General features: G+C 37.2%; 2 protein-coding genes and 1 long non-coding RNA gene across 4 annotated transcripts in view; 2 read left to right on the forward strand and 1 right to left on the reverse strand.

Moving 5' to 3' along the window:
* The first annotated feature begins 3,397 nt into the window (after positions 1–3,397).
* On the forward strand, positions 3,398–13,089 carry LOC137003659 (uncharacterized). Its single transcript, XR_010892024.1, has 3 exons — positions 3,398–3,570; positions 10,329–10,377; positions 12,093–13,089. It is a non-coding gene; the product is annotated as an uncharacterized lncRNA (long non-coding RNA).
* Positions 13,090–30,826: 17,737 nt separating this feature from the next.
* Positions 30,827–43,342, forward strand: kif2c (kinesin family member 2C). Of its 2 annotated transcripts, XM_067362775.1 has the most exons (22): positions 30,827–31,009; positions 31,606–31,700; positions 31,848–31,970; positions 32,359–32,413; positions 32,504–32,536; positions 33,930–34,061; positions 34,257–34,361; positions 34,466–34,557; positions 34,906–35,001; positions 35,090–35,144; positions 35,243–35,405; positions 35,753–35,843; positions 35,925–35,988; positions 36,079–36,170; positions 36,424–36,566; positions 38,230–38,434; positions 40,311–40,421; positions 40,528–40,595; positions 40,714–40,804; positions 41,523–41,597; positions 41,838–41,931; positions 42,413–43,342. In XM_067362775.1, the coding sequence occupies exons 1-22, from the start codon at positions 30,949–30,951 to the stop codon at positions 42,475–42,477; spliced, it is 2,109 nt and encodes a 702-aa protein (XP_067218876.1). In that variant the 5' UTR covers positions 30,827–30,948; the 3' UTR covers positions 42,478–43,342. The 2 variants fall into 2 exon arrangements, with proteins under 2 accessions (XP_067218876.1, XP_067218877.1); XM_067362776.1 differs by lacking the exon at positions 32,504–32,536.
* A 15,446-nt stretch (positions 43,343–58,788) lies between these two features.
* ptch2 (patched 2) overlaps positions 58,789–72,089 on the reverse strand; it is a 26,598-nt gene continuing 13,297 nt past the window's right edge. The window contains exons 8-22 of the mRNA XM_067362720.1: positions 71,566–71,713; positions 70,546–70,677; positions 70,282–70,437; positions 70,108–70,200; positions 69,865–69,990; positions 69,056–69,174; positions 68,218–68,957; positions 67,165–67,307; positions 66,886–67,066; positions 66,474–66,754; positions 65,301–65,438; positions 65,065–65,207; positions 61,244–61,634; positions 60,635–61,142; positions 58,789–60,505 (exon numbers count right to left, since the gene is read on the reverse strand). Of these exons, the coding sequence (XP_067218821.1) occupies positions 60,471–60,505; positions 60,635–61,142; positions 61,244–61,634; positions 65,065–65,207; positions 65,301–65,438; positions 66,474–66,754; positions 66,886–67,066; positions 67,165–67,307; positions 68,218–68,957; positions 69,056–69,174; positions 69,865–69,990; positions 70,108–70,200; positions 70,282–70,437; positions 70,546–70,677; positions 71,566–71,713 (3,334 nt within the window). The 3' untranslated portion in view covers positions 58,789–60,470. The remainder of the gene's footprint in view (positions 60,506–60,634; positions 61,143–61,243; positions 61,635–65,064; positions 65,208–65,300; positions 65,439–66,473; positions 66,755–66,885; positions 67,067–67,164; positions 67,308–68,217; positions 68,958–69,055; positions 69,175–69,864; positions 69,991–70,107; positions 70,201–70,281; positions 70,438–70,545; positions 70,678–71,565; positions 71,714–72,089) is intronic.

Raw genomic sequence — 72,089 nt, forward strand, 5'->3', positions numbered from 1 at the left:
ATTGTCCTTCTCAGCTTTTGGAAAAACTACTTGTGATGAACTCTGATTCATCATGTGACTCTCATCAACACTGTGTTTGGTGGTTGTCAGTGTATTACAAAAGGTACAAAACAGATATTAGTACTTCAATAGGTTGGTAAATTAACATTATATCAGTTCATGAAATACCTTTTTTTTTTAAACGTAAATTTAATGAATTTTTTTTACAGTGTGTAAAAAAAACAGTTATGAACCGTAATTATTACAATATAAACCTTTAAATTATATGGGTTTCAACTGTAAAATAGACAGTAAACCAAGTGCTGTCCCGTGAAACCTAAAACTAGGGCTGCAACGATTAATCGCGATTAATCGTTTGCAAAATAAAAGTCTGTGTTTACGTAATATATATGTGTGTTTTCTGTATATAATAATTAATGTATATGTAAATACACACACATACAGGTATAAAGTTTAGAAATATATGCATGTATTATAAATATATATATTTTATATTACATATAAACATAAATATTTTATATATAAATATAACATTTTTCTTAAATATATACATGAATGTGTGTGTATTTATATATATACACATAATTATTATACACAGAACACACACATATATATTACGTGTAAACAGACTTATATTGCAAATTGCAAACGTTTGTTTAACGTTAATTTTACGGGGATTTTGTTTTACAGTGTATTAGTACCTTAAAAGGTACAGAAACCAAAAGTGTACATATATGTACCTAAATGGTACATACTAGAATTTTTTTAAAGGGTACCGTCGTCCCAGGACAGCTTTTGTACCTTTTTTTGTTCTGAGAGTGCAAGTTAGATTATCTTAAATAGAATTTGTACAAAACCTCACTTTCATGTTATTGATTAGAGAATGATCCAGAAAGCTTTTTGTTCTTTAATGGAAGCAAGAACATCTAACCATTTGTACAAAGGAATTAACATGGTCATTGTCACACATTTGTTTACATTTGGTTAGTGAAGTAGTGCTCTGCTAAACGTTGCCTTGCTCGCAGACCCAATCAGGCAGGATTGTGATCCCAGAAACTTTCCATGTCCTGAATTCCTTTTTACTCCAGACTGAGCCTTTGAATAAGCAGCCAGATTCTTCTAAATTAGGCAACACACATAAACACATTCACAAACATTCACAAACCAGAACACTTACATTTATTACAAGTGCAATTTAAGGTTGCATGACTAAAGGGAAGCTATAAATGCACTAAAATGGAGAAGCTACAGGTAAGAACTGAAGTGACAGCAGTTTCACTCTAAGAAACTCTAGAAATTTAACAAATCATTCTCTAATTAAAAAAAATAAGAAGGAGAAGAAAAAAAGAAAAAGCAAACATACGGGATACACATTTAAATTTCTAAGTGTGCTATACTTTTATGGCATTGGTCAATTTGTATAAAGCAAGCGAAATAGCTTTGGGATTGGACAGCTGGAAAGATCTCATCATTACCCGAGTTTAACTGACATTTGAACAAAGAGAGCTGTTGTCTGGGCAGTTCTTCCCAGGACAGAGTAAGTGACAGGCTCAATTGCCCTCCTACGCAGGGTGGAGTCTCCCATACAGCATGACTCATACACACACAAACCTAATGCATACACTTACACACACACACAGAGACATGCACAATTTCCCCTTTTCAGGGAGTTACAGGTGAAAGTGTTCATGAAGGTCTGGCTGTCTGGCTGTCTGAAGTCCCCGATAGGGAGTGTGTGAGCAAACTTTGTTTTCACTTGCTGTCTGGGCAACCGGCCAGACCAAATAAGACTTTTATACTTTGTTTCTAGACCTCTCCTTTGTAAGCAGGTCCTCACAGGGTTGTTAATTGTGTCATTTCCTCTTCCACAGTAGTGCTCTGATTAGTCAAAGCCATAACCTGCAGTAACATCTCTGAAGGCTGGCCTGAGAAGTCCCTAAGAAGATTCTAGACAGTGATTATAATGGTCAGAAATGTGACGGTTGTGATGTAATGGTGGGAAAACTATGCATTTTTCAACAACAATTTAAAATTTAATCGCAACAACTTTTGACATCTCGTGAGGGGATGAGAATGGGAGCCTTCCTTTATACATTAAATGTACATCGTTCATTGTTGCATCAGTTAAAAAGACTCATGAATCAGTCTTGCGACTCGATCAGTCAAATTCTGAATTGTTCAGAGCAGTTACTGAGTTTGCAAATGATTCCCTGAATGAATGCGAGGAAAAAAAGGAAAAAAAAGAAAAAAGATGCACTATGATTTGTTGGGTATCCAATCAAACTACTGTATTTTGGTGCAAATTCATCTGTCACTAGGCAAATTAGGCAGACATGCCCTCATCCTCAAATAATGAACAAACCTCGCAAGGTAAAAAAAAAATATGACGCAGAAGAACACATAAAAAATGGGTTCATTTGTAACGAAACCATGGTTTGTGCCACCCACAATGAATTTCATGCAGTGAATTATTGGAGAATAAAACCATTGAAATTCAATTTTGGTAATATGTTGGGTTGTCACATGATGTCCAATGTAAAATCTGGGTCTAGTTGTGCCATCATTTACACAGCTGAACAACAATTGATGGATGTGGATATGTGGTATCTAGTTTCAGGGCAAGTGGGCTGTGATTGAGAATGATTGGATTAAGTTGATAACGTAGAAGCCAGTAACCTAGCAACACAAACAGTTATGCTATAAACACAAGTCGGTCATTAAACGTGAACATTGCTCATGCGTGTTTAAGACGGAGCTCTCATTTTGGATGACAACAGGGCATGATTTAAGATAGAATAATTAGAGATTATCATAACGCTATCAAGCCTTTGAGATTGATATCTTGAGAACTTCTGCAAGCGAATGACGCGTAGGCCTGGTTTCACAGACAGGGCTTAGATTAAGCCAGGATTAGGCCTCAATTTAAGTAGCTTTTATAAACGTACCATAGAAAAAACATTACAGGTGTGCATCCTGAGACAAAACAATGGCACTGACATCATTTAAGATATGTCGGTGCAAGTTGCTTTCAGCTAAAACAGCTCAAACATGCATAGAGTTAGAGACAAACCTTCATGATCGAGTAGGTTAATAGCCAAATAAGGCCCCAATGCAGCCTCATTTTAAGGGTCTTCCTTTCATTAAAATAAACTTCCTATATGACCTCAGATATCAATAACTTTCTGTTTCCTTTTTATTTTCCAAACTCAGCCTCCTGCCTGATCCTTTGAGGCTTTTTTTGAGGCTGAAAACACAAGTTTCCTCCCCTCTCTGGTGTTATTTAAGGAAAAGGCAGCCTTTCCCCTCCTCTCTCTGCTCTGGGATGGGTGTGGTTTTCAAAGACAAACTTCTGAATGATGTGTACGCCTCCGTTTCAGTTCCTGAGTCTGACTAGAGGAGGAGTGTAGAGCAGAGCTTTGCTCAGTGGAGAGCAGTCTCCGCATGTATGGACGCTCTGTATGGCCCTGGTGCCATGCATGCTTGGCTGTGAGGATCACCACGGCCAAGGCCACAACAGTGCCAGTCTTGGTTTATTTCAACTCAGAGAGTGCGAGTCACCTGGACTTAATTGTGAGTAAAAAAAAAAAAAAAAAGTTTTTTTTTTCTTTCATTTTGGGATGCAGCAGTTTGGTAACTTTCAATTTTGTCAAACCTCTGGATTTGCTTGACCCAAACTTTTGGATTATACACTACAGGCTTGAACCTTGAGAGAGATGTATTCCCTTTGTCTGCATACGGTATTGTGTCTGTGATTGTTCACCTGTTCGAGCGTTTCAGCATGAACGCTTTGGGATATATAAAATAAATCAATAAAAAAAGAAAGAATAAAAAGAATAATTAAGTTCTACAGCTCACCAATTTTCTAACAGCAGTCATGTATTGTTAAAAAATCATAAAGATTGGCATTCATTGTTGCATTTAAAGGACGTGAAAATTGCTGACTGAAATCTCTAGGATATATTTGAGAACAGGGATCCAATAAAAGGAAGAAGAAATAGAAAATATAAGTTTAACAGTTTGAATATTATTCATGGCAAATAATTTGAATTTACATTTACGTTTTCATGCTTGCTTATTCTTTTAAATGCTTGCATAAATATGGCATTTTCCCCTAACATAAATTGCTGTTTAAATATCAGAAACTGGCGCTCATTATAATGTGGCGGGAGACGTTTATGGGCCTGCGTTTATCGTGCTTGAAATGAGATTTTAATGCTGAAACCTGTATTTAACCCCACATATTGCTAAAAACCACAGTTCCGATATAAAGTTTCACTGTAAACAGACATCAAAAAAGCACTAAAGAGAAAATATAAACAGAATTTAATATGCAGTAAAACACTTCATAGTTTAGCAATGCATTTATATGCCTCAATTTAGACTCCCAACACAGGGAAACTGGATTTATATTGGGTTTAATAGCCACCAGATTCTGTTGATACTCCTAACAATTTGTTGAGGCTTCATGGTTTTCTTTATATAACATAAAGCAGCTGTTTAACCAAAAAAATTAGCGAGACTGCATCTAAAAACAGTGTTTCAAAGTGAACAAATAAATAAATAAACAGTATATATAAAAAGAAAATGCATTTATAGTCATTAAAAAAAATGCAAAAAGGATCCGTTCACTGTGTTTACGGAAATATAAAGACAGTGGAAGAAATGTATATGTAATTTAATTCCGGGACCCTCAACAGACATGATTAAGAGACCTTTCTCAATTGGATCTTGGCAGAGAGAGAGGAAGTAAGCCATCTTTTCCACCTGACATCACTGACGTGATTAGAACCACAGTGTGGCCTATAGCTGCACTCTGCCTACATCAATGAGCCTCGATATACAGCCAGTAAATCCAGCGTGTCTTATTTTAAAAGAAAATTTGTGTTTCAAACAAAACTTGAGCATTTTTGCGTGTTTGTCGATTAAGATGTTCTATATATTTAAAGATTTTAAATATATATAGCACATTATTTTATTCATTTAAATTTGTGTTTATGCCAGCAGATTTTTTTTAAAATTTCAAATACCTTTAATAAAAGTGCTTACAATATATATTTTACTATACAATTTAATTAATTTCCTATTTCTAAATATATATTTAAAATATATATATATATATATATATATATATAAAAATTCTGGATAATGATTTAAAAAGCCTTTTAAATAATGATTGCTTACATGACACCAATCTAAAAAAGGTTGTAAGAAAAAAGCAATGAATTCATTTCTAAAGCTTTGTGAGCTTGTAAATTATTATTACAGTACACTGTAAAAACTTATTGTTGGTTTAACTTAAAAGTAAGTTACCTGGTTGTATTCAAATTTTGAGTTCACTGAAATTAAAAATTTGAGTTAATACAATGAAGGAGATAGAAACTCAAAATATCATGTTATCTGAACCACGTTAATTATCTAAGTTGATTTGACAAAAGAAAAAAAGTTGTGATAAATCATGAAAATATATATATATATATATATATATATATATATATATATATATATATTTTTTTTTTTTTTTTACAGTGTATGCACGTAAAGCCAAATTCATGTTTATGTTTTATCCAATGAGGTTTACCTTATTTTAGAGTACTGGCTTAAACGACAGCAAACGATCTGAGCGTGCCTAGCAAAATAGCTTGAGTCATGCACTTCAATGGTTGTGTCATATTCTTCATTTTCAGAATAATTAAACCTAACAGAAAGTCAAATACAATTGGGATGTAAATCCTGTAATCCTACAGCTACTATTCGCTGATGTAAATTACAAGCAACAGGGGTAATCTGAAAGAATTCAAGTTATACAAAACCATGTTGTGTTGCTATACCAGTAAATGGGTAACTGTCTGAAAATGCCCCTTCCTGGCAGCTGAAAGACTACTAGAGTAGAGCAGGGGAAAGGAAATGGCACATGATGCACGCAAACAAATTATGAGGAGGGGGAAGGGAAATTACATCATAACGGCCCATATCTGAACAAATCAAGTTAGGATTCATTACCAATTTCCTCAACAATGGCAGCCTAAGACAGTAACGATGTTAATTAGTTGCAAAATATAAGAAACAAAACATAAGGAACAGTAATCGTCCACATTACTGAGAAAAAAAACAACAACACAATTTCATTGTTCGACTGGGAGACAAGCAAAATAATTTATCGTATTTTATATACAAGCTCCTTTTCAGACCCTTCTGAGGTATCAAGTGACTATTCGCTTATGTTTTAAGATCTGACAAGTAAAATGGTGGTATTCAAGATAAATCATGTAATTAGACATCTTAATAATTCTTCACAGTGTCAAGGACCCTTCTAAGAGTCACAGTGATATTATGAGCAAGAGCAGAAGACAGCAGGCTAAAAAGAAAAGAGGAAAAAAAAAAGATGAAAGGGTAATTATGGGCAAAGACCTGGTGTGAGAGGTTTTGTTCTCTACGACTTGTTTACAGGAAGTCTTCTAAGGTCCAACAGATGGGTGCATTCAGAGAGAGAGATTTTATTGCATTTTTCCAAGTCCAATAAAGTCCCCAAATTTTCCCTACCTCCATTTATGCGTGGGAAAGCAGTGCTGAAGCTACTTGTCTCAGTGCCGCTAATCAGCGAGTGCAGTTGTTGGCAAGAATAAGCCAGGTTAATTAGCCAAAAATCATCTATTTGCTATTATTTTAATAACTGGTATCCCAGTGTTCTTTTGTTTTTGAGGCAAAGTTGAAAGAAGAAGAAGAAGAAGAAAAAACATTTTTGACCCTAACCCTGGACACCGTATTTTAGAATGTTCCATATATTTTCAAAGCAATATGCTGGAATACATTAGGTTGAAAGCAGAATCTCTCTGTCTCTATTAGTGTTCAGCCGGTCTATTGAAACCTTCAGTGCTCCACTGTCTTTTCATATGACACTGTGCATTTATTTAAGGGCTGTATTAGGCTTATGCAACAAGCCACGTTTTCATTTAGTCTGAGTCTGATTAAGCTCATCCTCTTGTGTCCTGAGAGCGTGTTTTTTGAAGTTATGCAGCATACAATCTCTGCTGTGTAGTAAATAATTGTCAAAGTTATTATGCCACAGACAGCTCCTTCAGCTGAAGGCCTGTTAGATATTTAGTTAATGAAGAGTGTCTTTGAAAGTACTTTGGCAAATGTGGTTCAACCTCAATGTGATTAGAATTTTTTTCCCTCTGGAGGAAAACGTAAACCATCCATGATAGACTGTGATAAATTCCTCTGAGCATGTTATTCCAAGTTTCTAAGATTACCATTTGATTCAATATGACTACGAAATAAACTGGATAAGTATTTTCAAGATTACACTAAATAAGGAATAATATTGTGCTACTTAAATCAACCATGCTCAATAATATTTTTTATTACGCAAATACTTCGTTTTAAAAATCTGAAAACGTTTTATGTACTGCAAATCAAAACCTTGACCTTTTCTGTTTCATATTAAAATTATGGTTAATGATACCACAAATCAGTTACAGTCACAAACAAATACTTCAAGTACATTTGAAGTAATTGCAATGTGAAATCTCTGTGGTAACAAAATCCTGAAAGGGAGGTGACCCTCCAAAAACCGGCAAATCTCATTATTTTGGATGCGTAATCGCTGATATCCCTGATTATTTCCAGAATATGTTAATAACGACTGAACATAGAGCCACATTTACCAAAGAAGCTTCAGGAGACATTTAATCTCTTGCTGAATGAGAGCTCATTATGTGTGCACTTATTGATTATCATGCAATAGGTTGTTATCACGAGCCGTGCATCTTTGCCTTCAGTTTCTCAACTCAACATCATAAGTCTCCGTCTCGATCTGTATCCCGATTGCCCTCTCTAATCCCCAAGCCCCTGCCAAAGGGCCTTTTCCATACGCACCGGGCACACAGTCAACTTTATCTGCAGCATCAGCTCGGGAAGCCCGCCCACCCACTTCCCAGCATGCAATGCCTCCCTTTGTCCACATAAGTGTTTCCTCCCCGCCAGGACAAGGCAATGGCGTCAGAGCAGCCAGACCAATCACGTGTGTCCTGGGCTGCCCCTGAGGCCGTCTAGCCATAACAGCTGAGACTGTGAAAATCATGTGTAATCATGGGGAGAGGGGCGCTGGCATTATTTCAGACATGCAGCACAAGTCCTGTGATTGTCTGCCAGAAGCATAACAGAGTGTCAAATACAAGGTGCCAGAGCTGGTCTCAATTGCCATAATTTCGTAGGCATGCCGCAGCAGCTCAAGGCGAGTAGATGATAGACATTATGACAGCAAGAGAGCCTGTCACTAAAACCCAAAAGCATGTTTTTTCAGCAACATTGTTGAAATGGATATCTTAATTCATGGTCCTGGGGGGGTGATGGGAAAGAGATAGCAAAACAATGTTTTTTTGGACTGCGATTTATGATTTTTCCGAACTCTGCAATGTGACTTTTGTTCACATGGCCAATGATGAAACCACATTATGAGTCATCGTATCAAACGAGTCCACTTCCAGTGCCTTTATATTGAAATTGTCTTGTTCAAGGTTAACTATTTTACAGCTTGAATTCCTACAATTATCATATTGAAATATTTATATTGTATTTCTTCACAAAGTTTAAGTTTTATTCACCTTCCTTCATTAACAGCACTTACTCTTTGTCAGATTAGATTATACAGTTGAGCTCGAATTGAACAAGTCTTTAATTGATGAGGCTTCTGAAAGGTGCTTTAGTCATTTCAGAAGTGATGTGACAATTGCTTGATTTCACTGAGCTTTCTCTCTGGAACTGAACTACGTAACACATATTAAGCTGTCAAGGGGAAATGGAAAACAGTTTCCCCACTTGCAACCATTGAGACACTAAATCAGTAGGGTAACAGTAACTCATTCTGACTAATAGATCTCGCTTGATTGAAAAATAAGGCAATTACAAGATCTGTAGATACATCTAATGACGTCAAGTGCGGATCACAATAAGGACTAAATCATGTACAATACATTTAATATGTAGAATAATTAATTCAGCCTGCTGTGTTTAGAACAACACGCTTATGTGTAAACGGTCCAATCAAGCATGTAATAGGCTTTACACTCTAAAAACTGCTTGGTTAAATATGGACAAAACCAGGGATTGGGTTGTTTTTACCCAGCCATTTTTTTCAACCAATTTTGGATTTATTTTTTTTAGCCAGCAATATATTAATATAATAAAAGGCATGTTTTTGCTCACCCCCAAATAGGGGCAAATTTGGGTATTTTAAGCTGAAACTTGACCATACCAGAGACTTATATTACATCATGTGAACGAGGGCATGATAGGTGCCCTTTAACCCAACCTGCTGGGTTTGTCCATATTTTACCCAGCTTGGGTTTCTTTAACCCAGCATTTTTTAGAGTGTATATTTGACGGCAGCTATAAGGCTTTCAGCGATTTCATATTAATGTAACTTTTTTTGTTAGGGATGCACCGATATGAACATTTTGGCCGGTACCGATAACCGATAATTCTTTACATTTTAAAGCCGATAACCAATATATTGGCCGCTAAATCTAAATCCAAATCATTTTTGAGAGTCTGATTACAAAAACAAAAGTCTCACCATTAAAAGCCATGTCCCAAGCACACAATTATAATATTCTTATTATCATTTTATGTAGCCTATATGACAGTCTTGCACTGCACATGTTGCACTTAACTGCATTTTCCTTTTTGAAGTGATTTCATTCATATTTCAAGCAAACCATCATTGCGAACGGTGCACATATGAAGTGTCTCAGCTGAAGTAAATCATCCATTTTTATCAGCTTTAATATGTCGGCCAAATTTTCATTTTGGGCCAATAACGATAACATTAAAAATGAACATATGAACGATATTGTTACAGATATATCGTGCATTCCTATTTTTTATTACATTTTTATTTTAAAAAAAAAGAAGGGGAGACAAGAAGGGCAAAGTACCTTCTGAAGGTACTTCAAATGTCCTATTCTGCACTCAGTAGGATACTTGAAGCACCATTAAGTAGGATAATGACTATGATATTTTCAACTACATTCTGATTTTTATTATAGTTTTGTTTTGTTTTGGTCATGTCTGGCCATTGTAGAGCACGTTGGCATGCACTAGTTGTATCAAAAATGTGCTTTTTAAATAAATGAACTCAAACAGTAGCTAATATTCTGATGAACGGCACGATAGCATATCACAAACCACGTGGAAGGGGATCTTTGCACGTAGCACAAGAGACGTTTCTCAGACTAATTTACACATCTATGCATCATTCAGAGATAATGAAGGACATTCAAACTGCTTTCAAAATGAATGAAAGTCTCTCTCCTTTTTTTTTTCAGATCTTTCCATAATGCCTGTCTGGAGATAATCTCAAATAGACAGACTTGGGTGAGTTTACCATCATGAGAAAATGTCATGCTTCTAAATCATAGATTCACAGACATGTTCATTTAAAGAGATATCAAAAGGCAATTGTCTAAGGACAGAGCAATTTTAGGTCACCCAGTGAATTTCACACGCAGTTGCCAATATGACACGGACCCTCATAATAGAAACCCATAACCCAGTAATAAAGGCTCCAGCAAAGGACTACAAGAGAAAACAGCTCTTTGTAAAAACATCCATTTGCATTTAGTTCAGACAACTGGCTTCTAGCTTTTAATGTGGCCTCTAATGTAACTAGTTTATGGCTAGTCACAGTGATGAAAAATCATAACATCTCCATGGACATGCGAGGAGGAGCAGAGGCCGATCGCAATCATAGCCCCATGTCGTGAGCCACTGCACGAAACAACAGCCCTGATGATTCATGCGGAAAATGAACTATTATTTAGCCGCTGCAGTGACCCTGACAATTTTCTGTGTTTCTCATTATGTCAGTCAGTTGATATGATACACTCGTTCCACATGATGAGCACTATTTAACAGGGGGAACTCTTTGATGTGTGGATCATACTTTGCTAAAGATGGTATCAATCTGCTGGCGAGAGGACAAATCTTGTCAACAGTATCTAATGGCAATGTAGACACACATACACAGAGAGAACCCAGGGTCATTTAAACAGAAGGCACTATGGCTTCATTCAAAGCCTGTTTTCTCAAGAGTTTGCGTGAGCCTGGGCAAATTATCCCTGTAAGCGTAGTGTGAAACAGGAGATGTGCGATACCACAGCGGTGAGGAACGGCGTGTGTCTCCAGTGCTTACTGGCAGGCTATTGCGTTAGCTGCTGGTTTTCTTCATCACTTTCTCCTGGTCATCTCATCAATGGGCCGGCTGGAGGGATTCCTGGCAGAGTGATTTGGGATTATATCATAAAATCACATTGCCAGGGATTTCCAACCAGCTGTGAACTGTTTACTCCAGGAAAGTCTCTGTGAGTCGACTCTGCTAACACCCTGATTGATGAAGCCGTCAAAATCCATATTGAAGAGAACGGACCAAAACTTTTTTCCCGCCATGCCCCGAGGAATAAATAAATCTACCCTCGGAATGAACCATAACTTAGGGCTGAAATATGCTGAAAGAGAAAGCTCATATCTGTACACTCTAAAAAATGCTGGGTTGTTTCAACCCAAATTTGGGTCAAATATGGACAAACCCAACTGTTGGGTTTAAAAAATGCATTTAAAAGTTTAACCCAATGGTTGGGTTTGTCCATTTTTGACCCAAACTTGGGTTGAAACAACCCAGCATTTTTTAGAGTGTAGGCCCTACATATGTTTTGTTCGCCACTTTTTTGTTCATTGCATAAACACTGGCTCTCATCTTATGACTGTGGTTTTGGGAAACTAGAAACATGATACTGGGATATCGTGCCATACAGACATGGCCCAACGTCATGTTAATATAAAAAGCTGTGGCTTTGACAGCTGAGCCTGTCTTTGAAATGGGCAGTGAATGTGGTAGGTTCTGAAAATGGCGCCACACTGCTTTGTTGAGTAACTTGACGTGTGAGGAAAAATGTGATAATGTGTTCATTAAGTAAATAATATAGTGTTTATATATGAACATTTATCTAAAATGAAAGGAAACAGATTCAAAGCAAATGAGAATTTTTAAAGTCTTAGAGCTGAAAGATTTGCCTGTCTTTCATCTACATCAGGGCTCGACAACAAGGACTTCCCGATGGCCTGGGGCCAGCGTGAAAGTCGCTTGGGGCAGTTGACGGTATTGTCAGTTGCCCAATTGGGCCAGTGCTGCGTCATCACGAAAAGGGACTTGAATGAACAACTTTTACATTGTTATTTTACATTTGATTATTCAATTTCTGTACCTGAATACTGTTAGAGTTACCTGAAAAACTGTTTATTTCATTTGTGTCTTTGATCTGTTATATTTATTTGAGCTGTTTCTTGTGATTTATTAAGTTGTCCTTATTTTATTACTGAATACTCATTTATATCTTTAAATATTTAGGCTAGTTGTTTTTGTTGTGGTATCGAAATTGCTATCAATTAAGAATTTGACCACTGGTATCTAACATTTTGGTGGCTCATTTATTAGAATACAATGGGTCAAAACAACAACAACAACAACATTTTTTATTTATATATTTTGGTGGGGGCCAGTGAAAATTTGGCAGGGTAACTATACATTTGAACCACTGGCTGAACCAGGCTAGTACAAAAAAAAAATCCTTAGCCTTGAGCCCTGTACATACAGATCTGTGCTTAACCTTACCTGACTCTTACAGCTACTTTCATTGATGTAACCCAATGTTTTCTGGTTTATTCAGTTATGTTGTATAACAATTTATATCATTTATATTTTTATTTTTATAGATGTTTCTTCAACTGTGGGCACTTTTGTCTATGGCTACTTAAAATAAACTCTTAAAATACAATCTCACAATCTCATTAATCATGACTTTATCAAATATTTTTTGCTACTTTTTAAAATGTCTATAAATAACAAGTTATAAGATGTATTCCCAAGCCACATAGGAGAATGCTGTTATTTTTGTTTGTTTGTTTGTTTGTTTTTCAAAAAACTTTTCCAGCAAAGTGTCAATTTCACATCACAAACTATATATTGTGTGTAATTGTATTCTTTAGTGAAAATCACGGTGATAGAAATTACATTTTAAATATTTTTTTAGAAAAAAGGATGACTTCTTTGTAATCTTCTAGTATTTTATATATCCTTTATATATATATATATTATATATATATATATATATATATATATATATATATATATATATATATATATATATATATATATATTATATATATATATATATATATATATATACACATAACATTTTAAAAGCAGAAAAATTACTGTTGAAGGCATGATAAAAAAGTTTAAGACAGTTTGGATGTGCTTTTCACAAGAAAAAATAAAAGTTTTAAAAATGAACTACATGGATTCAAAAGTGCCCAAAGTTGAAGAAACACCCATATATCTTTGTGTATGTTGAGATATTCTGCTAAATACAAGTGATTAGTAAGTAATTTATCTCTTAAAAACATTATTACATTACTGAGTGCCAAACTATTTTGCTTCATAATGTTTATGCACAATGACTTTTGTTATTGAATTCAATGATATTTTAGGCAATGTTCTGGAGAGCATCTGGATTTTTATGTCTGATGAAGTTTCGTGAGGTGCAGGACTTAGCTCATTCTGTGAACAGATCTCGGATATCCTATGTTCACAGTGGCTAAGTTCCGCTCCTCTGAGGCCCACACTCTATATCAGCCAAGAGGTGAGAAGACAAACATGACGGCTGGCCATGCTATAACAAACCGGAAAAAGGACACAAACCTGTTCCAGAGGAACTACGGGAAATGACCCGCCAAAGGGAAAAAAAGTCAGAGTGTAATCCACAGTCCCACCCGCCCTGTCAGACAGGGTGGTCTGGTCAAACTGGCATTAAGCCAGAGCACTGTTCAACATAAAGGAATAGAGCAGAGACAGTACTGAACTTCCCTATCTGTCAATCAATCCAATGCCATGTACAATATTTAAAACACAATCTCCAAAAGTCTTAGACCACACTAAAAAGCTGCAATTTAAAAATATCATGATCCTAAACATGGCCTATATTCTATATATATATATATATATATATATATATATATATATATATATATATATATATATATATATATATATATATATATATATATATAAACAATATCTTTTTATGTTTTTTTTTTATTATTCACCTATGAATGGGAAAAAAAGTAGCAATGAATTTGAAAAAATGGGGGGAAAAAAACACAAAATAGAAGCCTTCTAACTAGTGTTCTAAAACTTTTGGACCCCACTGTTCACTAGTTCTTTTTGGGCTTTAAAACGAATGATGGATTGATGGATGGACAGATGGACAATAAAATGTGATATTTATTTGATGCTTTATATACCCAGGCACATTTTTTTAAATGATTTGGTGTGTTAAAGAAAATTCTGTCATTAATTACTCACCCTCATGTCGTTTCAAACCCGCAAGACTTTCGTTCATCTTCGGAACACAAATGAAGATCTTTTTTGATGAAATCTGAGAGCTTTCTGTCCCTCCATTGACAGCTACATAACTACCACTTTGTTACTTCAAAAAGTTCATAAAGAGATTGTAAAACTAATCCATAAGAATTGAGCGGTTTAGTTCAAATTTTCTGAAGAGACTCGATCAATTTATATGATGAACAGACTGAATTTAGAAACATTCATCAACTCACACATCAGTTGTAGTAAACAGAAGCACAAGCATGTTTGCTTGACACGCGAGAACCAATGAGGTTCATTCTCGTGTTACGCAGCACATTTGAGCTTCCAGAAGAGGTTTGTTCTCATGCGTCACGCAGGTTTTGTTGAGCTTTTGTTTATGTTCGCTGATCAATGTTTTTTATGCGAATAGAACAGAATTCATATTGATTAGTTTTACAATCTCTTTATAAACCTTTTGAAGTGTCAAAGTGGTAGTCACGTAGCTGTCTATGAAGGGCAAGAAATCGCTCAGATTTCATCAAAAAGATCTTCATTTGTGTTCCGAAGATGAACAAAAGTCTTACAGTAATTGAGTATTTAATGACAGAAGTTTCATTTTTGGGTGAACCCTGTAATGCTTGACTCTGATGCAATACTCTTTATATCCTTAATAAATCTGCCATCCAGCTGCTATCCAGCTCTGATTGATCAATCAGAAGGAAAATATGGATCCTTGTAGAGAGCCTCGTAACTGACAGAGTCTAGTGTGAGGTAAAGCACTGGGTTCAACCTCCTGTGCCTACTGAGCTGATAACAGTTGATGTATTTAGCACTGGCTCAGTTCAGCAGGAACCGGAGTTAAGCCCCTTAAGACCAAGAGCGCTTTCAAAGACTCTGCGGCTTACAGAAAATGCAGTCATCTGTACGGCTCATACTCCTAAGAATGATTTTCGTTATCTGGCAAGATCTAAAGACCATGGAGGAAGGCTGCTCCTGTAATTTGAGGTTTAAACAAATAATAGGAGCAGAGTTTTTCCAGATACATTTCCAACTGGATCATCTGTGAAAGGCGAAATGTAATAATTCAGCTAATTGACTCCTATCTTACTCATGCAGCTCAAGTCAAGAATGAGTATTATGTTTCACTTCCACAAGGGAATGAGTATCCAGTATACTGAGTTTATATATTGTATACTGAGTGTGTAATATATATATATATATACACATATATAATAATAAAAGAACATTTTAAACTGCCACTTGCTGCTGCTGCTGCTTTTTTTGTTGTTCATTCCTTCATTCAAATTCCTTCGATGTCTGTATGAACATGCAGAAGGTGCCAAATAAGAAAAACATCACATCCTATTTCTAAATTAGCCTGGGTATTGCAGAAAGGCTCAATTTCCAAAGTTTCATAACAGGTCAACTGATGAGACACGAAGAGGGACATTCAGGTTTACAGAGCACACAGATTCATTGCAGCTGTGGACCCTCCACAGTTATATAATAAGCGTTTCGGCGGCTTGCGTGTGACGAGATCATCTTCTCTTCATCCCCTCATGCTCAGAGAGAGAGAGAGCAGCGACAGATGGCTCTTTGTTAGAGATATATGGTTTGTGAACTTAAGCAAAACTTTCTGTCAGGAAAAGCTAAAAGGCTGTCACAACTATCCATATATAGCTGAAGCCTGAAATGTAAATCTATTTGTTGCTTTTATCTTGCTCTAAGCATCTCACCAGCCTGAAGTCAATTAACCGGCTGTCGAGGTTGAGGTAGACTGTGCGCTGTGTTACCGGATGAAATTGGATTCAGATATCTACCGCAGGACAGAGAATTGCAAGATCTGAGGGAAGGTAGGAATTCACACTGCGAAGCTGTGCTTGTTATGCTATATCAAGCAAACAGAGAAGCCATTAATGAAATTGAAAAGGTTTTGTTTCATTATCAGAACATTAGGCAAGCTACATTTAAAAGTGAACCTCCTTTATAAATCTATAGGCCAACACAGAAACTGTTTGGCTTTCTGTTTTACTGAAATCAAAACAGTTCTATTAGTCATGAGATTATCTGGCTAGAAACAGGGTCCTGGTCAATAATGTAGAAAACAAAAACCAGAGGCCCTGTATAATTTAATAGCAGTGACATGCTGTGAATCACATGGTGTAGACTAAATGAGACAAAAAAATGAATCTGGACAGCTTCTGAGCTCTGTAATATAAAATGAAGCAACGTGAATATACATCAGCTGAGACCTGTTAACAAACAACCCGACACTGTAAAATGATCGTGATTTTAATGGTAAAACATTGTAAAAATGCTATGGTGAAAAACAGTTAATTGGTTTACAGAAAGTTTCCGTACTATATACGGTGAATAACTGTAATAGATCTAACAGTACATTTAATGTAATTTTACAGTAAAATACCGTTAAATTTACAGTTTTTGGAAGTGAAAAATAAGTAATTGTATAATTTACACTGAAAAAAACCCACAAAATTCCCACAATTCCCTGCGTGAAAATTCACATTTGATGTATTTTCGTTAAAATAACTATGTTTCTTCTTAGTTTTTTCTAATCAGTTATGTACATTGGGGTTATGTTACATCTAATGTTGTTAAGTTCATGTTTATTGCATTTTTAAAATTTCATGTCTGCTACCATGATGGTGTTTAGTGTTTGTGACACCGTGTGCACCTTCTATATATTAGTATTGTCCTTGTCAGCTTTTGAAAAGCTGCTTGTGATGACCTTTGAATCATGTGACTCATCAACACTGTGTTTGGGTGTTGTCAGTGTATTACAAAGGTACAAAACAGATATTAGTACTTCAATAGGTTGGTAAATAAACATTATATCAGTTCATGAAATACATTTTTTTTATCATAAATTTAACTTTTTCTTTTTACAGTGTGTAAAATAATCAGTTATGAGCCATAATTTAAATTATACAGTTTTGAACTGTAAAATAGACATTAAACTAAGTGCTGTCCTGTAAAACGTTGCTACCATATTTTTTACAGTAAAGTTCTGGCAACCACAGCTTCCGTTTTTAATACCGTTAATTTTACGGGGAATTTTTTTACAGTGAAAAACACACATATGTAGTATATAGTGTTCAAAAGTTTCACCAAAGCTAAATTTTGTTTTATCAAAAATACAATAAAAACAGTAATACTTCAGGCTTCAGTGTCACATTATCTTTTAAAAATCATTCTAATATGGTGATTTGGTGCTCAAAAAATGATCGTTTTGCTTAAATTTTTGTGGAAACCATGATTTTTTTTTTTTTTTTTTTCAAGATTCTTTGCTGAATAGAAAGTTCAAAAGAACAGTATCTATTTGAAATATCATTTTCTGTAACATTTAAGTCTTTACTTTCACTTTCGAATCAAAGAAAGAAATTATATAATACTTATATATGGGTTAGTCCAAAATATTTACCAATGTCAAGCAAATTAAGCAAACATTTCATCCATATATTAAAATTTGTGAAGAACAGACCAACATTTTAATCATTATTTATTGATAACCTTGCCTTTCAGTGAGTTATTAGGGACTTTAAGCAGCAGCTGCTGATACAACGGCGTTTTGTTGCACATGATTGAATTAACTGCTACTTCTTGACATTCTACTGTAACCATCTAGTATGGGAGATTAGCCAATTTGCCATAGTCGATAATAAATTGCAGATTACATAAATAGTAAATGTTATGTTTTATGGTTATGTGGCATTTTGATATCTGTATGCCATTTGATGTCAAAAGCAACCATTCTCTTACTTTTCTTTAAATGTAATTTATTTTTTACTATGTCAAATGATTAAAAGATCTGTTGAGCCATCCTCTTTGTTGTTGCTTAGCAATTTTTGCGTTCTTTAGCTACGGCAGTTGACAGTTCACTTCCAGTCGACGTTGCCGTTCCATCAGCAGCTGTTACTTAAAGTCCCTATTAATCTATGGGCTGCTACAACCAGATCACTCTGTCAATGAGTGAGCTATAAACACAGCCAGATTTGGGAATCGCATCAACCATTTGTTTGAAAATCATAAGATTAAGTTCAACTCACTAACTCAATGATCAACCTGCAGCGGTTCTGACAGCTCACTATACAATTATCAGTGTCTAACAGCTCTGATGAATGTGAATAAAAGATTTTGTGTTCCACAGGGGGGAAAATAGGTTTGGAAAAACATGAGGGTGAGTAAATAATGTCAATTTTCATTTTTGGGTGAATTGTTCCTTTAGGTCATGATGATTAGCACCTAGAGTTTACAGGTTTAACCAAGAAATAAAATGAAAATACATGGCGTTTCTCTCAGTTTTGCCAGTGACTCAAACACTTCCAGAGAAGAATATGACTGCACAGACTGTACAAACATCCTTATTCCACAGAAAATTAAAATTTAATGTAGACCAAATTGAACAAGACATGAGGGCGTGATTCAACATCAGCGTGATTCAATGCAAACTAATGCAATTTAAGGACCTGACAATAACATTATGTCCACAATTTTTGTGTAGATAACAAGAATTAATTTCCATTTAAGTATTTCTCTAATAAAAGATGGTTGCTGATGGTTTGCTTTTTAAGAAATTAAAAAAAAAAAAAAAATCCCATGACACTCAACTGCTACTGACATGTAGACTACCCGAATATTATGCACATCAGAGTGGAAAAAATGATGAACAAGGACAGTATTGTGTCAAATCTGTCATATTACCCGGAAACATTCTGCTGCAGGAGACTTTGCCGCACAAATTTATGAGCGTCTAGATTTTTGTGATCTTTTGTAAGTCATTATGAACAATCCATTAAACGATGTTTTCATGCTGGGTTTCCTTCAGGTGGTTTTGGTGGTGGGTGGTACAGTATATTTAATATATTTGGAGTAGGCCTACTCCAGCCCACTCATCTAAGTCTTCCACTTCCTTATGGCACTAAAAGTAGGCAGAGAGAAGATCAAGAAGCCATGGTGCAGATTGTATTTATGAAAACGACTTTCATATGGAGCTTAACTAACTGAACTATGACTGCTATTAAATTAACTTTTGGATCAATGCACAATGCCGAGACTCATTTGTTTTTCCAATTCAATAAAGAGTGCTCTGTAAGGAGGGCTAAAACAAACACTAAATCCCAGTCACTAAAATAGCATGGAGAAACAATCCCTGCACATGCTTTAGTGAGTTCAAAGACAATGCAAGGATTCTGAAATTTATTCAGTCATCACTGTTGCACAAACACATTGACATTTGGACTGCTTTAATAAATCACTCTATAAAAGAAAAAACGAACGCACTCCATCTGAGGTGCAAGCCAAGAAGGATAAATCCAAACGTGTATGAAAAATATGACTGCACACTCAGTTGCAAACAGTTTATTCACCAACATACATATATATATATATATATATATACATATATATATATATATATATATATATATATGTATGTTGGTGAATAAACTGTTTGCAACTGAGTGTGCAGTCATATTTTTCATAAATAAATCACTCTAACAGATAATATTTTTCCCCCTTCTAATGTCTGGGAACAAAAATCAGCGCTAAAGCTGAAGTGTGAATCATATCACCAACAATGGATGCAAAAATTCACATGGCTCACTACCACACATTTATGTTAGTCAGGTACAAAGAAGGCATTTCAAATGATTCGGTGACATTACAGAAATGATTAGCTTAAACTTTTTTTTTTTTTTGCAAACATTCCGCTTTGCCACCCACCAGTCGTCTTCACAGACTGTTTCTTTTGAATGTTTCAAACAACACTGTGACAAAACCTCTGTTTCATCTGTCAGTGTTGTGCCCATTTTTTTTTCAAAAAAAAAAAAAAAAATTGGAAAACAAATGTGGCCTTTCATGATTACAGAAAGGGACTAAGACGAGATTAAGATGCATTACATCACTCGATTCAGTTCAGCAGTTAAGGAGAGTTCTTCTCTGTGTACGTCTATTTCATGAACAGCTCTGGCTCAAGCCCCAGTGATTTTCACTGAACTCAGACTGATGAGTGGGTGGAGGAGACAGCCATGTCATCTCATGAACAATGTTTGATTTGACAAAACTCAGATGGATAGCTACCATACACACCACAAAAGACTCCAGGCCTCCCGCTAAGCTTACACCAATGTACTCATTTTACTAGTCCACTGTAATGAAGAAGTTTTGGGTATGTCACAGTTTACTTTATTATGCTATCCTCACTTACACAAATGTCCTGCACCCACTAGTAAAAATATATCAAAAATATAAAAAAAATGTCTGAATAATTTTTGGTTTGAATATATATATATTTATATTACATTATATTATATTATATTACATTATATATATTTTGAAATCATGGTTCGGTACGGGTTCGGTACAGCAGGGTGAGAAAATTAAACAATTTCTCTTTTTTTATTAAACATCGTTTTACAAAACAAACTGTGTCTCTGTCTTTAAAAGTATTCAGAAAATAAAAATGTATGTATTGTCAATTGTAAAATGTATGTATTGTATTGTAAGGCAGTTTTTGCATCAACTTTTGTTTCTCCGATTCATTGTTGAAATATAACACAGACTCAGTGGCTATCATAACTTGTTTTCATGACGGATTTATTTAGACCTTACATTAACAAAACAGGTTAAGTAAAATATAATTAATATATAGGCTAATTCAGTGCATATATTTAGCAAAACAGTTCATTTCTCTAGTGAACTAACAAGCTGTCAACACTGAATGGCTTTTCTGAGGTAATGTTAAATGTAATACTAAGTGAAATATTGTTGTTAAACTGTTTTACTGACATCTTTTCACAATTACACAAGATATGATACATTTCAGTAATTTGTACTGTATCTTTCAACATACCTTCATGTTCATGTTCATTCTGTAGTAGTGAAGAAGGGATGACCGCGTTCACTCGCGCTCTGCGCTGCCGTTTGAATAAAGGCGCCTATACAGTGATCTGTCACGCCACATCAAAACAAAATTTATTGTTTGCATTTCATGATAAAATGGACATAATTTGAAAGATGACACTTTGTTTCTTATCGAAAGTAACAAAACAGAGCTTATTGCGATTATTGGTGGTTAATGCTGGTTTAAAGTGGTTAGGATAAAAAGCATTACCCCGCACACGCTCCTGTATGTGTGTATATATATATCTCAGAAATGTCTGATAATATATATAATATATTAGGGGTGTAACGGTACATTCATACCGAACCGTCACAGTACGGACATCACGGTTACACTCCATACAATCAAAGTGAAAGAAAATCATACAATGACATGAGGGTGAGTAAATTATAACAAAACTAGAGCTGCACGATTAGTCATTAAAAGATCTCGATTCAAACACCCACACAATCTAATTCTTAAATGACAACGATTTGGCTACATCTATTAAACCTTTGACAAGTACAGCGAACATTCAGATCTGTGTTGGCGCTGCTGCTGTCACTGACCCAGAGAGGGCAGTTGTCATGAAACAGCTTCACAAACAGTCTTTTTAACCCCACAGTATCATTATTTCTGTGTTACAAGTATTCATATTATCATAGAAGTACTGGGATAAATGGTTATAGGTCAGTTAAAAACACTGATGTCTACAGAAGCAATCAAAATAGAGCAAATCACTTTTTGAAAGTAACTTGATGCTTCAAATAACGATTACATCGTTATCAACTGACTGTGACAAGTTGTCACTGAATCATTCATTCAAGAGTATCGTTCAAAAACACTGATTCATCCAGTAATAAAACAAGTGAAGTATTTATGAGTGAATCATTACGTTTTTTTTTTTAAATAATTCATTCAGTTTAATTAAGCATTTAAAAAAGACTGCAGCAATTAGCTAACATTTTGACAGAACCTCTAGTAAATTACATACTATTTTGTTCAGTTGTTCAGAATCGTGATCTCTGTATGAAGCAAAACATTTATCCAGAATTGTGCTGCTCTAAACAGAACTATAATAAAGAATAAAAAAAAAAATATTGCTGACTCACTCCCACCTCCATCCAGTTCCATTATTAACCTCATGCTTGACAAATAAATTACTGTACAATCAAACAGAAAACCTTAGAGGGATAGTTCACAAAAAAATAAAAATTTTGTCATCATTTATTCACCCTCATGTTGTTCCAAACCTGTACGAGTTTCTTTCTTTTGTTGAACACAAAAGAAGATATGTTAAAGGTGCCCTAGAACTTCTTTTTAAAAGATTTAATATAAGTCTAAGGTGTCTCCTGAATGTGTCTGTGAAGTTTCAGCTCAAAATACCTGTAACGATGGGAGACTCAGGCAGGGATCCAAGTGCAAAGCTTTTATTAAAGGGGAGCGTGGTCGTACAGGCAGGGTCAATCAGGAGTAAACAGGAACAGCAAGGGACAGGCAGAATCGTAGTCAGGGTACAGGCAGTAGATCAGGGCTGGCAGATTTCATTCACAGAACAGTAGACAAGGCAAGGGTCAGGACAGGCAGCACAGGATCGTAGACGGTAGACAACAGGTTCAGTAACAGACAATCAGACAGGGTATAAACGCTCGGAATTGTATCGCAGGGAAAACAAGACTTCGCGATCAGGTGGCATGTGTGTGAGTCTTTTATAGTTCAGGTAGTGTGCTAAGCTGTTTGTGGCAACAGGTGATTGGTGTAGAGTGAACATGTGACTGGCAGGGAGGATTGTGGGAAATGTAGTCCGGGAACTGACAGGAACAGACGGTGATCGTGACAATACCCCATAGATTTTTTTTTATCAATTTTTTTAACTGCCTATTTTGGGGCATCATTAACTATGCACCGATATATAGTTTGCGGCCCCTTTAAATCTCCCGCTCCCCCGCCCCGGAGCTCGCGCTTGCCTTGAACAGCATAAAAACAGTTCATACAGCTAATATTACCCTCAAAATGCATCTTTACAAGATGTTCGTCATGCATGCTGCATGCATAGATCGGATCATATGAGTATAGTATTTATTTGGATGTATTACATTTGATTCTGAATGAGTTTGAGGCTATGCTGCATGGCTAAAGCTAACACACACTGTTTGAGAGATTTATAAAGAATGAAGTTGTGTTTATGCATTATACAGACTGCAAGTGTTTAAAAATGAAAATATCGACGGCTCTCTTGTCTCCGTGAATACAGTAATAAACGATGGTAACTTTAATCACATTTAACAGTACATTAGCAACATGCTAACGCAACATTTAGAAAGACAATTCACAAATATCACTAAAAATATCATGTAATCATGGATCATGTCAGTTATTATTGCTCCATCTGCCATTTTTCGCTATTGTTCTTGCTTGCTTACCTAGTCGGATGATTCAGCTGTGCACATCTAGACGTTCTGCCCTTGTGTAATGCCTCGATGATGAGCTGGCATATGCAAATATTGGGGGCGTACACCCCGACTGTTACATAACAGTCGGTGTTATGTTGAGATTCTCCTTTTCTTCTGAGGTCTTTTAAACAAATGAGATTTATATAAGAAGGAGGAAACAATGGAGTTTGAAACTCGGTGTATGTCTTTTCCATGTACTGAACTCTTGTTATTCAACTATGCCAATATAAATTCAATTTTTAATTCTAGGGCACCTTTAAAAAATGTTGGTAACCAGACAGTTGACTGCATTCATTAGTATTTTTTTTTCCTTCTATGGAAGTCATTGGGTGCCGTCAACTGTATGATTACCAACATTCTTTAAAATATCTTCTTTTGTGTTCAACAGAAGAAAGAAACTCTTACATGTTTGGAACAACTTGAAGGCGAGTAAGTAATGACAAAAGTCTAATTTCTGAGTGAACTATCCCTTTAACAGTTATCGTGATGGCACCTATACTTTGACACTGATTTAGACTTCTAAATAGGCAACAGGAATCATAGACACTATAATGAAAACCATGCACATCTCAAGCTGTGTGTGTTTGTATCAGCACACAGCGTGTGAGTGTATATTGTGTGTGAGAGGGGAGGGTAATTATCCTGTATGCACGCATTCTGTGGTGAAGGAGGGTGGGACGTCTCGAATGTTGCCTTGTAATCAGGCGATATGTCTACGTTTTAAGTTACCTCATTGTCATCTCAAAATAGCCGAGCGCAACGGATGGGCAATCGCAGAGGTGGAACCTCATATAACAAGATGCCGTTTCTTTCGAGCTTGATTAAGTTTTTCCAAGCTCAGAGTGTGCCTGTTATTTTCCTCTGATTAATAAATCATCAGAATGTATCTTGTGAACACTGCAGAAGGTATACATTTAAAGAACAGTTCAGATATACAGTGAGGTCCAAACTAAAAACATTATGACACAAAATGAATAAAAAAAATCAAATGGAGAAGGTGACCATGTGAACATTAATGCACAAGATGCTCGTTGAATCATTCTCAAATCATGCTGGAAAACATGAACAAGTTTTACACAATGCAGTTCAGTAACTGCAGTCATCAAAACAAATGGAGACCAAACCAACTTCTGGAATCAACGCTGACACTGATGTTTTGGAGCCAGACAACTCTTAATGAAGGAAAGAGAGAAGGCACATAAATGTTTCACTTTTTATTTATCATAGCTACTATAAGCACTGAAATCACTTCAAAAGCATTTTCCTTGCTGATTATGGAGATCCATCAGTCTGTGTTAGTAATTTATGCATTCGTTTATTTAGTTTTCATGAGCGTATGTTCTCTTTTCATCAATGTTCACATGCAATCCCCACAGGGGCCCACCACTCCTTATCCCGTGCCACCGTCCCAATGTAATATGAGCAGCATATGGTCCTGTAACCGCCCACCCCACAAATGGAAATTCTAAGCAAGATTTATGTTGGCAACTGTGATAAAACATCTCTTCTAACTCATTCACCGATTCCACAATAGTTATGCTATATTGGCATTATTATAGCAATGCCCTCACCCCACATCTCCAAATGTCTGTTCTATCTTTGGTATTTTTATTACAGTCACTGCCTCTACTTGCAAATGTCGAAAAATAATCATCTGTTTCTCATCTGTGTGAGCGAATGGCTCTTCTGTGAATGTAAGCTAGTTTTCACGATGTTCTGGCAATGTCTGCAAAGTATATGTTTTTTTCTCACATAAATGTGCTTCCAGTGACAGACATTGCACATAAGTAGAGCAATTATGAAATGGGAACTGCAATTCAGAGGTGTTTTTTTTTTTCATATTGAGGATATTTTGTAGAGTGTAATGCGTAGTTAAATATAAACTAAGCTTGATCGACAGCATTTGTAGCATAATGTTGATTACCACCAAAAGTTATTTTGAATTGTCCCTCAAAAAAAAAAAGAGGTTATGGTGAGGCAATTTTTGGAGGATTAAAAAGCAAAAGTGGGAAGCTTTTATTTATATTAAAGGGGTCCTTGATTATGATTTCACTTTTTTAACTTTAGTGTTGCTGTTTTGAGCATCTGCAATGTTACAACACTCAAAGTAAAGGGCTTCTTCCCGAGTTGGTGACAACACAAACCCCAAAATTTACATAAACACCGCCCCAGAGAACACACAACAAAGGGGGTGAGGCCATTTTGGCCTGCTTTAAAGAAGAAAAGTTGCTGAAGTAGAGTGTTGTTGCCATGCCGTCATTTTACGCCGCACTGCTTCATATACGAGGGTCAATTCAATGCTGGATTTGCACAAAAGATTAACATGATGGCACATGCTAGTCGATGAGTTGAATCAACTCCACAACAACTACATAAATGTATCCACTAACCATTCAGAAACGTTCAGACACATTCTAGAAGTTGTAACTTCTTCCCGAGACTCTCCATCAGTTTCCAACTCTGAACACCGCTACTGACAATCGTCATTTTGGATTCTCCAGCTTTGTTGTTGTTGACCAACTGAAGCACGAGCTGTTAAAGCTCAGCCCTCTTTTGGCAGCAGGAGTGGGCAGGGAGCAGCAGCTCATTTGCATTTAAAGGGACACACACAACGATGTGTTTTTGCTCACATCCAAATAGGGGCAAACTTGACAAGCTATAATAAACGAGCTGAGCTGAAACTTCACAGACACATTCCAGGGACACCAGAGACTTATATTACATCTTGTGAAAGGGGCATAATAGGTCCCCTTTAATTTTTACATTATTTTTTTTCTTTAAAACTTAAAAGCTGTAAAGTTGTAAAGTGGTTTAAATCAATTTGTTTCAGTTGTTTATGGGGTTCAAATGTCATGGCAACGAAGTTAGAATTAACTTTACATAGAAAAGGTTAGTAAAGGATTTTGTTCCAAACTAAAATCATGTTAACACACATATTTTTTTAAAACTTGTACTATTTTTTTTTTTAAGAACAAGAAAAAGTGTGAGTTATCTTGTATTTAGACTGGAATATTCCTTTAAGTGTTCATTTATTCCTTTTAGCTTCTTCAGTAATAACACTACACTAAAATTACAAGAAGTTGTTTCAACAATTTAATGAGATTTCATTCATAAGTGTCTATAAAAAAACAAAACAGAAGTCATTCAACTTTTAGTTTGACTTCTTGACCTACTTTAAAGTATTTGTTCACATATCAATCAAACTGTGCTGCTGAACTGGAAATTCCTTCTAAACAAATCACGTCTGAAGCACATATTACAAAATTAGCTGTGAGCTCCAGCCGCTGGGAACCACCCTTCTGTAGAAGCATAATGGAGCAGAATACAGGATCATCAGTCATAAACCTCTGCTATAATGTAAGAACCACACTCAGTGTTGTGAGGGTCACTGCATCTGCAGTGTAAAATAAACTTTCTTAAACCTCTAACAGATTTCAGAAGCTTGACAACAGCCTATTTAAAAGAGAATATTTCTTTTGAAACGGTAAACTTGATGTTATAAAGAGCAAAATATGCTCTATTATACAGATACCTGTTTCACTATCACAGTTGGTTGCGAATGTGTTTTTCACATCCCCTACAGGAGGGGGAGGCCAGAATCCTGCACGATTTCTTCTTCATCGATTTTAATATGGCTTTTTGCCTAGTACGGTTCATAAATGTTAAAATCTGCCAAGTCCTCCATGTATTTTGCTTTTATTTCAGTTGTTAACAATGCTGTACTTTTGGAAATATTAAATGTGAATTTTAATTACAGATCCTCCAGGTTAATATTTCAAACAGCAGGATGAAATGTTCTCCAACTTCAAATTATCTAAGGGATTAAAATGCTTGCAGCTTTTGTGCGTGGGCGTAAATACTACAATTTTGTACAGTGCATGTTTTGAGCAGGTGCAGCTTTTTTCTGAGATATAACTTTGTTAGTTGAGATATAAGCTAATGTGAATATGTGATTTCCCAAAACATACACAAAACAATAGCTTTTTCTTTAAAAATTTAAGCCAAACACAGAGACGGGACATCAATGTTGAATAAAACAGAAGAGCAACTTACCCAAAGGCTCACTTCTCGTAGCAGATGGGATCTGCATGGAAAAAGAGAGAAAATTAAGGGAACAATATATATATATATATATATATATATATATATATATATATATATATATATATATATATATATATATATATATATATATATATATATATAAACATTTTCAGCTGGTTAAACTTAGAAATGTAAGTTCACCTGCTGCCTTAAAAATGTGAGTTAACTCAACTAAACATAAGTTAACTCAACTTGAAGATAAGCTTTGTGCATTACTTTAAGTTTAAATTTTAACTTAAAGTAATGCGTTGTCTTGACTATTTTTGAGTTGAAACAAAGCTTATCTTCAAGTTGAGTTAACTCACATTTTTAAGGCAGCAGGTGAACTTACATTTCTAAGTTTAACCAGCTGAAATGTTTTACAGTGAACACATTTTACTTAAAGGAAATTACTGATACTGATTGTCTGCATGAAAGAACAGAATTACTATGGAAGTAAACTGCTAAGCAGAGGGTGTGTGCAGTCATTTCACTAGATGAAAACACTTAATGATGTGAAATCTTTATGAAAGAACAACCTGCTTTCCTCCATGGCTAATGTGAAAGGGCACGGCCAGGCTTTTATCCGTGCTACATAAAATTAAACACGAGCAGACTTGAGGTTGTGTTCACAAGAATATGGGAAGGATTAATCACTTTAAGTGTTTGGCATGATCTCATCAGGGATGGGTAGTAAATACACCTACATACAATATGCAAATCCAAGTTATTCTTTTGTGTTTGGTTAGAGCACCGTCTTCCATCCCAGTCAGGGAATTTTTAGGAAAGGTATACAACAATGGCACGAGGTGGTTTACAGGTCACTTTCTTTCACAGGCAAAATTTGTTTCTGTTTAGCTCAATAGTCCCTCTAGTGGTATTTACTGTTATTATTATTATTATTATTTTAAAATGCAATAACTGTGAACTCATATAATTATCTATACATTTATCTGTATGAACATCTTTCAAAATATACACAAATATAAAGAGATACTTTTATTTTATGCCTTTTTAAATGCATCCATTGTGTAAAAATGCATATTTTCAATTTATTTTTTTTCTTTATTCTATAATTATAATATATGCAAAATTTACATAATATACTCGATGTATTGATTAATTGACCCGATTAATTTAAGAGCACATCATTCTCATTAAATCTGAATAATATTCAGTAGCTATGTATTAATTAGTGTTATTTTAACAGTTAAAGGAACATAATTTTTTAATCTTCAAGTCTTACGTGTCCTATCAGGTTTTCTTGTTGTAATTTTCAAGTAAATGAACAGTCATGTATATTTTTATTTATATCACATTGTAAATAAAATGTTTTCTCAAACCTGCAGTTGCTTTTACTGTTTGTGATCTATGTGTGGTGTTTAAACACTTAAAATGGGTAATAAATAGGCTATATTTAAAGAACTAACACTAAACATACAACATTCTGAGGTAGTTCTAATACGCATTATACACTGAAGACCTTTAATATACATTAAACCAATATCCCCCTATAATAAATTAAGAAAAATAATAAAAAGCACCTTAAAAAAAAAGCCATTTCAAATATTATATGTACATCAAAAGTTAATGGAAAATTTAGAGAAGAAAAAGTACAATAACTATTTTCCTCCATCTTCTGAAGGAATATTACCACTTTCAGATAAGCCACGGCTTAATAGACGATCACGATTTCAAAAGGACTACCACATATAAAAAAATTAGGTGGCATAATAAAATTTTGTTTGATCATTTGTGACATGTTCTTTTCATATATATATATATATATATATATATATATATATATATATATATATATATATATATATATATATATATATATATATATATATATATAAAATTATATTATATAATTAATGAAATCCTTTCCTGGTACAGATTGTGTTACAAATATATTCCTGATACAAATCTAGTGCTAGTCTTACAAACAGTTAAACAATGACTATATAAAGGAATCAAGAATAACAGCCAAAACAGTGAATACATCAAGAAGACTTCAACGTGAGGAAACAATACTGTATGTTTTCCATCCATACACATACATTTCTTTATATGTATAACTTTTTAATGAGGAAACTTTTTAATGAGAATTCAAGCAGCTCGCAAAATAAATTAATTTCCACAGAAAAAAAAATAACTTATCTTCTTTAATTAAGCTATAACTAATTTATTTTCCAACTACAATAAAAACTTGAGAGCACAGAAATTAGGCTTGTAGTATTTCATTGATATTAAAAATATGTATTAACTTGTGGAGAGTAGCCTATTCACATCATAATCTTGCACTTTACAGTCAAGAGTTGCCTACTTACATGAAATTTATTGTATAAGTGTATATAGTGGCATTTCAAACTCTTTATAAAACTTTTGGAGTAACAGTTTCTTAATGAAAACAATAACTGAGATAATCTAAACGTTGTTTTGTATCAGTAGCATGTTTGTGTGAAATTGATCAGTTCTTTTGTATTATGAATTTCCTCAGTGACATGTTTGTATTTTATTACTTACTTGACACCATTTTCCCTCAAAGACACTGACTTTTAAAGCAGTGTTTCTCAACCCTGTTTCTGGAGGCACACCAACAGTGCACATTTTGGATGTCTTCCTTATCTGGCCCATATATTTCTGGTCTTGGGGTCTCTACTAGTGAGCTGATGAGCTAAATCAGGCGTGTTTGATTAGGAAGAGTTGGAAAATGTTTAGTGTTGGTGTGCCTCTTGGGAAACACTGTTAAAGTCTCATTTCAATGAGTTTACCCATAAAAGTACGTTTGACGTTTTTTGAATGTAGCAGCTTCTCATGTGGTGCCAGAGTGTGCGAGCAAAGGCTACTCTTCGATCTTATTGGTGCATTGAAATGTCAGTCATTTTTTTGCGTGCTCTGATTGGTCCAAATGAAGCACCACCTTGTTAAATAATCCAATAACTTCCGCTGACGATTTTTGAATGCAGAGCGGTTAATGTTGGTTTACGATACGTAAGGGCAAAGTGGCAGAAAAATACTTATTTCAGTTCTGAGATTTAGAGACGTCCACAAAAACTGCAAACAACAAAACATTTCCTGAGATGGATCCTGCGTTGTCGAAACTGCTTATTGGGCTCGCTGTCAATATAAGTCGTAGTGATGGTAAGATGCTTGTTTGCTAGTTGCTAATCTCTTACAGGTACGAACTGCATGATCAAAACTGTTGATGTCAAACCAAGTGAAATTAAAGTTACTATAATGCGTAACAATACAACGTCTAGTGGTGATTTCTAAAGTTTGAAAGAAAGAAACAATAACGATAAGAGAGAAAAAGCTAAAGCAATCTATTTGTAACAACTAACGTTAACGTGTAAATAATGCAAACAACAACGTGGCATTTCTTACTTGTCCTGTGGGATTGCATGTTAACTTACTTGTCCTGTAGGAAACAGACATCCTAGTTGGCAGGAATTATTTTTTAAAGGCTTAATTCACCAAAAAAAGGGGGTAAAATCTGTAATTTACTGTTGTTGTCATAACTCATGTTATTCCAAGCCTTAACCAATATTATTTAGTTTATTTTGTGAAACAAAAAGGGGTGTTAGGCTAAATGACATCCTCTGTGTCAAATTTATTGTTTGGAGGGAGAAAAAAAAATGCAATAAGTGAATAAATCCTTTTTTGCACCACTGAGGAAAGTCCAGCATGAATTATCTAAGTTTAAATGTTGTTTATGGCACTGTTTCCCATCAATGCAGGAAGAATACACAGTGCCACTGTGAAAACTGTCAATGTAACCAAATCCACAGTGAATGTGGAATGGGCTGAGAAGGGCATGACTAAAGGAAAAGAGGTTTGTCAAAACAAATGATTTTTTTTTCTTTTTCACTGTATAGAGCAGTTACTAAGTTGACCTCAGACGTTGTTGGTATTTGCACTTGTACAGCCAATGCTCTAGGATGTCTTTGCTAACTAGACTAATAAATCGATTGCACACTAGGTAGACATGGATGAACTTAAGCAACTCAATTCTGACCTCATGCAACACCTTCAACCATCTCAACAAGAGGAACCAGAGCCCTTCCCGACCCCTATCGCTGCACCTGTGACGAGAACGGCAAAAGTGAGTTCTGTGTTTTTATCCTGAAATCCTTGTATAACACAGCTGTCTTTGGGTTTCACAATTGATTTTCAAATTCGATTCAAGTATTGACTATCCACTTTGGGGATTAAATTGGATCTATTTTTATATTATGTGCATGTTGGTTGCCATAGTAATGCTATCAGTCTAGACACTTTCTTCTACAACATCTTTGTGAAGCTGTCAGTTTGGAAAGAGAGGAAGACCAGCGAGGAACTGCACTGTGGTGCTGAATGCACGGGCATATGGGACAACATATCCATTTCTGTATTTTATGCACATTCATGCACATGCTATGTCTGAAATAACTTGTTGTTCCATACACAATTGACTGCTTAGCCATTTAGACAGTTTTTTATGTATGTTTCAGAACATCAGAGCATCAGAGCTTCCTTCAAGGTCATCAAGAATACCTACTTCAGAACGTAAGTTTGTTTCCAGTAGGTTTACTCCAATTTATATTTGGTCTCCTGATCTGCAGCAGTGTAATCTTATGGTGTGTTTCCTATTTGAAGCTGCTTCTCAGGATTGTCCATCTGAAGAGTCAGGTTTGCATGAAGTGCATGCTTTCTTCATGCCCTCCAATCACACTCACTCATGGCTGAATTGAACTTTTATCATTAGACTTAATCAGGGTGTCTCTTCCCACTTTTGTCCACATGATCTTTTCTACAAATTATCTACTTATCAAAAAAAGGACAGGCTATTAATCCCTGTCTCTGTCAGTCCAGAGAGATAGTCATTTAGTTCAAAACACTCTAATGGCTTCTCACTTTTGGGTTTCATATGGCCATGATTTTTCTTTTAATCATTTTAGAAGTTGCTTTCATGACAAACCTTTGAAGATTCTGGTATTGTCCATAGGATCGCCTTTGGATTTAGTGGCAGTGTTGACAATGTGAAGCTCTTTATTCTCCTTTGGAAATCTCTTAATTTGTACCTTGATATGACTAAACTAGGGCTGCCCTCGACTAAATATATTATATTAGTCGACTAATCACACATGTAAATTAATAATCCATATAAATCATAATAATGAGCCTTTAATTGCCTATATATAGTACATAGCCTAATCAGCGCTCATGTGCACACTTGTGCACCAGCAAAAGTAATGATTTTGAATGTGTCATGAAAAAACGGCAAGTAGTCGGTCTAAACGTTTTAATAATTGATAATATTTTCTCTGTCTTCGACTGCAGAGATTAAGTTGACGATGCTGACTCATCTCCGCAGTAGTGGACGCGTCTATATGCACGTTTCATACGGATTACATAATCGGAGAATATTTGTTTTCCACTTGAATTGATTGACAATCACTTGACATTTCAAGCTTTCTATAGATATATTTCTTATGTCTGTGTGGCAAATATACAGTGAGTTTTGGTTTCTTTTTTCACACGCTCAAGTTCGCAGAGACCGAGACGGCAGAATGCAGATCCTATTTGTTTTCTTTATTTTACAAAGGCACAACGTTTTCTTGATATTGTTTTCTTTATATTTTTTACAAATAAAAAAAGTAGACCCTTTACCATTTCAAATGATGTATTACTCTGATGTATTAACCTTTTTTTAAGTTGTTTTCGCTGTTATTAGGAAAAAAATCTTGCGATCGCGCCGGTGCCTCCATGTCATGCAGTAAGCACGCTAACACTTTAGCTTCCATACCCTTTTCCATACCAATTATCTAGGTTAATGTTAGAGCAAGCAGCCATGTAAAATAGCTTGCATGTTTCAAATGATAAGCCATATTTGAAGTTGATGGATGATGGGCAAACATTTGTTTTCTTCTGTGATTAACCGACTAATAACATTTTTGGTCGACTACGCTTCTTCTAGTCGACTAACGATTAGTCCGCTGTTAGGGGGCAGCCCTAGGCTAAACATTAATAATAAATCACACTGAATTGCAGAGAGTTCATGAAACATTTTTGCCCCTTTCAGCCTCTAGAAGGATGACCACACGTCAAACGTGCTTGTTCCGACAGCCTGCCCCTCCACCTGTGGTCTCTGCAACGGCTGCAGAAGAAGTTCTCACTCAGGATCTTCCCTCATCTACGATCCCTAAACCTTCAGGTCTGTCATACATCAACATATTAAGATATGCAGTGAAGTAATGGGTTGTGTTGTGTTGGATTGGCATGAACTGATATTGATTGGTAATCTGTGTGAGGTTAATGGACTGCTCATTTGTGCTGTCAGCTTTGAGACTCTACAAATCTTTGTCCAAACATCTTGTGTATATTTCTGTTTCACAATTTGGGTTGGCAGGCTACCAGAGGAGACTTGTTTCAAAGCCAGCTTCTCCTCTGCTACCAACTGTTGAGGCTATATGTGAAAGTGAGGCTTCCAAATGTGCCCCCATGGGTCCACCAAGTATGTACTGTTTTGAATTGTTCATGCATGCTTTGACATTATGGATATGGTGGCTTGTAACATATACAACATTTACCTAAATTGTTGTAATTGTAATCGTTTAGGCCATCGCATGTCTCATGTCTCAGAAATGAACAAGGTGGCAAACAAACGGTTGTCGATAGCTAAAGTTCCTGAAGCACCAAAGAGAGGAAAGGTACCGTATTTGATCCAGATATTACACCTTTAGTTTTGAGGCTCTTTATGAATTTTTTTCACCCATTTTTTGGTCATTATTATTGTTCTGAACCATTCTGAATTTTTTTTTTCCCTGTGCATTCAACTTGCGTTGAGAATAGTATGAAAATTTGTTTGATAATTTACTTCAAGATATGCAATATTATTTTATTTTTGGATATAAAATATTGTGTAGTTTTATTTTTTTTATTTGTATAATTAACTTGCTGTATCTTTTTATTTAATTTTTTTTACTTTTCTGATGTTTGGTCACAGACTGTGAAGTGGAAATCTGCAAAAATTTATTAATTTTCACTTTTATTTCTAGTTTGGAGATACAAGTCGCCCTAATAAGCAGTTTTACCAGATGATTGAAGAATACAGAGAGACCCTGGAGAAAGTACCCATGTCCTTGTCCGATCCTGTAAGATCCTGAGCATGATATTAATATCTTCATTTATTCATTCATGTTATTTTAACACAAGGTGCATATTTTTATTTTTTTATTTTAGGTTAAACCTCACCGAATATGTGTCTGTGTTCGCAAACGTCCGCTGAATAAAAAAGGTTAGTTGCTGATATGACCTCTCCAATTGACTCTTGATTGGATTGAATTGTTTATTTGGCTAGTTTTCATGCATTTCTCATTTTTTTTTTCCATTCAGAGTTGGCAAAGAAAGAGATTGATGTTGTCACAATCCCTGGTAATGGAGCCCTGTTGTTGCACGAGCCCAAGCAGAAAGTGGATCTGACAAAGTACCTGGAGAATCAGACCTTCCATTTTGATTACTCATTCGATGAAGATGCCACTAATGACTTGGTTTACAGGTAGCTGAGTATTTTGAGTTATAAAAAAGTGAAATAAACCTATTTCAAAAGGCCTTACAGCAGGTGGTGTTTGTTCAAGAATTAGTTCACTAACTCATCCATGTCATTCCGAACCTGTATGACTGTTCTTCCAAGAAACACAAACCATGCTTTGTATTTACATGGAATAGAGCAACCATCACCAGTTAAATCATTGTACTTCACATTCCACATAAATAATGGCAGAATGTACATTTTTAAATGAACTGTTCCTAAATAATGGAATATTTAATTTTATCATAAATATGCCAATTTTAACTATGTATAATCTACAAAATATTAAAATGTTTTGTTTTGGGGTTTTTTAGGTTCACCGCTAAACCTCTGGTTAAGACCATTTTCGAAGGTGGTATGGCGACGTGCTTTGCATATGGCCAAACAGGCAGTGGAAAAACTCATGTAAGTTGTTTTGTTGTTTGTGCTTTCAAAAAAAAAATACAAAACTCTTTCCATATTGTTGATCTTAGGCATTCTTTACAGACTATGGGTGGAGACTTTTCTGGAAAGAGCCAAAACAGCTCCAAAGGGATTTACGCCCTGGCAGGTGATTGTAACTGTCTAATGTACTTTACATAGTGGGCTGTTAAGTTTATCCATGTTCACTCATGTATTAATCTGTCTGCCTACTTCACAGCACAGGATGTATTTACCCTCCTCAAGCAAAAGCGATATGCTGACATGGACCTTTGCCCATATGTCACCTTTTTTGAGATCTACAATGGCAAGGTTTGCACATATTGTATTACATGTTTCCAAAACATTTCTGTGGTGTCTTGTCAAACGGATGGCTGAGTGTTTTCTCTTCTGTCATTTAAGTGTAAATAAACTTCAAATTCCCAAATGATTAATGTACTCTTTATGCTCAATTAAACAAGTGTCATATTATTATTTGATTTTATGCTGATTTGATTTTAGATTGTGGTTGCAAGCACAAAAAACCTGTTCAGGCATGATGATGAAATGTTTCTGTGCACTGCAGGTGTTTGACTTGCTAAATAAGAAAGCAAAGTTGCGTGTTTTGGAGGATGAGAAGCAGCAGGTCAATGTTGTTGGCCTGCAAGAAGTGCCCGTATTATCTGTTGAAGACGTCATCAAGATGATTGAGAAGGGAAGTGCATGCAGGTAAATATTAACTAATTACTTTTAAGAACCTTTAATGCTTTGTCTTAAATTACTGTTTATGCTGTAGCTCCGACTTAAAAGGGTTAGTTCACCCAAAAATGAAAATTCTGTCATTAATTACTCACCCTCATGTCGTTCATCTTTCCTTTGGTTCATCTTCGGAACACAAATGAAGATCTTTTTGATGAAATCTGAGAGATTTCTGTCCCTCTATAGACAGCTACACAACTGTAAATTTGACACTTCAAAACATTCATAAAGAGATCATAAAACTAATCCATAAGAATTGAGTGGTTTTGTCCAAGTTTTCTGAAGAGACAAGATCACTTTATATAATGAACAGATTTAATTGAGGTTTTTATTCAAACATAAACAGAAATTCAACCAAACGTGCTTGATGTGCGAGAACAATCCTCTTGTGGAAGCTCAAACTTGCTGCGCAACACACGAGAATGAACCTCATTGGTTCTCGTACGTCAAGCAAACGTGTTTGAGCTCCAATTTACCACAACTGATGTGTGAGTTAATATGTGAATAAAAGCCTAAATTAAATCTGTTCATCATATAAAGCGATTGAGTCTCTTAAGAAAATTGATTAAATCACGCAATTCATATGGATTAGTTTTCCAATCTCTTTATGAACTTTTTGAAGCGTCAAAGTGGTAGTTGCATAGTTGTCTATAGAGGGATAGAAATCTCTCAGATTTCATCAAAAATATCTTAATTTGTGTTCTGAAGATGAACATGTTTGGAACACCATGAGGGTGAGAAATGTATTGACAGAATTATCATTTTGGGGTGAACAATCCCTTTTAATTCTAATAGCTCACCAGATGCATGTATCCATGTATTAAAAAAAAAACATCCATTATGATGAGTTTTGTGTTCTACAAAGGGGAATGTTTGGATAATGTTTGACAGACCCAGTTTTCCTTATAAAGCAAGTTTAGATGGATAGGAACACAAAAGAGTTCTTAAATGGATTCAGCTTCCAGCATGGAATTCTGTATTATTTGCAATCTCTGCATGGTAACAGCTGACAGACAGTTATCCAGATAACTTTAAAAGTTTCTACAAAATGTATTGAAACAACCAGAATATCATTTGATGTTCTCATCATTTTATCCCATCTTGAAGTACAACCAAGCGTCAAGTCAAATTTGAGTGCTTTACAATACACATTGTTTCCAAGCAGCTTTACAGAAAGTCATAATGTTATGTCTGTAATGCCTCAATGCCTTGACAAGTTTTAGGGCTGGCCGATGTAACGATATATAACAATGGTATAAGTGATCATCCGGATTTATATCTGCCTATACTGTATTTATAGTGTTGTCTAGCAAATAAAGCGTTCACAGGCTTTGCTTTATGTATTTCCCCAGCATCAATAAATGTCAGGAAACTTGATTCCTGGCCACATGCCAGTGTCCAAAGTTGTAAGGAACACAGTCAAGTCCAACTTCCTTTAATTTAAGAAAATTATTTTGTTTTACTCCCATTTTCGCAGTTCCCCTATTAAACCCAGTCATGTTGCAGGATGTTTTGCTATTCAGTCCAGCTTGAGGGGGTGTTTTCTGTTGGGAAAGTGACGTCTATGCAATGTTATTGTTGAACTAATTAGCTGAAACTGAAATAATAGATGCACTCTCTCACTTTGTACCAGAACGTCTGGCCAAACGTTTGCCAATGCCAGCTCATCGCGTTCACATGCAGTTTTGCAAGTAATCCTAAGGCGGCGGAATTTCCTCTATGGGAAGTTCTCTCTGGTGGACCTTGCTGGGAATGAACGTGGCACTGATGTCAGCAGTAATGATCGGCACACCATAGTGGAGACTGCGGAGATCAACCGCAGCCTGCTGGCTTTGAAGGTGCTCTTCTTGTCTACTGTAGACTGATGGTCATGTGAAAGCGTTTTAATACACACTTTTTTTTTTTTTTTTTTTTTTTTTTTTTTTATTCTATTATTGCCAATATGAAAGGTTGGAAATATTGAATACTTTATCAAATTACTTTATTTATTCTTCAAACTTTTAAATTATGTAAACCATCTGAAAGGTGTTCATACAACTGAGGCCTGTTGCATGAAGCTAGTTGAACAAACTCTAGGTTTAGAGTTGACAACCATACAAATCCAAAATGGTTTCAATCCGGTTCAGTGAGCACACAGCATTCAGTATAAACATTCTTTGTCAACTCAGGGTTTGATCTAGAGTTTGTCATGAACTGTAGAGCATGTGCACCTGAAAGTGTGACATGCAGCAAACAGCCAATCATTGCACCTTTTAAAGGTGCAATGAAATTGCTGCCTATGTGTGGTTCAGAAAGCTCTCAGATTATCACACATTTCTTAAAGGTGCCCTAGAATTAAAAATTGAATTTACCTCGGCATAGTTAAATAACAAGAGTTCAGTATGTGGAAATGACATACAGTGAGTCTCAAACTCCATTGTTTCCTCCTCCTTATATAAATCTCATTTGTTTAAAAGACCTCCGAAGAACAGGCGAATCTCAACATAACACCGACTGTTATGGGATCATTAATATGTACGCCCCCAATATTTGCATATGCCAGCCCATGTTCAAGGCATTAGACAAGGGCAGCCAGTATTAACGTCTGGATGAGCACAGATGAATCATCAGACTAGGTAAGCAAGCAAGGACAATAGCGAAAAATGGCAGATGGAGCAATAATAACTGACATGATCCATGATTACATGATATTTTTAGTGATATTTGTAAATTGTCTTTCTAAATGTTTCGTTAGCATGTTGCTAATGTAGTGTTAAATGTGGTTAAGGTTACCATCGTTTCTTACTGTATTCACGGAGACAAGAGTCGTCGCTATTTTCATTTTTAAACTCTTGCAGTCTGTATAATTAATAAACACAACTTCATTCTTAATAAATCTCTCCAACAGTGTAGCATTAGCCGTTAGCCACGAAGCACAGCCTCAAACTCATTCAGAATCAAATGTAAACATCCAAATAAATACAATACTCACATAATCTGATGTACGCATGCATGACGAACACTTTGTAAAGATCCATTTTGAGGGTTATATTAGCTTTGTGAAGTTTATGCAATGATAGTCGAGAGCTCGGGAGGGGGCGGAGAGCGCGAGTAATTAAAGGGGCCGCAGCCTGAAACGGCGCATTTCTAATTATGCCCCCAAAAAAAGGCAGTTTAAAAAAAAAAAAAAATAATAATCTCTATGGGGTATTTTGAGCTGAAACTTCAGACACATTCAGGAGACACCTTAGACTTGTAAAAAACGTTCGATGGCACCTTTTAATTTGTGTTCCGAAGATTAAGAAGGTCCTACATGTTTGGAACGACAAGAGGGCGAGTACCTGACAAATTTTGCGTGAACTAACTCTTTTAATTGGAGCAAGAGATGCAGGGGGAGGGGCTTTATTGCATCAGATATGTCACTGTGCTCACAGCTAATTGGTCCAGTTTTGGTGTGCAATCTTTAACCCAGAATAAAACCTGCTCCAGATCAGGTAAGCCATGTAACATAAATTACCTTGGTGATGAACCTTGCTACTAATCTCAAATTCACCTGGGAAGGAACTGAAACTGGCTTCATGCAACAGGCCTCTGATTATAGCTTTTGTTTGCTGCTCAATTATATTGCAAGAAACTAATTTGTAAATTGTTTCACCGTTACTACAAACACAAACGTTATTGGCAGTTACAGAATTATAATGCAATAGCTTTTTCATGTCTCACCTGATTCCTCAGGAATGTATCCGGTCTCTGGGTCAAAACAGCGAGCACATCCCATTCAGGATGAGCAAACTCACCCAGGTGCTTCGGGACTCCTTTATTGGAGAAAATTCAAGGACCTGTATGGTAAGAAGATTGGGTTAGGGTAACCTTTTTTTTTAGAGCTTACCTTTAATACTGTTATTTATTGTAACATTAATCTCCTTGTGTTTTTCCATTTTGCCTGTTTTAGATTGCAATGATATCACCCGGTATGGGCTCTTGTGAATACACTCTGAATACACTACGTTATGCAAACAGGTGCTTTTTTTTTTTTAATCTTCATTTTATCTTCAACTTGTGTTGCTTCTGATTGGCCGAGGAGGCCCTCTGGTGGTGTGATGTAGGTATTACAGTCAGTTTTGTGTGTTTCTGACAGGGTAAAAGAATTGAATGGCATGTCCAAGGGAGCTTCAGTGGAGAATGGTACAAACCTAGAGCTTTCTGAGGGAAACTCCTCCTCCTCCGAGGTGAGTGAATCAGGCCGTGCATATTAAATATACATGGCAGAAATTTCATCGACAATTCTATTCAACCACTTAGTTAAGACAAAAGTCAAGTCACTGAATTTGACCAATCATTTTGAACCAGTTAATTGTATTTCAGCAAGTCATTATAACATATTTATTTTGTGCTTTATAAATCAAACTAATTGAAATAACTAGTCATAAAGTTGTGATGAAATAGAAGTCACAACAGATCTTTTCTTCCATATTGTGACATACTTCTAAATGAAAGGGATTATTGAAAAAGAAAAAAAAATTAGAGAGCTTGGTTCCATCCATTGGTTCTTGATTGGAAGGAGGCAGATCAGAATATGAGTTTGCTGTCAATTGTAAGAAAGTGACCGAGAAAACAAATTGACTGGAGAAGGCTTTAGTTATCAGAAAAGATCAAGTTATGTCTGGATCATTTAAAATGTTTTTTATTTAAAAAGTCAAAAAACTGAATTATGTGCATGACTGAATCACTCACAATAAGAACAATATGCATTTCAAAGATGGGTGAATTTCATGCCGAGTTTAATGTTTTTGAGACTCGTCTAATGCATGTTCCTTTTAGATTGACTATAGCATGTCACTGCTGTCACAGCTTGACATTTGTATATATATATATATATATATTTGAATTCTTTATAGAAATGTGGTACAAAGTTGCACAAAACCCCCAAAAATACTTATTTTTCAGGAGTCTGTTGTCCCAGCATTTGAGGCTATATCACAAGTGTCTGAGATGGAGGAGAGGTTTTATGAAGAATTGAAGGTTTGTTGCTTTCTGGCTTTACTGATGTCTATTGTGTAAACGCACCTGCTCAGAGTGGGCGGCTTTGTTTTAAACCTCACTATCACACAAAACATTACAGAACTCCACATAGCAATGAGATTACAAAACGGTGATTTGCTATTTGTTTACGCCTGAATGCATTTCTTGAATCAGACATGAGTTGTTGTTTTTACTGCTCCGAGACCTTGGAGTCATTTTTGTTTTTCATCCCTTTTCCAGGGGTGCAATGAGGTTGCCAGATCCATGGAATATCCCTCGTTTGATATTGTAGCAAATTTACCAGAGATTGACACATTCATGAGGAAACTACAAGGTATTTCATTTTAATCCAAACTGAGACTTGCACTACCATTCAAAAGCTTTTTTGTGTGTGCTCACCAAACCTGCATTTATTCTTTAAAAAAACTTGTAAAAACAGAAATATTGTGTAACGTTGTTCATTTAGAATAACTTTTCTATTTGTATGTTATTTATTCTTGTGATGGCAAAGCCACATATTGCAGTCTTCAGTGAATCATTCTAATGTGCTGATTTAATCTTTTTGTGAAATTCTTAACATTATAAATGTCTTTACTGTCACTATGGATTAATACTTTTATTCAGCAAGGTTGCATTAAATTAAAGTGTTTTATAAAAGAAAAATATAAAGAATTTTGAATGCAAGTGTACATGAATGATTTATGGTAAATTAATTTGCTATGAAGGTCACCAGAGCATTCTGCACCAGGGCACAGGATGTAACAGATATAACAGATATAATTACAGCATTGAAATTGTTTTTCTTCTTGTTGTAGAGTCTTACCAGGCTTTGAGATCAGCTATTGAAGCAGAACAGAGGGTCAGGATGTCACCAAACTAATCTAAGATGAGATTCAGCTGTGAACAACGGCAAAGAAACCTCTTAGAAAAGCTAAAGCAATTTAAATGCTCTTTTAATAATCTTATCTGCTATCTTGCTAGAGATATATCAAGTGTTTGTTTTTTGTATACTGAATAAAGGTTCCCTCATCTTGAATGCCATGTCTTGGTTTTTCAAAGCCATCTTCATGAATCATCAGCTGGTTTCATTTTCGTGAATTTGGATTCTAACTTTTCACATCTCCAACTTGAAACTTCCTTTTGTTTTCTTTTTCTTTTTTTCCTGATCACCAAAATGAGACCCTTCCCATCAACCCCAACCACCACCGGCAGCCTTGACCTCCAAACCGCCACTATATACAAGCCACAAACAGTGTATACACTTGCCCTGCAAGCACAAGCTGACACATGACAAATCAAAGGCCTAATAAACAGCTCACACTGAACAGTTTACCTCAAAGGATGAAAATAAACAAGATCGGCCTGCGAGTGGGTGGCCCCACATCTCTGTGTGAGGCCTAGAAGCTCAACAGCTTCCTCTGTGCTCTTTGGGTGGCATTTCCCACCCCCCTCCCAAACTATTTACCCCATACTATGTAAATGCATATAGCTGTGCTGCATATATTGCACCAAAATGGGGAATATAAGTTAAACATGTATCTTGTTCTAGCACTACATTTGATGTACACATTCCTTTGTACTCCTTTTACAAGACATTTTGGTGTTTTGTGCTTAATTAGTAAATGATTGTCATTTTCTAAATCTAATTATCAGTGTTTAATTGTTCAGCTTTTTTGGTTGTGTGCATGTGTGAAACCATTAAAAATGTTGTAGATCTGAATGTATATATTAACATGTCATCTATAGTGATGTGGTGAACAGATTAGGTTAGTTTGTTATTGGAATATTTTCTATGGAATAAATCTTTTTGTTCAAACCTTTTTAGTCTGGTTTAATATTACCTACACTGTTGCACGATTAGACGCTTGGAGGTTCACCTCAAGAAAAAAAAAAACTAAGACCTTGATTATAATTGAATCATTCACTGGTTTTAACAGACTGAAATAGTTTTTATTCAGTGTAGCATTGGGAATTTGTTATCTTCTTTGGACCGAACTAGCCAGCTTCACTTCTGAAACAACATGCTTAGAATAGCAAAATACACCACTGGCTTGTTACAAACACGGTTCCTTCCTCGACTATCCAACCTTGCATTTTAAAGAAGACGGGCAAGCTGAAGGAGCTTTTGCTGGGATTTTCGATTTGGAAATGTGTTTCATGCGAGCCGAGTCTTGTATCTGTTGGCCCTGAATGTGTTTGACTCTGCTCTCTGGATTCCAGCTGTCCACATGAATATTTTCTCAGTGTGGAGAAAATTGGCAGTGGCCGATGCTCAGTTCCCATCACCTCCACAGACTAAATAAACAGACAAACCACCCAGCGAGCCCATCGGAGGAGCATGCAGAACAACCTCTGTTTTTCTTTTCCTCCTGACCCCTTTCTTTCTTCTCTGTCATTCTGTGGCTCTGGATTGTCTGTGAATGGATCTGGATGGGGAAAGTGTCCATCAACGCCAGGCCTGTGGCAGGGATGCCTAAATGTGTTATGGTCCTTGGAGAAAAGCCTTTCCAGAAACACATGCTACATATTACACAATTTTTTTCCATGCATACACAGTCTATAATCTGATATAGGCTGTGTATTTAAAAAAAAAAAAAAAAAAAACGTTTATCACAATATCTTTAAAATGTATATTAAAAATCTGATTTGCTCACCATTAAAATGTTTGATATTTTAGAGTTGTGACACATAAAAAAAAAAAAAAAGTATCCCATGACTCTGGTGCAAAATCTCTATATGATAAATTTGTGAAAGAACAACATTGAATATTACGATGTTTTACTTTCCCCTCAGAGAGCTGTTAATTGAAAACCACTAAGAAGTTTCTGTCATTAATTACTCACCCTTGTGTCGTTCCAAACCCGTAAGACCTTAGTTCATCTTTGAAACACAAATTAAGATATTTTTGATTACATTTTTTTTCCCCCCATAGAAAGCAACGTAATTACCGTCATTCATGGTCCAGAAGACATTATTAAAATAGTCAATGTGACTACAGTGGTTCAAACTTAAAGGGTTAGTTCACCCAAAAATGTGAGTACAGTGGGTCAATATTAATATTATAAAGCAACTTATTTAGTGATGGCCGATTTCAAAACACTGCATAATGAATCAGCGTATTGAATCATGATTCGGATCACGTGTCAAACGGCTGAAATCACGTGACTCTGAACTGCTGATTCGACATGCTGATTCATTATGCTCTGAAGCTTCCTGAAGCAGTGTTTTGAAATCGGCCATCACTAAATAAGTCGTTATTTTGTTTTTTTTGGCGCACCAAAAATATTCTCGTCGCTTTATAATATTAATATTGAACCACTGTACTCACATGAACCGATTTAAATGTGTTTTTAGTACATTAATGGATCTTGAGAGAGGAAATGTCATTGCTCCCTATGCAGCTCTCACGGAGCCATCGGACTTAAACAAAAATATCTTAATTTGTGTTCCAAAGATTAATGAAGGTCTTATGGGTGTGGAACGGCATGAGGGTGAGCAATAAATGACAGAATTTTCATTTTTGGGTGAACTAATCCTTTAATGTTATGAAACGACGAGAGTACTTTTTGAGCGCAAAAAAATAAAAAAAAATAAAAATAACTTTATTCGACAAATTCGTATCTCCCCTGTCATTCTCATACGCTGTTTACGTTCAGTGCTTCCAGGTTCAAGTCAGAACGCGGACTCAGTATTGGCCGACGCTGTTCACGTGAGCAGAACGACGCATGCGTGTGATGCTGATGCAGAAGCGAATTTGTTGAATACTGTTGTTGTCGTTATTTTTATTTTCACTACATTAATTGAACCACGTAGTCACGTTGACTATTAACAATGTCTTACTTTTCTGGACCATGAATGATGGTATAATTATGTTGCTTTTTATGGATTTCATCAAAAACATTTTAATTTGTGTTCCGAAAATGGACGAAGCTCACGGATTGGAACGACATGAGGGTGAGTAGCCTACTTAAAAGATTGGTTCACTTTGATATTAATTTGATAGTGAACTAGTCCTTTAATGACAGAAATTTCATGTTTGATTGAACTAACCCTTTAATTCATTGCAAAGAAACGGTTCGAAACAAAGATTCGTTATCGATTTCAGCTTATAAAACAGTGAATATATAATACCTCAATTTTCAATTCCTCACACAAATATATCGCTTGGCTTGAGTATATGGCGCGTATTTTGTCATTGTTTCTTTTATAGAAAAGATCTGCATTACATTACATTTCATTGAACTTGACGCACGTTTTGTCTTCATCTTCATCCTTATTTTTGAACAATATGCATTAAAATTAGTGGTTTCATAGCCTACTGAGTCTTTATTCAGCTTGTGTATCAAATATTATGGTGCCATTCTTATCGTTATAACTTTAACTGTTCTAGATTTAGATATTTTCATCGATGTTACAGGGGTGCATGTTTCTATTCTGAATTTGTTGTCCTGCACATACCAATAGAGGGCAGTCAAACTATACACACAGACCTTTAACTGATCTCACATGTGAATGTGTTGCATTAGAAATCAAATTTCTTTCTGTTGTAATAGTGTTGAGGAATTTATGTGCACTTTTATTTATTTGCTTTAACATGTTTACTCATTTAAAAATCAATGTGACACACCAGGAAATTCCCAGCATCTTACTTGTCCCTGATGCATCAGCCACATTGGCGCTTGCTTATTTTGCATGCAGTTTGGCATCGCCTGCCATGCTCATTGGCACCGTCACTGGGCGTCTGAATGTAATGTATTCACAGAGGTGTTTTAATATTTGATTTTGTTCATGAATGCTACACTGTTTTCAAGGAATTGTTGAATATTCCTAACGGTAGTTTAGAATGTTCAACCACTTCTTTTGAGATGCTTCTGCTATTCTTTTCCAGGTGGAATGATCAAATGCGCATGTCTGTGTGGTGTTCTGTGTGAGAAGATACAGGCGCTGGCGGCAGGCCTGTCTGCAGGGCTGTGGTGAGTCTGGGTTTCCCCAGCTGGGTATGCCTGTTTATGCTTCCATTTCAAGGCGTCTAGAGGACAGCGTGCCCGTCAACACAGGTGTGCAAACCACAGAGTCTAACAAAGAGGGTGTATTATTAAAACTCATGCAGACGTTAATCTTTTGGCCTTTATTTAAATACACTCTGCAAGGAATAGAAATTGTAACATGTTATTAGATTTTGAGGGGGGTTTCAATAATCTTTTAGCTTGTTAACGGTCAGTGTACTGCTACATGCACACTTTTTATTGCCTATTTTAGTAATCATCAAAAAGTAGGTATGAAAGGTCAAAATTCATCCTGTGAAAATCGTTTTGAACTTTGCTCAGTGCTCAAAAATGGATGTGACAGTTAAAGGGTTAGTTTACCCACAAATGAAAATTCGGTCATTAAAGGATTAGTTCACTTTCAAATGAAAATTTCCTGATAATTTACTCACCCCCATGTCATCCAAGATATCCATGTCCTTCTTTCTTCAGTCAAAAAGAAATTAAAGTTTTTGATGAAAACACTCCAGGATTTTTCTCCATATAGTGGACTTCAATGGACCCCAAACGGTTGAAGGTCAAAATTACAGTTTCAGTGCAGCTTCAAAGTGTTCTGCTCGATCCCAGACAAAAAACGAGGGTCTTATCTAGAGAAACCATCACTCATTTTCTAATTTTTTTAAATTTTATACATTTTAACCATTAATGCTCATCTTGAACTAGCTCTCTTCGTCTTCTTCTCTATTAGAATTCCGGCAGTGTAGACACTGCTAAGTGTATTACTGCCCTCCACAGGTCAAAGTTTGAACTAATTGTTATATATTTGCACTAGCATATTGTATATGACAATTTAGTTCAAACTTTGACCTGAGGAGGGCAGTAATACACTAAGCAGTGTCTACACTGCTGGTATTCAAATAGAGAAGAAGAGAGCTAGTTCAAGATGAGCATTTATGAGTAAAATGTATAAAATTTTATTTTTGTTTTTAGAAAATGAGTGATGGTTTCTATAGATAAGACCCTTATTTCTTGTCTGGGATCACGTAACGCTTTGTAGCTGCACTGAAATTGTAATTTTGACCTTCAACCGTTTGGGGTCCATTGAAGTCCACTATATGGAGAAAAATCCTGGAATATTTTCATCAAAAATAGGGATGTGCACAAATAGTTGAATATTCAAATATTCGTTCTGTAATTAATATTCGAAAAATAAAAATACTATTCGAATTTTACTATGTTGCTTTGCTGGTCGTAAATGCATGAATCCATGATAAATACTAAGCACTAAAACTCGCAGGTATAACTAAATGCACCGGGAGGCGCTGTGGAGCGTGTTTAACAAGTTTATTTTATTTGATCGTCACATAATGTTGTCGTCTGCATCGCAAAGTTTGGAATTACTTAGATGAAAATGATCTTACAAAATGGAATTACTTTTGATTCAATTAATTCATGAAACCGAGTTGTCATAATATCACCACCATAATGAGAAAGCACATGAAATCTAAATACCTGTCAAGTGAAGAAAGACAGCTATCCATCACTTACATTCACGACAGGTAAGCGCAACTGTAAGTTATCCCCGAGTCAGCCAAGATGATAACTTATCTGATAGCAAAATGATTTTGAGACATATGCTTCCTTTAAGTTTCGTCAAGGGAAATATATTTACGAACACAAAACAAAGTGCTACTGTTAGAAACTTAGCTTAGCACACAGTTATGTAACGTTAGGCTATTATTATCTTTGTCTCTGCAACGTCTGTCAGCACAGCTCGTTTTCTCACCTGAGCATGTGGATAATATTGTTTTTCTCAACATGAACATGTGAAACATATAAACACGATAACCATATACTGACTCGAGTGTATTATGTACGTTTTGTACTGGCATGGTCTGCTTTATTAGTATTTTTCCCGAGATTAAATGCTTTTGTTCTTAATATTTTCTGTTTACACATATTGTTTAATGCTTTGAACTAAAAGAAAACCTTAAGACATAATGTAAGCTTGTTGTGTATATTGCCTAATCGTAAGCTTGTTCAGAAATGGTTACAAAATATTGCTGAATATAAAACAATAATGTCTTTCTCGTTTAACCTCATTTAAATAAACAAATATTCGAATATTCGTTTTTTACGAGCCCAAATATTCAAATACAATATTTTGGAAAAATGCCCATCCCTAATCAAAAAACTTAATTTCTTTTCGACTGAAGAAAGAAGGATATGAACATCTTGGATGACATGGGGGTGAGTAAATTATCAGGAAATTTTAATTTGAAAGTGAACTAATCCTTTAATTACTCACCCACTTGTGTCGTTCCACACCATAAGACCTTCGTTCATCTTCGGAACACAAATGAAGATATTTTTGATGAAATCCAAGAGCTCTCTGACTCCTCCATAGACGGCAATTTAATTACCACTTTCAAGGTCCAGAAAGGTATTAAAGACATTGTTAAAACAGTCGACATGACTGCAGTGGTTCAAACTTAATTTTATAAAGCGACGAAAATACTTTTTGTGTGCAAAAACAACAAAAAAATAACAATCTTATTCAACAATTTCTTCTCTTCAGTGTCCTACGCCGTTTACGTCATAAACAGTGCAGCGCTTCCAGGTTCTACGTCACAACGGCGATTCAGTATTGTCCGGCTCCTGCCTCAGCATCACACACATGCGTTGTGCTGCTCACGTGTACAGCGTCGGCCAAAGCTCACAGAAAGACAGATATCTTAATTTTCAAACAATTTTTGGGTGAACGAAACCTTTAACTAGTTAAGTACAATGTATGTGACATTTGCTTTAGTCTTTCTGCACTAAAGATCAGTTTTGTAGTTTCATGGCAAATATGTGTTTTATTGCACGGCTCTCTGGAATACTTGATCCTAATTAATATTAATGATTTAAAGATAAATCATTTGGCTCTCTTGTGGATCGTCTCAGAGGCCAGAAAGGTCTGCTGGACTTTCACTCAGCCAGTTCAGGAGCAGTCAACACATACATGCTTACACTCTCTCATTTAAACATGCAGAGAAAGAGGGACTTGCCTGTCTCTGCTGCAATGATGGATTTAGGCGATGAAAGGCATTTTGTTTGGAATATTGGGCCTTTTCGTGCCTTGGCCCCGTCCCTTTGGGCCGAACATGCCAGACTGAATACATAGCTCTGAATGAGGGCAAGAACTCCCTTGCAGCCTGTGAGAACACCATTTAAAGTGTCTTATGTTTACTAGCTGACAAGTGTCTTCATTTACAAGTACTTTTTAGTGTGTTTATCCAGTTTAACATGTCTATAATTAAAGCTTAAAACACAAAGTGTTTTTCAAACTGTATGAAAGCTGAAACGGATTGTTGTGGCTTGCTGTTTTTTTTATTTTGCAGTCTTTATTATAGTTTGAACAGCTCCACCTAGGGATTAAACACCTTCATAACTCCAGATTTGAAATTTCCACTTGCAAGTTAATGCATGGGCTTGTAAATTCGTGCACTTTTTTGCACTAAAACATGAACTATTTTAGATCCTCATAAACATTACACTTACTGACCAGAGAGGCGTAAACGTCTACACTGCACTGCAAAACTGCACTGCTATTACAGTAAGTGGTTTAATACTAACAGCCAGTCAATTGCTTATTTTAATTACGCAAAATTGCTTAACTTTGTGTCAAGCTGTAAGCAGCTACAAAGAGTCTCTTTTAACAAAACTGTCCATCATGCATTAGCAGGCAACATCTCCAAACCTGTAGTTTACAGTAAATGTTTTTCATATTAAACTGGGTGAGTCATTTTTTTTTCACCAATGTTGCAAACATGACACGTAACCTCAATTTTAATAAAAAAAATCTGAACATCAACTTCTAACTTGCTCTGGAAAAAAATCATTGGATTGTCTTCACTACCCACAAGGCCACTTCCATGTCAGTACTATGAATGCGTTTCAAAAAAGTGCTACGGAAACCATATATGGACAGACATTTAAACCCAGAGCACCCGAGGACACATATGGCGCGGCTTTCAGCACTACACAACATGTTGTGCTGGCCACATAAAATGGCTTTGCCTGTCTCCTCACTACGTTCATTACGTTTTATTACCTCTCACATGTGTTTAATTATAATCTGATGGTGTTTTACCCAGAGTGCCATACTGCGCACAACTGCTTTATGATTATTCCCTCTCCTATTTCGAACGTAGACAGCTCTGCCCTGCGAATTTGCAGTACAATTTGTAGAGAGCAGTCTAGAAAGATTTACATCCCCCAAATAAAGCCCTTGAAGCACACAATGCAACTCTAACATGGCTGGCATTCAAACTGTTTTTGTTTTAACCAAACAAACCACTTCTAAACACTGGGTTTGCATTACAAGTTCGTATTTAGGCCCTTCTCTAAACATCGCTGGGCAGAATGAATCAATTAAAAGAGCATTACGTTAGTTCCTGTTTATTTAAAACATGTTTACACTGCAGGGGCCGGCCTGAAAATTCATATTGTTCCTGCGCTGGAATACGACCTAGAAATTGCAAACACATTTGTTAGTTTGAAGCGATTTCTGTAAATATTGATCTGTGCTCTGTATAATCAGGTCAGTAAACTAATGAGGATAGTTCGATGGAAAAACAACACCTATAGATGGACACAGACTAATTCCTTACTATGGCTTCTCGGCTGATCTTAAAGGTGCCCTAGAATCAAAAATTGAATTTATCTTGGCATAGAAGAATAACAAGAGTTCAGTACATAGAAAAGACATACGTTGAGTTTCAAACTCCATTGCTTCCTCCTTCTTATATAAATCTCATTTGTTTAAAAGACCTCCGAAGAACAGGCGAATCTCAACATAACACTGACTGTTACGTAACAGTCGGGATCATTAATATGTACGCCCCCAATATTTGCATATGCCAGCCCATGTTCAAGGCATTAGACAAGGGCAGCCAGTATTAACATCTGTATCTGTGCACAGCTGAATCAACAGACTAGGTAAGCAAGCAAAAACAATAGCGAAAAATGGCAGATGGAGCGATAATAACTGACATGATCCATGATAACATGATATTTTTATTTGTAAATTGTCTTTGTCATGTTGCTAATGTTCTGTTAAATGTGGTTAAAGTTACCATCGTTTCTTACTATATTCACGGAGACAAGAGCCGTCGCTATTTTCATTTTTAAACACTTGCAGTCTGTATAATTCATAAACACAACTTCATTCTTTATAAATCTCTCCAACAGTGTAGCATTAGCCGTTAGCCACGGAGCACAGCCTCAAACTCATTCAGAATCAAATGTAAACATCCAAATAAATACTATACTCACAGGAATCGATGCATGCATGCAGCATGAATGACGAACATCTTGTAAAGATCCATTTGAGGGTTATATAAGCTGTGTGAACTTTGTTTATGCACTGTATAACTGCACTTATAGTTGAGAGCTCGGGAGGGCAGGGAGCGAGAGATTTAAAGGGGCCGTGCAGCCTGAATCGGTGCATAGTTAATGATGCCCCAAAATAGGCAGTTAAAAAAATTAATAAAAAAAAAAATCTATGGGGTATTTTGAGCTGAACCTTCACAGACACATTCAGGGGACACCTTAGACTTACATTACATATTTTGAAAAGACCTTTAACGATATCTGATCTTTAGTATATGTAGGGCTTTAGTTTAGGTGGATGGTTTTTGTGCTAGAAATGTTTAGACATAATACTGCATTGACTATTACCAGGTACCAGGACAAAACAGCTGACAGTGATGACAAAATAACATTGTTTTCATTACATTACATATGTTTTAAATGCAGGAGCCATTTTGTTTTTATTGTGTTCTGACGTTGAACCTGGAAGCGCTGAACGTAAATAGTGTAAGAGAATGATACAGTAGAAAGGATATTGTTGAATAAAGTTATTTTTGTTTCGTTTTTGCACACAAAATGTATTCTCGTTGCTTCATAAATTTAAGGTTGAACCACTGCAGTCACGTCGACTGTTTTAACTATGTCTTTAGTACCTTTCTGGACCTTGAAAGTGGTGGTTAAATTGCTGTCTATTGAGGAGACTGAGACCTCTCAGATTTCAACAAAAATATCTAAGATAAACTAATATAAGATGAACTAAGGTCTAGAATTTAAGGACAGAATTTTTGGGTGAACTAACCCTTTAAAATGTAAAACTTAACACTGTCTGCGCAATCTAACTGAACTCGTAGCAAGTAAAAAAATATGGAACAGGGACCTTAAGGATGAAGGCTGGCTGGGATATTACCTGATTTTTAGATGTTTTCATAAAAATTAATAAAAAATTATGTAAAATGCTAAAATTATGATTAGGATGATTAAGATTATCGCAGTGAACATTAAAACAAAATACACACATATCAATGCTTCCCACAGGTCTGAAATATACGGTGGAAAATCCTCCTATTACCCACGGCACAAAAATGGTCTACTACATGTGACAAACAAATAATGTGTGATTTTTAACAATATTTTTATTTATTTAAATTAATTTTAATTACATAGCATATTACATTTAATAACATACTAATATTATGCATTATTATGAATTGTAAATTATGCAAAATTACAGCATTTAAATGGTTCTTCTTTTCCTATGTTCTCCTTGCTGTCATATAGTGTCTCTCTGTGAATGGGACACAGATTATGTGTCAAATAATGTCCTTAGTCTTTTTTTCCTGTGGGGGAGACTACAATAATTTACTACCAATTGAATGGAAATCAAATTAAATACAATTTATTGTGTAACCAAAATACCAATAATGCCCAAAAGAAAAAACTTAGACTTTTAATTATAAACAAGCCCGAAATACACCGGGACTCTTATTTTGAAATGTGTGTACTATTGCAGGCTGATCCTTCAGATTTTTACAATCGTCTAAAACATTTTATATAAAGGCCATGAAGTAGACCTTGTAATAATTCATCAACTTGAGTTCATTAGCAATTGCTTGGCATAAATCTGCGCTTTTCATTGATTGAGAATCACTTTGAAGCAGTCTGAAGCGCTGTTGCGCAAGCTTGTAGAATGTGCAACAGCGCCCTCTTGTGACTTTGCAAAATGCAGCGCCCATGGGAATGTCAGCGGGACTAAACCGTTCTGACGCACACATAACAAGCAGGTACGAAACAAATAGTTAATCGATCGTGGATGGTTTCATTATCTTGCACGGATGTAAATGTATACGAGGATAAAAATAATAAAAGCAAAAATGTGTCTCCGAATAAACTTGGGCGGCCCGCCCAAGTAAAGTCTATGTGTGGGAAGTACTGCACATATATACACTAACAGTTATACATTTAAATTCTTGGTGACCCCAAGTAAGATTTTTAATATTTTTGAAAGAAGCGCTTACCAAGGCTGCAGTTATTTAATCAAAATTACAATAAAATCTTAATTGAATATTGTGAAATATTATTACGATTTTCAAATGACTGTTTTCTATTTCAATATATTATAAAATGTAATATTTTCCTGTGATCAAAGCTGAATTGTCAGCATCATTACTCCAGTCTTCAATGTCACATGATCCTTCAGAAATTTTAATATTCTGATTTGTTGCTTAAAACATTTCTTATTATTATAAATCCTGGAAACTATGGTGCGTTTTTGTGGAAACTTTTCATGATCTCTGATGAATGAGAAATTCAGAAGAACAACATTTATTTATTTGAAATAGAATTTTTGTAACAATGTACATTGACAAATGTCTATACTGTGACTTTTGATAAATTTAAAGCATCCTTGCTGAAACAAAAATTATTATTATTAGTTTTACTGATCCCAAAAGTTAATCTCTTATTAATCTTTTATTAATTTCAATGTGGAGGTAAACTTGTGGGAGTTGTTTTGGCCCCATTTCTAAAGAAAAAGTGGCATCTACTATTTTACAGGCCAGCTATGTTATGATATTTTCATCACTACCACCCCTTTCCAGCCACATCAACCCTCCAAAAACCATAATACTGGCTAAAAGAGATAAACAGTGAATAGAAATGTAATCTTTTTACCCATTTTCAGTCATGCTGAGAGGGGGAGACCCGTGCCAGTCACCATAAATGTAAAGCTCGCACACACACACACTTTTAACTAATCAGCCCTATTGAATTCAAGCAACAATGAGCGCTCATCCTCTGGCCACCCAAGCAGCACAGCAGATCATGTGTTCCTTCTTTTGTTCTCACCCAATTTTTTCCCTCCTCCTGTTTGCCTACCCCACATAGACACTGCTTTGCTCCGATTGTTGCCATCCAGACGCAGCAATCTGTTGTTAAAGGTGTCAGCTGTTATCTCACCCGTATATTACAGACTATTTAAAAGATTCTTTCAGTTTGTGCCAACTGCTGCCCTCTATTTCTGCGGCGCAGCTCTCTCTAAACTGCTCTAACAGTTAAAACACACACACACACACAGAGCTCTGTCTTTCTCTTTAAATCTCATTCTCAATCTGCTCTGATAAAGTTTATAGAACTGAATGGGAGGGAGAGAGTCAGACCCCCCATTTTGTTTTGCACAGTGCCAGTGTCGTTTGGCTCCCGCAGCTCACGATACGCTGCTAAAGCCAGACATGAATGAGAGACAGCCCTATCGCTCCTGCGATCAGCTCTCTCTCTCTCTCTCTCTCTCTCTAGTTTCCTCACTCGGAGCAAGTTCGGTACGTCACAGAGCTTCTCAGGAAAATGTAGTTAAACTACGTCAGCTCTCCTAATCTCAGTGCTTCCCAGCGGAAGCTGTTGATAGCTTTGGACCTCCAGTGAAGATATTTAGTCCATCTTTGGCTGTTTATCAAGATACTGCTTGTTTAAAAAAAAATATATATATTTTTTTTTTTTTGCATTTTTCATGCAAGCTCTCTGCATCTTGGCACATACTGTGCACAGCATAAATGAGTATACCCCCTATGAACAAATACAAAAGATGTATTTTCTTTATGAGAATTAGCCAATTTTGTTTAAATTAAGGATTGCAGAAAAGAGTGCACCCTAGTTTTAATTCAACAAATGTATAATATTCTAGTACTTAGTATGCCCTCCATAATTTTGAATATACTTCTCTGAGCCTTCTTGGCACAGGTTCATAACAAATTGTCACATCTGTCCTGTTTAACTCCTGGAGGATGAGCTCCTTAAATGCCCCGATCTTCAATGGGGAGTGTTGCTCAATTCTCCTCTACAGGCGCTCAAGAGTGTTAAGATTGAGTGCAATACATGTCCACAGAAGGTTTTTCACCTTGGGAGAATGCATATCCTCATTGTCATGTTGAAAAAATGGCCCACAGTCCTGCATGAGGAAAGGGTAACATCTTCTGTTTCAAGTTTTTTGTATTAAATTACACAGTGGTGTGGGAATTCATGACAGCATTGATAAAGCACAACTCCCTCACACCTTCAGCATTCATACATCCCTATAAGAGATTTACTACCACTGAACTTTACTGTGGGAACCAGGCACTTCTCACTGTGCTCCTCCTCTAGCAACACCAGAACATTTTGGATGCTGTTAGATCCAAAATGATTGATTTGGTCTCATGAGATCAGAATCAATATTTTGTAAATATGGGCTTTGGAAATGGCTAACTGACTTTATTATGCTTTGGCTACAGTAGGTAGTTCCAGTGAGAACAACAACCATGCATGTCATTTCTGCAGGCTGCTTCTTACTCTATGAGATAAACAGTCACATGCTTTTCATAGCTTTTGCTGGCTCTGAAACAGTCGCTTGGTATTTCTCCTGCTCTTTGTCTAGCAAAAAAATCCCTCATCACTAAATGAAAGCTTAAAATGAAGGCCTGATTATTTCAGGGGCCTTGTCACAAGTCCATTGTTTTTGAATTTCTGTGTTACTTTTGCTATATTTTCACACTTAAAACAATGATTTGGTAATCCTCTTGTACCACTGTCCTCTTTTGTGCCAAGAAATAAGTCTCCTGACAGTTCTCTCACAAGTGGTTCCATTGTTGTCAGCATTAAGTCTGAGAATGATTCAGTGGGCTATATAACACTTTTAATTGTCAAGAAATGACTTCTCTTTAAATGTTTTGGTTCAACATACTTACCTGTTGATCAAACATTGCCTTAAATTACACCAGAATTTTATTTATTTTATTTTTTTTAATATACTTTTAGGGGGGTGTACTCATTTTTGCTACACAACATTTTATCACCTTGATTAGAAAATCTTATTTTCCTGAATAATTTTGACATGCTTCTTTGGTAATTGATTAAGCAGACTTACTGGAACATTATATCTCTAAAGAACTCTAACATGTCTTCTAAGTAATTGAGTAATTGCTGACTTTCAGAAGTTTCAGAGGGGGTGTACTCATTTATGATGTGCACTGTATATCAAGGTTTTTCCTATGGTTATAACCGGTTTATAAAAATGCAAAAAGGTCTGCACTCTAAAAAATGTTTTAAGTTCACCTGAAGATTTGTAGGGTTTTTATATGATCACTGAGAACAATTGTCACACTGACAATCAATCCACAGACTCCAGTTCAACTCCATTTGGAACAACAAATAAATAATATAGATAATAATTGGAACAATAAAGACTTTTTTTCTCAGAATTGCGAGTTTATATCTTGCAGTTCTGACTTTTCCCAGAATTGCAATATTTAAACTTGCAATTGCGAGTTATAAAGTCAGAATTGTAAGGGGAAAAAAGTCAGAATTGCAAGATATAAACTCAATTCTGAGAATAAAAATCAGAATTGCGAGATTATATCTCACAATTCTGACTTTATAACTCACGGTTCTGACTTTATAACTCGCAGTTGAGTTTACTGTATATCACACAATTCTGAGAAAAAAGCCAGAATTGTGAGAAGTCACAATTACTTTTTAAAATTTTTATTCAGTGGCAGAAACAAGCTTGCATAGTTAGAGTATACAGTTTAAAGTCACATTAAATCTTTACACTGAATAAATTCCCATCATATACTTAAAAGTAGGGGTTGCATAAACTTTTCATGCATGATGAAGGAAAACATAATTGACTTTAGAATGGGCATTTGAATGATAATTGATAGTGTTTAAACTGATTTGCTTATAGGCCCATAAATTTCCCATTTTATATGCATTTCTCAATACGTTTACATACACTAATTTGTGTCAGTTTCAATGAATCCAATCCGATTTCAGATTCTGAAACCTATGTTTATATGAATTAATAGTATGCACAAGGTATTTTGTATCTATCGGAGTAAATTGATCAGATAATTTCAGGTTTGCACCACCCCTGTTAATACGATCAAAATTTAATTCAGATCAACTTCAGTCGGATCGATTGAGGTGTTGACATAAAGGCTTTCAAAGCCATTATTAACGGATTATTTGGGTGCATATAAATGTATCTTTTGTAAATGCTTGGCAAGGTATTCTAGTTTTACATCAGCGATTTTGACAAAACAGAAGCTTTCAACATGTTCCTTTTGATAAACTGAAACTCTAACATGTAGAACGAGATCATGCCCCACGGCCTCAGTTGTTGCTCTGTGACTCCACGAGGCAAAACCCTTGACCCGCTCTCTGTCTGTCCTGATACTAAGGGGCCTCGACAGTAACTTCAAAAGCCAGAGGTGTATCAGATTCAGACAGGCCCGAGGAAGCTGACAGATGAGCCCGTGTTGTGGGAAGCTGAGGAATTTACAGCACACGCCTTTCATCTCCATTGGTGGGCTTATTGTACTGAGGACACTAGCCTGGGGAGTCACAACAATAAAACAGGAAGTGTGGAGCTGATACATCTAAACTGCCTTCCCTCCCCTCACCTAATCACCTCTCACATCTTAACTGCATTTAGTCACCCAAAATAGTGTGTGTGTTTTTTAAGTGACACAATTTGTTCGTAGATACAAACAACTTTAAAAAATATGATAATGTTTCATAAAAGCAGAGAGGAAGAAGAAAAAAAAAAAACGATAAGAGTCAGTGTTTTTTTTTCCCCCATTTATTTTGTTAGTTGAGTTCCTATAAAGGGTGAAGGAAATGATGGTCACAAAAGGTTTTTCTTTTCTTTTTTTTCCACAAAGTTTTCTGAAGTCACAGTGTTTTAGTCAACAACAAAACCAGAAACTCTTCAAATCTTTACATAAAGAAGGAAAGGCAATGAGTCTAAACAAGGTGGACAACCGTAGCCACACCTTTCCTTCATTATTTCCAACAGCAATATGAACATTTCAAAGCCTGCTCCACCCATACTCCTCCCACAAAAAAAAACAAAATCTCAGAAACAAATAGATATAATTATATATTTATATTTATAATATATTTACTCTTTAAAAATATAACTTCAGTCTAGTGACTAACATCTGTACAAACTACAAAAATAAAAATTTAATATAAATAATTTATATGGCATGACATACATTTGAAACAAAACCCCTATGCAGGACCCCCATCCCCTACCCTTGTCTCCTGTCTGCCCAAGCCACTCCTGTCCTCAAGCTGTACATGTGCTTTAGATTGCTTATTTTGCGTTGTCTTCCAGATACAGTAGCTACTTGGTTTGTTTCTGTTAAAACATATTTTGTTAAATAAAGAGATAGAGAGTGAGAGAAGCTGCCACTTACATTAACACTTTTCCCTGCATTTATTCTGGCAGTGACTTGACCAATACTGAATGAGTGAGCTTTTGGCTGAATATTGGACCTAAGAAAGAATTGCATTGCAGACAAAACACTAGGAAGACTAGCACCATAGCTATTTATCTGTCCCTACACTGGCCTTATGGGAGAAGCCCAGAGGGCAACTACCAGGTAAACGATTGCGCAGGGCTTTTGCTATGTACAAAGCAGCCAACAAGATGACAAAAAAAGAGAAAACAAACAAGCAAACAAAAATCTCATTTTGCACTCGCACAAAATTCCCTTTCTGAATGATATTTGGGTAAACTACACGTTTGCCTGATGTCTCCCAAACTTTTGCTGGGGCATATATAGTGACAAACTGAAGCTTACTCATGTATGGCTAAAATAACCATAGAGGAAAAGCATAAACAAAAGTAATTTAACCACCCCTTCAAGTATAAAAATGTAGCCTGCAAATGAGTATATAACGGAATAATGTAACAGGAAACATTAGACCCATAGTTCTGCTGTTCACTGCACACTGTACTAGACAGAGCATTTCATGCTAACAATGATGAGTAAAACCATGAGAAGTCATAAAACAGATGATAACATTAAGCTAACAGTCCATATCAATGACAACAGTATAGTGATGCAACAGTTTGACAAATTATTTGTTTTAAGATTAAAAGTTAAGAAGGCACAATGGTTGCTGGCAGTAAAATAAATAAAGGAAAAAAACCTGGAAATTTCAACTGAGAAAAACTGTTATCTATATAGGTTTGATTTTGTACAGTGCAATCAAATATAAGTCAACATCTTTGAACAAAACAGATAAGCTTCCTATTGGCTGCAGTTTAAGAACATGTTAATATAAAGTTAAATCTTGGCTTATGTTGGGGAAAGGGGTACTGCATATTTTCAAGACACGTCATATTAAATTTGAAGAGTAGCAGCAAAAAAAAAAAAAAAAAAGGAACACTGACCTTGCATTTCAATAACCAATATCATTTCACTTATTTTTACATATAGCACATTTTATAATCTATACATCTGACATTTACACAAGAGAATACACAAGTTATACAGCACATTTTAAAATAGTTTCCCTCTTTTTAGTATTAAAATATATATATATATTTATAAATGTCTAAGAAGACCTTTTTAATAATTTTAAAATAAATCCTCTTGTCTGTGTGAGGTCTATGTACAGTTCAAAGAGATAAAAGACACTGGGCTGGGGTTGGGAACTTCCCAAAACAGCCAGAGATTCCAGACAAAGGGATGTGGGGGCTGGGAGCAGTCTAGCAATCTTTGGCTGCTTGAATCCATGCACCACCTGTAACACATGCAAAAGATAGAACATGGTTACGATCAGTACGGACAGCTGTCTGCTTTTTCATAATATCACATCAAAAATACACAAATCAATTGCAATGTTAAGCTATAAGAAGGTTAAAGTCTTTACCTAGTGTCTGGTTAGCTTGATGCTGGCTTTTCTCTGTGGATTCCAGATCTTGAAGTTCCAAAGAGTCCCTCTTATAATGTGTAGCTTTCCCATATGTTTGAGAAGTCCTCTTAGAGTCATCTAAAGAGTCTGACTCGTTATTCTCAAAACCCTCGTGCATGTAACCCTGGTACGACCCCGGCAAACTGGGGTGCACTGCCACTGTCACAGAGGCTGTTGCTGTAACCATGGTAATGGCATTGTTAGGGTGCTGCAATGCCCCAGGGCTGTGGGCTGGGGCTGTAGTCCTGTTTTGATGCTGCCCTCTCCCTGGTTGTGGCCCTGGGCCACACTGAGTAGTCCTACGAGGACAGTGGGTCCTGTCGCTAGGTAAATGTTGTCTCCTCTGCCCTTGGTACTCATGTTTGTTGTCCCACCGTGTGATCTGCGAACTGACCGAGTTGACAGCATTCTGCTTAGACTCGCTGTTCTGTCCTTTAGAGCTGCTTTCATTAAAAGGTTTCACCACCTTGGAGGCAAGAACAAGCACAAGCACATTAAAAAAAGTGTTCAATGGCAGCTACATCGTAAGCAGTTTGATTCCTAATGTTTTCTGTCAGGTTGACTTACTGTGAGCTTAGGGAAGCTGGGGTTCTTGCTGGCTTCTAGCAGAATATGAGAGGTTGGAGGTTGAGCTGGTGGTGTGATGTATGTGCTCCTGTCACAGTACTTGTACTCCTCCTCGCAGATGCCAGAGGTTGTCGTAGTTTCAGAATAGTATTCTGAGTCAGAGGTCTCAGAGAACGCCTGACGGGGTCCCTTGGGGATGTGCCCAGCGTAGTACCCATGGTGGTTCATAGGAGGAGGCATGGGCTCAGGAGAGGGACTTTGCAAATGATTACCGTTGTTAGCGGGTATGACCTCAGCTGGGGGGCCCATGAGCGAAAGCAGTACCGGAAGTAGCACCAAACCGTTCAGGATCCCCAACAGTGTCAGTATGGCCAACACTGCGAAGAAGTATCTGCAAAAGAGAACACAAATGAAGAGAATATTAAAGCTAAAGCAGCCACCAAACATCCACAGCATGTTCAAACAAGATATGAGACAATGTGGTCATCATCAAGGAGAGGAAGGTTGTATCCAAGAGTTCTTGTAAGATGCTGCTTCCCTTCTTATCCATCGTTTCCCCCCCTACATTTCCTCTCCCTGCTTCCTCTGTCCTGGTGACCTGACAAAGCTGGATAGAAATTCCTGGGTTCCATCTTTGTAGCTAGTGCTCGCTCTTTCTCCCTCTGGGAGCCCTCATCTATCACCACTGCCCTGCCACTTCCTGAGGAGATGTGTTTACATTAGTGAGCAGATTCTACGTGTCAGAAACACTCACCCCTCTCCATTGCTTTTCCCCCTCTGCTTCCCTCCCTCTGGCCTAAAAGCTGCCACTGCTGTTAATGTAATTTTCTCCTCAGCAACTTAATACTCTCTCTTATTAAGATCCTATTTCACCCTGGCCAGGGCACGCCACCTTTGTGTTTACATGGGAAGGCCAGGCAAGACCTTTGCTTTCTAACTTTTTCTTCCTCTTGCTCTCTCCCTCCTCCTGGCCCTCAACAGCCATGTTGGTTCAAGAGCTAATCATGCAACACTAGCATGGAGATCTGCTGAAAAGTATTTATTTCACGTGTGCAATAAACTGTACTGTGCAAATCCTGTAAAACTGACCCTAGAGTCCATCAACAACAGTTCCCGCAGTCAACAAGTATTCTGTGTTCTGACAAACATTTCTCTTATTAGTCCAAACCGTTCTGAGTAACACTAATACTAAGACTAGTTATTTTCTCAGTGGAGGTGACTAATGCAGGAACCTTAATCCAGTGCTGAAGACAAGCAGGAAACACCACCCTTCACCTCCAAAGCCAAGAACATGGAGGTCTGGTTGGCACAGGCGCTAGCGGGTCTGTTGGAGCAGTGTGAAGTGGTGGAGTTGCTTAAGGCTGAAAACGTAAGTTTGAACGAAGGGGCCTAGGGAGAGGGTGGTGAATGAGGTTTCCCAGGCTTTAGCTCCTGAGTGAGTGCTAGATGTTAGCAGTAGAGGCTAAAGATATAAGGCTGAGAAGAGCACTGGTAGTTTTGCTCTGTATACTGGCTTGCGTGTTAACATGTAGGGCTCACTAATAAGCTGCAGGGCTGTGAGGGTGTCTGCTCCTCTGTGCTTCAGCTCAGAGCATTGAGGGAGGGCTCTGATTCACCACAAGAAAGACAGTGCATGAGAAAATTAGAGAGCACTTCAGTTAAATGGTTACACTAAAAAGAGACAATTCAGCTGTTTTAGCTGTGGTTCAGACTTCTGGAGGTAAGAAAAAGAGGAACAGAATCTGGAAAAAAGTCTGGAATGTTCTTTTAACCTCCCACCCTCTGACCATTTTTGCTTCTGTCGCATCTACAAGAACCTTGGGTTTAAGAAAGAAAGGCAGAGGGGGAAAAGTTCATCTTTGGCATATCTGCTTGGAGCATTCCAGACGTACAGTGGAAACTGCTGTCCACTGACCCGTCTCCTCCAATGAGGCCATGTGTTTACTTTGGCTGTCTGAGAACCGTCAAACAAATGAATCAAAAAACCCTGTTAAAAAGATTACAGGTCTGACGGTCATCGCACCACTGAACCTCCATTTTGGATCTATTTTGGTTTTGTCTCTATCGTGGCTCCCTAAGGAACTGAGACCTATACTGTATCACAGAACCTCTAGTTTTAAAAGACTATAATTACCTATTTTCAGTCATTATGCACAGTCAGGGAGAGGTAATATTTAAATTGACCTCTAAAACCCAAATTTCCAAGGTGGCCTGTCGGGGTCTGTGCATAAAACACAGAACTAACGGAGACTTTGGTCAGAATTATATGCCACATTTAGACCAGAGATTGAGCTATGCTATGGGTTTCACAGACGGAGACAAGCAAGACTGCTTTCATTCCCTCTACTCCTTCCTCCCAATTCTCTCATGTCTGTGTCATTAACATGATAGATGAATCAGACAGCTTGAGTGTGAACCATTTTCTTTTTCAGTCATCTCTCTCTACGGTGATGGCTGAATGCAGTTAGAAGAATCACATAGTTTGAGTGACACTGATAGGAGTTTGAGAAAGGCACAATCATCCTTTCAACACAGTTTGTAATGTTCAGTGAAAACATGAATGCTGTTTAAGAATGGAAAAGATCAGACAAAGCAGCCAACCATCTCTGGCTGCACTTATGTCCACCTTTTGTTAGTTAAAGGCGCTCATTCTGTCTGACAGTCCTGTATACATGGAAAGATTGGAAAAGGGGTGCATGTTTATTTTAATAAGTCAACATTCCGAAAGTGGAGCATGATTTATTTAAGGAGTAAAAAAAAAAGAACAAGAAAAAAAGGGGAAAAAAGACTAAACCATCCATGGGCCCCGCCTGGGTTAGACCTCCAGAGTAGACCTAGTGTTAGGAATTCTGTTGTTTATATAAACTGTAATCTTTTCCATTCCAAGTCAGGGGTTGGAAAGGGTGGCTCATTCTAAGAGGGGCCGCTGAGCTTGTTCTCCTGTTTATTCAGTGTCCCATAGCCAGGAGATGTTTACAGCAATGTATTTATGCTACTCCCCAGCTAGAGGGCCAGAGCTCGCTCTCTCTTTCTCTCTACATCTAAACAGGACCTCCCACTGTGAATGCCCTAGCGCTGGCACACCGCTTGCACCAAATGGCTTGCTCCAATCCCCAACCCCCAATCTTTTTTCCAGTTTTACCACTTTCTTAAAGCAATCTGCTCTAACACCCCTCTGCAGTTACCTGAATACCCAAACCACTTCCTCATATCCAAGTTACTCTTTGGTGCTTGAAAACAAATGATCAAGAGACAATTTTTATTTTCAACATGCAGCTATGTTGTGCTGGATCCTCCAACTAAGTAATTTTTATGTCATGGGTCTGTTTTAGGCGGCTCTCAAGGTTGTGGTTAGCTTTCAGCAGAGCCCAAATTCAGTTGAAAAAACTACCATTTGATTTTTTTCTTCCTGTGAAGCAGGCATTAAACCAGGCAGAAAAACTGGCCAAATGCTAGAGGGAGTTCACAACCAAATGATTGGGCAGTTGACCTCCTCCCCACAATCAGGGTGCAAGTGTGTGCATGTTGAGTCACCGCACAGTGGGTTGTATATTTACATGTTTACAAGCAGCTGCTGCACTCCCTTGATGTTTCCTCCATTTGTTGTGCATTCAAGCAGCTCAAAAATGTTTGTAAGAGTGCTGTGGTGGTCTAAGGGGAGTTAGAGACTGACAACACCAGGTGATGGGGAGCCAAACGTTACCACCTGTACCCTAGAGCCACGTGGACAACTGTCTCCCTACCTAAGGCCTGCCACCATTTTGAAAGGCAGCATATGGGTTGACCTCAGAGACCTGTCTGGAGAAGTGTCAATCACTCACCTCATGATGAAGTCAAACTCTGAGCCAGCAAGCATGAGCACTCCCAGCAGAGTGGATATGGCGCCGTCAATCACAGGAGCGAACATATGCTCCATAGCCACGGCTGAACGAGTGTTCCTGTCCCCAATGGCAGTCAGAAAACCCTACAACAGAAAATAGAGAGAATGAAAATGCTCTATTTGATTTCACTAGCAGAAATATAAATACTGATGAATTACTATGAAAGATGGTCTTACCAGGGCAATGTGCACAGTAAACTCCACTCCAATACCAACAGAGGCTATAAGGATGACCACAGGAATGGCACTCAGCTTGATACCAATTAGGCCCATGATACCAAAAAGTTCCACTGTCATCATGGCCAAAATAAAAACCTGAGGAATAGAAGAAAAGACTAGAATGTTAGCAGCTACACCACTAGGAACTTTGTGCATGGAAATAGCTCTACATTAATCACAATGCAGAAATGGGCCTCACTGGGCCAATATACTCTACATTTCACTGTCATCTGCCCCAAGTATCAGATTACCTAATGGCCATGTCCTGGCCACTCCCCATGTTATCTGAGTGACACTATATGATAAAAGAGCATAAGAGTCCTTAGTGCTTTCCTACTCATGAGAAACTGTTTTATATAATAAATAGGGCACTTGGTTAAGTCTTTGCCCTGAAAACCTTTGATGTTGGCAGGGGTCCCAATTTGGTCATGCTTAAATTGGAGATGGTAAAATCCATTTTACTGTGGCTCCATATAGGCTGTGAAACTAAAGATGACAGAGCCGATTTTGAGTTTAAAATGTGCACTAAAGAACTTGCATTATAATTTTACTTAATGCCATAGGCATTTACACTCAAATAAGTTTGACATATTACAGCTAAACCAGAAATACATGTCAACCAAGGCCAATGGCTACTTATAGTTTTCTTGCTGCTTCATGTTGATCTGAGGTCCTCACCAGTCTGTGTGAAACCCTCCTAGCCCCTAAACTAACCCACCCACCCACTACCCCCACTACATCCAGTCCCTGATGGATGGGTTTAGCAGGCCAAGGTCGTGACTGGGCAGATCCGTCCTGTCCCCAAATTTCTGGACAAAGGCAGTCGGAGGTAAAAGCCTTCAGGAGAGCTGTGCATTTCTTCTTTAGAAAGTCTTGCTGCATCCATTTGAATGACAAAAGAGACGAGGGGGAGAGTACGTATGTGTGTGACCTTGTGTGTATATATGTGTTTATGCAAGCAGCACCCTCTAGACAACCCGCCAAGACCCTCCCCAGAAAACTGCCCTGGTGGCAAAGTTATTGAGCTGTGTTGAGGGGATCAGGGGGAGCCAGAGAAATAAGAGAATAGAGGAAAAGGCTAGAAAAGAAGGGAGTTAGAAATGGATTAGGGTGAGAGGAAGGCAAACTTACAATGACGCCTGCGGTCCAGGGGTTGAGCAGAAGGATGGCGCACACCAGGAAGGTGCAGGCAAGCACTACGCTGATAGACAGCAAGAACCAGTGGCGCAGACCAATGTACTGTTCCCAAAACAAAAAGGGGTAGCCGTTGGGATAGTTCTGGATTCCCTGCCGCATGAACTCCTCGCAGATTGTGCGCACGCTCTCAATGGCTTCAATGAAGTCTGAGGCTTGTCTGAGGCCATTTAGGTAGAAAGGAAACTGAGCAAATTCTAGAGGCTCTGCCGCAGGGACTGAAAGAGAAGAGAGGTAATGCTCTTAGACACAAACACATGCTACTTCTGAAACATATCCATAAATATGGCTTTTAAAGGTGGTCATAAATATGACCACCTGTCTAATGTCATTGTCTGGGTTTACTTACTGCGAAGGTTCTCCCCAGTGTTGTCGTACTTATCATGGATCCACTCCCGAGGATGGGGGTAAAAGTTGGCTTGGGAGGCAGCATAGCCCAGTGGATCATTACTGACCCATACTGTCAGGTAGATGTAAAAAACCTCTGGTGGAATGAGACCATCCTCATCCACTAGGCGACGGGATGTAAGCTTTAAAAGAAATGAAATGTGAAAATGTAAGTTTTGGGATAGACTGCAAAGTTTTGAAGCAGTTTTTAAACTAAATGCACCAATAGTTGACCACATACCTGGCTGTAGTTGAAAGGGTCTTTCTTAGAGCCAGTTTGTATAAGAAGCTTGTAGGCCAGTGCTCCATCTTCTGTGCCATTGCGATAGCTGTCAGAGGTAATCCTGCCAGCTTCCCAATCAGCATCAAATGTAGCCTGAAGACCTACATGGATAATGAACAAATATACCAACTGTGAGAAAGACGTTCAAACCTTCCTACTTTTATATTCACAACTCAGCTATGGCAGAAGATTGTTAAAATCACTCCTCCCTTAGATAGGGGGCAAAAACTTGGGTCAGATTTAATGCCAATCCACACACACAAACAGGCGTATAAACCAAACTCCCCCCTCCCCTTGCTGAGTTCTCAATCTTTCTGCCTGGTGCTGAATAAATGTGTGTGGGCTGAATAAACTAACCAGAGAAAGCCTTTCGTGCTCTCCAAATTACAAAGTCTGGCAACAGCTGAAAAACAGTTTCCACAACCATTCTGTAATTACAGAGATCTCCTCACAAGAAAAGGAAATAGCAATGGAGAGAAATAGAGAGTCTTTCAACTAACTCCAGTTTCCACAGCCTTTCAAAATAAATAGCTTCTTTTCAATTCCATGGTTTTAACTATTGTGGATTCACCTCACTCACTGTTAAGCTCTCAATACAAACTAATGTGAGCAGAGGGGTCACAAACAGTCTGAGATAACCCCTGACCCTCCCATAATCCTTTCTATGCCCAGGTTGGAGGAACACAAAAGCAGATGACAGAAATGAACTTTCACTGAACTCTTTCTCTCACCTTCAGAGATAAGAGCATTTTCCACGCAATGAATGAACAAAACTAAAAATGCTACTTTATGTGGCATCTTTCAGCATAGCTATGCAAATTTATTTACTAATATTTTGTAGATTCTGATATATCCTAATCTATGACTAAAACAAAAGTGCATGACAAGTTATGAACTAAAATACTTTAGGGTATAGGGTTGAGCATTTTGATAAACAGTCATAGTAGACAAACCAGTAGCCTCAGCAAACACCACTAATGAAAAATTATTCATTGTGAAATAAAGGCTTACCCTTGAGCCAATCCTGGAAGTAGTGCAGCCACATTCTGGGGAGTCTGTGATTGCTGTCTTTAACTACATATTTTACAGAGTTGAAAGCATTGTGAAGTTGTAGAAGCTGTCTTTGAGAACGGGCATAGTCAAAGCCATCCATGGTAACCAGGTACATGTTATAGAAGGAGAAGTATTTAAACTGGGCAGTGATGAAGTCATACTCCTTTGTGTCCCTGGGGACAATATCAGTCAAGTAAAGTCCATCATGGACCATTGTGGTACCATAGAGGCTGAGGCTCAGAAGAGCCACGAAAACAACGACCACCACAGTCTTAGTTTCGGGCTTCAGCAACAGAGGGGCATACTTTTCCCGTGCAAAGTTTGACAGATTCCAGCGAAAGAAGGGAAGAGGCACACACTCTCGTCCCTCTTTGGGCTCCTCCACCTGAGCTAGAAGGTCTCGGGTGGAGCTGGACGTGGTGAACAGCTGGGAGCCATAAGGATCAGCAGTGGGAGTGGGTGTGGATAGGACCATGGATGGAGGACTGGTGGAGATCTGGGAGGTGGGTGGCAGGATGGTGACAATATGTTGACCAGCTGCATCACACTGGGTGAAGGCCTGCACAGTGGTGGTGATGTGGGTGCTGGTGGTTATAGTGGAGCCAGTGTAGGTCGGGGTGGCCGGAGCATGCTGGTGGTTGTCATTAGCGTCAGAGAACTCCTGAGGCTGGATCTGGATCACCCGAGAGGAACAGGGACTGGAGAAAGAAACATCAATAAACATCTTGAGTACCACAGGCTTTGGCATGATAAAAATAATCTGAGATTAAGTAAAAGGACAGTGCATATTAGTTACCTGTAGAAACAGCACAGGATGTCCAGTCTTTTGTCTTCCCGCCTCTGCAGGTCCAAGCTCAGAATGGCAGGGAAGATCAGCAGAACCATGGCAAAGTTAAAGACCACCACAATAGCTGCCTGAATTAAAGAGTGAGAGAGAAAGAGAGACTTTAGGATAGAGGCCAAGTCTTTTCGTTCATGAGTTCTACTCTGCCACCCGACTCCACAGCTGCTGTCTGAACTTGAGAAAAAACTCTGCATTCAGGATCCCTCGCTGTTTTAGTGCCTCGGATTGAATCCCAGAAAGTAAAATATGCACCCTAAATCAACCAGCAACCCCCTCCCCCATCACTCCACAAATAGTCAACAATCCAAGGAAAGGGGACTCCCAAGGTCACAGCGAGTCTGAGCACAACCAACCCCCCAACTCCGCCAACCTTAGACAGACATTACATTCCGTATCATTACAGCACAGACCACCCAGGGTTAGCCTGGGGAGATCAGAGAAGCACAGTCTGATGGCTGGGTGATATACTGATATATTCACTCATCTCATTACCCCTCTCTCTATCTGTATCCCCTCCCCATCTGAAAAACAGGCTATGACATTAGTTGGATGAAGGGGTTTGACCATAAAATAGAGAGAAAGAATGTGAGAAAGAGAACAAAGGCCATCCTCACTTTGAATTAACTTTGACTGCTCATTTATTAAAGCCACGTTTCACTGCCCTTTTCAGATGGTAACCACTGCTGCCAGTCTTTACGAATGGGCATCACAGGGCGCAATGGTTTATGACATGAACTCACACACAAAATACACACTCGTACCTGAAGTGAGAAGGCACGGAGAGCAGGAATAGGCACTAGTGCAGCCATGAAGAAAGCAAGCATGTTATTGATGGATGTGAGAGCCACACTGGTGCCAGTTCTTCTCAGGCAGTCACCTGTCCGCTCCTATGGAGAGAAATGGCAAAAAAATGAGCTGTGATTTTCAACAGCAACAGAAAGTCTAGGCAACACTTTCATCCCCTAGAAGCCATGATCCATCCAGTGTGTTCATGATATACATGCCTTGAATGGGATGTTGGATCTGGTCTCAGTGAAGGAATGAGCCAGCAAGAACATATCATCAACTCCAATGCCCAGGGCCAAGAATGGCAGCACCTGTGGAGGAACGCAGAGCTCTAAATTACAGCCAAGCCCTGAGGGTGAGTGTGAATTTAAGACGTTTAGGTGTGTATTTACCTGTGTGGTGGCGGCATTGAAGGACAGCCCCAACAGTGAGCACAGTCCAAGTCCCGCAGCAACAGATAGAGCGACTAGCAGCACTCCTGCCAGCCCTACAGCACCCTGAGACTTAGCACAGTCCCAGCGGAGCATGGTCACGCATGCGTATGCCAGCTGTGCATAGAGAGACACATGTAAGGAAATAGCTCCACACATATGGAGACACACTCATCACGTTTCCATTAGCCTTAACTAGAGTTTCCACAGTAATGGATGTCTTACCATGAGCAGATAACCACCTGCCACCCTGATTACGCTGACGTCAGAGAAAGACTTCATGATGTCATTAAGAGTGGTGGTAGAGAAGGCATAAACATTGGAGGAAGAGTTCTGAGGAATGCTCCCATGGACAACCTAGAAACAAAATCACAATTTTAAACATCAATCCAGAGAATTGTAACTACATGATTTTCAGTATTTGTATTGGAAAGAGCATATGTATGTGTCAAATCAAAGATACCTCTTGTGACTGACTGCAATTTAATGAATTTCAGCATGAGCAAAGTTGCTTAACCTAACATTGTGTTTTGAATGAACTTGTGCACTCATTGCGGAACACAGAACAAATCTTACAGAACAAATGACTTTTTCCCGACAACCCACATAAACATTCAATCTTCTGTGGGCTGTACCCTCATCCACTTTTTATTTTATCCTAATAACACACAAACAAGATAGCACGAGACCTTATGAAGCTTGACAAGCAAGAAATAATGAGCACAGATGCCAGAGGGCAGAGGTCAGATGGATCAGATGAGATCACATGAACTCTCAGGCTACTCCATCAGCACTATGAATGGCCGACAAACTTAAGGGGAAAGGAATACCCCTGCACTTTGTTTTTACAGTGCCCTATCCCCCCAACCTCCCCTGACTTCACTTCCCTTTCTCTTGCTCTCTTTCTGAGGCAGTAGACATTATTGAAGGCTCTTCTCTCTCTAATATTCTCTCTCTTTCAGTCAGCATGATGGGTGTCAGTTATCACAAAAACAGCTTGTTCCTATAACTGAGAGTTTGTCAGTGGCCTCCTAGGAAGACTCCGTTTACTAGGCAGCTGAGGATTGATGGAATTCAGGCAGACATTGCCATCCTCTGGTCTAAGGAAAACAACCCTCTTGCACCAGTTGTGACCTCCTACACTCTTTTTACCTTTCCACCTTAGCCGGGATCCCTTTGTGGTCACTGAAACCATTCAGACCTCACAAAGTGACCGTTTGGGTGTGTCATGAAACAGGAAATTACCTCAACAAACTTCCTCTGCCAAGACTCCAAGATGGCAGTGGCTTTGTCCTCATTCCAGTTGATGTCATGGATCTCATAGTCGTCTTTAAAGTGCTCATAGAGCTGTTTAGGACTCATGAGGAGGAACATGGTTTGAAGAGCCTCCGCACTGTAAGGGGAAATACAGAGGTCTGAGTGAGATCGGAATGTACAAATATGCATGTGCAAATACCATTGTGTAGCAAGGTGAGTGTTAATAGGCAGACACGTTATAATAAAGGCTGGAATGATGCGTGTGGTCCCTCTCGGGCTGCTGTAAATCACTCTAACACTTCCACTGAGATTAGAACAATGCTCAAATGCTGGGCAGAAGGCCAATGTACCGCTCTCTGCAGAGAGTTTCATTTATTGCAGATTAAACTCTGCATTGAAAATACACATACACATTTGAGATTAAATTACAGGTGTCAAATACATTTGCTTTTGCTTTTAGTTTACCCACAGTTTGTTTACTTTGTATCGTATGCTATTTTTTTCTGTTCAGT

This window comes from Chanodichthys erythropterus, chromosome 16, assembly GCF_024489055.1.
Source record: "Chanodichthys erythropterus isolate Z2021 chromosome 16, ASM2448905v1, whole genome shotgun sequence".
NCBI lineage: Eukaryota > Metazoa > Chordata > Actinopteri > Cypriniformes > Xenocyprididae > Chanodichthys > Chanodichthys erythropterus.

Bases quoted from the DNA above. Each gene is read 5' to 3' on its own strand.
- kif2c (XM_067362775.1), top strand. From the start codon at position 30,949: ATGGATCCTGCGTTGTCGAAACTGCTTATTGGGCTCGCTGTCAATATA. The intron at 31,701-31,847 runs GTTTGTCAAAAC...ATTGCACACTAG, and splicing joins GCATGACTAAAGGAAAAGAG to GTAGACATGGATGAACTTAA. The intron at 34,362-34,465 runs GTATGTACTGTT...GTAATCGTTTAG, and splicing joins TGCCCCCATGGGTCCACCAA to GCCATCGCATGTCTCATGTC.